General features: G+C 31.6%; 7 protein-coding genes across 11 annotated transcripts; 4 read left to right on the forward strand and 3 right to left on the reverse strand.

The window, feature by feature from the left end:
* Nucleotides 1-11,120: 11,120 nt before the first annotated feature.
* LOC107634004 (protein TPR3) lies at nt 11,121-16,719 on the reverse strand. The gene is made up of 19 exons (XM_088508180.1): nt 16,503-16,719; nt 16,242-16,403; nt 15,746-15,801; nt 15,540-15,651; nt 15,301-15,410; nt 15,130-15,205; nt 14,955-15,028; nt 14,652-14,855; nt 14,377-14,504; nt 13,928-14,162; nt 13,683-13,787; nt 13,396-13,515; nt 13,045-13,155; nt 12,688-12,855; nt 12,452-12,580; nt 12,261-12,359; nt 11,775-11,951; nt 11,527-11,684; nt 11,121-11,316 (listed from the first exon to the last, which is right to left on the reverse strand). The coding sequence occupies exons 1-19, from the start codon at nt 16,585-16,587 to the stop codon at nt 11,217-11,219; spliced, it is 2,409 nt and encodes an 802-aa protein (XP_088364306.1). The 5' UTR covers nt 16,588-16,719; the 3' UTR covers nt 11,121-11,216.
* Nucleotides 16,720-19,613: 2,894 nt separating this feature from the next.
* On the reverse strand, nt 19,614-20,219 carry LOC148572729 (uncharacterized). The gene has a single exon (XM_088507721.1). The coding sequence runs from the start codon at nt 20,217-20,219 to the stop codon at nt 19,614-19,616; it is 606 nt and encodes a 201-aa protein (XP_088363847.1).
* A 4,531-nt stretch (nt 20,220-24,750) lies between these two features.
* LOC107632033 (tyrosine sulfotransferase-like protein) lies at nt 24,751-27,273 on the forward strand. Of its 3 annotated transcripts, XR_002360048.2 has the most exons (3): nt 24,758-24,893; nt 26,395-26,913; nt 27,091-27,273. XR_002360048.2 is itself a non-coding variant. In XM_016335660.3 (2 exons), exon 2 carries the CDS (start codon nt 26,450-26,452, stop codon nt 26,852-26,854), a length of 405 nt encoding a protein of 134 aa, XP_016191146.1. In that variant the 5' UTR covers nt 24,751-24,893; nt 26,395-26,449; the 3' UTR covers nt 26,855-27,016. The 3 variants fall into 3 exon arrangements, 2 of the variants coding, with proteins under 2 accessions (XP_016191146.1, XP_088364310.1); XM_016335660.3 differs by lacking the exon at nt 27,091-27,273 and having other exon boundaries at nt 24,751-24,893; nt 26,395-27,016; XM_088508184.1 differs by lacking the exons at nt 24,758-24,893; nt 27,091-27,273 and adding an exon at nt 25,229-25,390 and having other exon boundaries at nt 26,395-27,016.
* Nucleotides 27,274-29,704: 2,431 nt separating this feature from the next.
* Nucleotides 29,705-34,587, forward strand: LOC107632032 (hydroxyproline O-galactosyltransferase GALT2). The gene is made up of 7 exons (XM_016335659.3): nt 29,705-31,165; nt 31,585-31,817; nt 31,995-32,285; nt 32,851-32,979; nt 33,061-33,234; nt 33,490-33,597; nt 33,871-34,587. Exons 1-7 carry the CDS (start codon nt 30,259-30,261, stop codon nt 34,084-34,086), a joined length of 2,058 nt encoding a protein of 685 aa, XP_016191145.1. The 5' UTR covers nt 29,705-30,258; the 3' UTR covers nt 34,087-34,587.
* Nucleotides 34,588-35,047: 460 nt separating this feature from the next.
* On the forward strand, nt 35,048-36,812 carry DLAH (alpha/beta-Hydrolases superfamily protein). The gene has a single exon (XM_016335658.3). The coding sequence runs from the start codon at nt 35,274-35,276 to the stop codon at nt 36,762-36,764; it is 1,491 nt and encodes a 496-aa protein (XP_016191144.1). The 5' UTR covers nt 35,048-35,273; the 3' UTR covers nt 36,765-36,812.
* Nucleotides 36,813-39,047: 2,235 nt separating this feature from the next.
* LOC107632030 (putative mediator of RNA polymerase II transcription subunit 19b) lies at nt 39,048-41,326 on the reverse strand. 3 transcript variants are annotated; one of them, XR_015907093.1, is made up of 6 exons: nt 41,122-41,261; nt 40,772-40,888; nt 39,886-40,172; nt 39,570-39,782; nt 39,304-39,420; nt 39,048-39,134 (listed from the first exon to the last, which is right to left on the reverse strand). XR_015907093.1 is itself a non-coding variant. In XM_016335657.3 (5 exons), exons 2-5 carry the CDS (start codon nt 40,800-40,802, stop codon nt 39,355-39,357), a joined length of 597 nt encoding a protein of 198 aa, XP_016191143.1. In that variant the 5' UTR covers nt 40,803-40,888; nt 41,122-41,326; the 3' UTR covers nt 39,048-39,354. The 3 variants fall into 3 exon arrangements, 2 of the variants coding, with proteins under 2 accessions (XP_016191143.1, XP_020975653.1); XM_016335657.3 differs by having other exon boundaries at nt 39,048-39,420; nt 41,122-41,326; XM_021119994.2 differs by having other exon boundaries at nt 39,048-39,420; nt 40,772-40,952; nt 41,122-41,324.
* Nucleotides 41,327-68,514: 27,188 nt separating this feature from the next.
* On the forward strand, nt 68,515-69,269 carry LOC107634812 (MADS-box protein SOC1-like). The gene has a single exon (XM_016338225.3). It carries the CDS (start codon nt 68,574-68,576, stop codon nt 69,138-69,140), a length of 567 nt encoding a protein of 188 aa, XP_016193711.1. The 5' UTR covers nt 68,515-68,573; the 3' UTR covers nt 69,141-69,269.
* The last annotated feature ends 2,820 nt before the right edge of the window (nt 69,270-72,089 follow it).

Genomic DNA, 72,089 nt, shown 5'->3' on the forward strand with positions numbered 1-72,089 from the left:
TGTCTGGTTGGGTGACAGTCAAGTAGACGAGACCTCCAACTAACTGTCGATAGAGAGTATGATTATCCAAAACAGTGCCATCCATAGGGGTAAATCAAACATTAGGCTCAAGGGGAGTAGACTCAGTGCGACTATCTGTAATCCCGGCGCGAGCAAGAAGATTTGAAGCATACTTAGCCTGAGAGAGATAGATGTCATCATATGTGGATATGACATCGAGACCAAGAAAATAGCTGAGATAACCAAGATCTTTCATCTCAAAGGTATGGTGAAGGGAGGCTTTGAAATCAGAGATACCATCAACATCATCTCCAGTAATGATCATGTCATCAACATACAAAAGCAGAAGAACAACTCCACGTTCACTTTTACGAATAAAAAGCGCATTCTCATGAGGGCTGCAAGTGAAGCTGAGATTGCAGATAGTGGTGCTAAACTTGTCAAACTATTCACGAGGAGTTTGCTTAAGACCATAAATTACCTTGCAAAGGAGACAGACTTTGCTAGAAGGACAAGAATAACCTGGAGGTGGTTTCATAGACCTTCTTTTTTAAATCTCCATTAAGAAATGCATTCTTCACATCCATCTGACTGAGAGACCATTTTTTGACCGCAGCAATGGCAGGAAGAGCTCGAACAGATGTGAGACGAGCAGCAGGAGCAAAAGTCTATTCATAGTCAATACCATACTCTTGCATACAACTTTGAGCAATTAAGCATGCCTTATAATGGTCAATAGAGTCATCAGAGCGAGTCTTGATCTTGTATACCCATTTACTGCCCACAACTTCCTAATTAGAAGTGTGTGCTTTTTCAAGTGCTTGTATTTCTTCCTGCATTGCTTGTTGCCAATTTGAATTTGTGGAGGCTTTTCTGAAAGACTTAGGTTCATGTTGATAAAGAATAGTAGAAAAGCAATGATAATCAAGAAGATGAGAAGGTGGATTTCTTACCCTAGAAGAACGAGTGAAAGGAGGAGACATGACGTTAGGAGCAGGATCGTCGTCCGGTCTGGAATCATCAGGAGATGGAGAAGGCGAAAGAGCAGGTGGTTGTAGAGAATGGCCCGAGATATAACATGTAGAATCATCACTAGGAAAAAGGTCAACATTGGGGTTAGTGAAGAAAGGTGACTGAGTATGAGGAATGGACTCAAAGGAGGAAAATCGGGAAAACATGTGATGCTCCCAGAAGACAACATGACGAGATATACAAATACGTTTAGAGAGAGGATCCCAACAATGATAACCCTTGTGTTCAGTGTCATAACCAAGAAAACAACACATGCGAGCTCGGGGTTCAAGTTTACTATGTTCATGAGGCTGAAGAAGAACGAAACAAACGAAGAGGAACGAAACAAACACAACTAAAAACTCGAAGAGAACTGTAATCTAGAGAGGTATGATAAAGACGCTCAAAGGGATTAACATTACCAAGAATAGAAGAAGGAAGTCTATTGATAACATGAACAACAGTAAGAACAGCTTCACCCCAAGTACGCTCAGGACACGAACAAGAAAGAAGCATTGCACGAACAGAGTCAAGAATGTGACAGTGTTTGCGTTTAGCTCGGCCATTTTGTTGAGAAGTACCAGGACAAAAAATCTCAGACAAAGTACCATGTTCTGCAAGAAAGGCTAAAAGTTTGGAATCATGGTATTCCATAGTATTATCGCGTCGAAAAACCTTAATGACCTTGGAAAATTGAGTTTTAATCATAGTAGCAAAGTTAATATAAATATGAGGTAACTCATGGCTATTAGTCATCAAATAAACCCAAGTAAAGCGTGAATAATCATCAATAAAACGACAAAGTATCGAGTTCCTCCCATAGAAGCAGTGGGAGCGGGGCCCCAAACATCAGAGTGGATAAGATCAAAAGGAGAACAAGCAAGAGAGAAATTATTGTGAAACGATAAAGCAGGTTGTTTAGCAGTTTGACAAGAAATGCAATCAAAAGACTCATTATGAACTTGACCCAAAATACCCTAAGACACAAGAGGACGCAATTTACCCAAGGAGCTGTGGGCAAGCCGTTGACGCCATAAGTGAAGGGTGGATGGGGAAGAAGCAGCACAGAGATTTGGCACAGAAGGAATATGAAGATTCTCGAGTTTAAACAACCTTCCGACCTTACGTCCAGTCCTGATGATTTATCCCTTTCAACGATCCTGTACACGGCAACCAGAAATAGAAAAAGTGATATCAAAACCGAGATCAACAAGTTGACCAACAGAAATAAGATTAAAGTTCAACTTAGGAATATAATAAGTATCAGGGAGATTAAGAGTTGATTGGGAAATAGAACCCTTGTGTGTTGCGTGCAAGAGGGAGCCATTAGCATTATTGACAGAAGGTGCATTTGTAGTGGTGGACAAAGACGAGAAAAAAATGACCCAAAGAAGACATGTGATTAAAGCAACCAGAGTCAAAATACCATTTAGAATTACCTGGAGGAGTCGAAAGAGCAGTAGAAGTATTACCAGAAAGGGAGAGAAGATGCTTAAGAAGAGACGCAATATCAAATAAAGAGACAGGAGTAGTATAGGTGCTAGATGCAGTAGTAGCAGCAACGGGAGAAGCAGACACATTCTTGGAGGAGTTAGGATGAGAATGAGACTTGAAGTGATCAGGACATGGTGGGCGAGTAGGATAGATAGCAATCAAATGTCCCGAGTGCTTGCAATAATGACAGAATAGTTATAGACAATTGTAGCTAATGTGACCTTTCTGTTTGCATGTGCGACATTCAACAGAAGGACAGTTTGAGAAGAGGTGCCCAGAACGGTTATAGTTACGATAGAATTGACTCTTTCTGTCTGTGGCAGCAAAAACATCTAAGTTTTGCATAATAGTAGATACAAAGATCAAAGAGATGAGAGAAAACTACAAATTCAGAGTAGAAAACGAGAAAACAGACGGCAAAATTGGAAAGAACTCACCAAAAAATCTTAGGGAGGGCCCCATTATTTTGACACGTTAGTTGCCACGTCAAATTCCACGTCAGCAGCCACATCAGTAGGAAGGTGACACGTGGCAGCGTCTGAGTAGAGAAGAGAAGCTACGTCAACGCTGAGTTAGCGAGGGCGGTGCGTGGGTCTCGAAGTGGTCTAGGTTGAGCAGGCGCGGGTTGTTGGAGACGCTGATTCCATGACACGTGGCGCGCTCTAGACCGTTTGATCGTTGCTGAAGATCGAACGGTGCTGGGAGCCCGAGCTGCTAGAGGCGTTGCTTCGGCGACACGTGGGACAATCCTGGGCGTTGATTATGGGCTGAAACCGGACGGTCCTGGAAGTGTCTGGAAGAAGGAAGAGAAGCAATCGGACGGCGACCTTCGGACGACGCGTGCGGTGGTTTCCGGTGACGAGGCTGGACTCATTGAACTCGCAACAACGAGACGAAGGCGGTGATAAGGGCGGTGACGAACTAAAGCGTCGGGAAATGGTCGAAAAATGAGACCAAAGAACACTGTCGGAAGAGAAAAAAACAAAGGGGCTATGAACGAGTTTTCATGGAAAAAAAAAAGAACCTAAGCTCTTGATACCATGTTAGAAACAAGAGACTAAATTGGAGAAGGGATTTGTGTATTATTCAATTGTGTTAAAAGTATAATGTACAAGGAATATATATAGCCGCTAGAAGAATCAAAGTAATAAAAGTATAGAATCATACAATTAATATACAGATATGCTATATAAATATAAATGATATTAATTGATCATTCTAATAATTTTCTAAGATTTGATATTGTATAAAAATAAATTGTTAACTTAATAAAAAATTAAATAACTAAAAACGTACAAATAATAAAAATATAATTTTATATTTTAAATATTAAAAAATTTATTTTAAAAATAGATCAGCTAAACATATTTTTATTATTTTCAACATTTAGAAATAAGGTATCTTTTAAAAAAAAAATTTAATGTGAAAAAATAAAAATAAAAATAAAATCTAAACCTGTTTGTACTTCTTAGTAACCGTTTTCTCTCTTTTTGTGAAACATCCTGAAAAGCTTATTATTGTTTAAGTAGAAAGATTTATTATGATTATTCCTTATCTATCCTAATATTCTAATGGAAGTTATTTCTGTTATGGTTGAAAATTAGATTGTGAATGATATTTCGCAGATACCACCACATATATGATCCAATTCGTAGGCACCACCACAAGGGTGGTCCATTTCGCGTGCAATAGCAGAGAAATGGCCGCTGCTCTATTTTGTAGGCGTCCCATTTCGCAGGTGTCAGTGGGGTGATTTAGGGCTGGCAATATATACTTTACCCGTGGGTACTTAACCTGGACCAACCCGTTCGGGTAGGGTTGTCTACCCGACCCGCTGCAGGTAGGGTAGGGTACAATGCGAGTTTGTTTGCGGGTAGGATATTGTAGGGTACGGGTTCAGGTATACCCTATCCTACCCTGCCCGCACCCCTAATATATTATATAATTTATATGTAAAAGTTATGTATGTAGTGAAAAAAGTGAGTGTTGAACTCACAATTTTCCTCTTATAAAAACTTGAAATAATCACTAAGCTAGTTGATGATCATATTATTTGTAATTTTATGTTGGATTTCTTTAAGATTTTATTGTTTTTAATTTTAATTTGAACTTAGTTTTTTATTTTCTATTTTATTAATATGTATGAAATTTGGAATGGTTGAATTTTATGTTTGTGAAAATTTTTTATTTTTTTACGGGTAGGGTTAGGGTTGAGAGATTCTCAACCCACGAGTAGAGTAGGGTAGAATTTTAAAAAAGTTTTTAACCCGCAGTAGGGTTAGGGTAGAGTCCAAACCCTACCCTACCCTACCCATTGCCAGCCCTAGGGTGATTTCAATCTCCAATTCGCGGGCACCATGACTGAAATGATGTGCAATTCCATTTCGTATTTAAAGAAATAATCATTTTATTTTATTTATTTATATAAAAAATCAAAAACCACACCTTAGCGTCAGGACTTTTCACTGAAGCACTGAAATTAGTGAAAACTAAGTTCATATTAAAATTTTAAAAAATATAGGAGACTCGAACCCACGACCTCTTAATTGAGTGTGGAAAAACTATGCCATTTGAGTTATAACTCATTAGCATGAAAAATTGCATTTGCGTATGCAATATATAAAAGTTGTATTTCGATAAATTTAAAGCCTAAATATTTTATTTTAGCCATTCGTCTAATATTTTAATAATATTTTTATTAATAAGAATTTGGATGACATTTATATATATCAATAATTTATTAATTCTTGAGAATATATATTTACTATCTACATTTGATTAATAATTGGGTGGATTTTACTTCTTGAGGTCTGTAAAGAGAAATTCTTGTAAAACATTGTATTATAAAGAGAACATAAGAGGTTGGCTTCTTTTAAATAATGTGAATCATCAGCCGCGTCACACATAAATTCTTCTGCCTTTGTAAATAATCGAATACAATAATCATTTGATAATATAAAATATTGTATCACATGAGGTTATCAAAGGACCATAAAACTAATATAAAAGGTGCTTAAGTGAAAAAACCAGTGGGTAATATATATGAATTTAATTCTGATAATATAAAATATTTTATCGGTTTTGTAATCATATTTATTTTTTTAAATAATTATTTACATAATTAATATAAAGTATAGTTATTTTTATTGATGTGAAATTATATAATTAGATATACGTGTAAAAATACTATCAATTAAATTCATATATATATATATTATTAATCAAATTTGTAATTAAATTTTTATATTTTTTAATTAAATTTTTACACTACTTTTAATTTTATAATTAGGTCATTTTTATATTAAAATATTATAATTAATAGAATATTTTTCGTAAAAATATGTGATAAAAAAGATTTATAATTAAGTTTTTAATTATAAATACTTTTAATTTAAAAAATATTAAATTAATTCGAATATTTTTTATATTAAAAAGAATCTTATTATAAAATTAAAAATAGTATCTAATTAAAAGAAAAATATATAAAAATCTAATATAAATTTGATAAAACTATAAGGACATAGTAATTAAATCTCTCTATATATAAAAAAGAGTTTTTAGTTTATTTAGAATATCGGTATTTCAGTTGTTTTAATTATTGATCTAAATTATAAAAAATATATATAATATATATTAATTAAAATCAACTGTTAAAACAATTGGAACATCGATGTTATAACAATATATAATGGCAAAACTTGTTTTGGTGTCCAATATTTTTTTTAATTTTGTCCTTTCTAATCATCTATCCCACTATATGTCTGTTATTCCACGTTAAAAAATTATCACTATCTCACCTCCTCTCTTATCACATATATTTACATTCTCCCTTATCTCATTCATTCACATTTATAGAACTTTTATAATTATCTCTTTCTTCCCTGGCTATCTCTCGTATCAAATTACTGTTACTGCATAATAGAAAAAAATTTTTCTTTTCTTATCCATCTTCTCTTGCATTCGTCTCATTTCACTTAAATATAACGTAAAACTAATATAATTTATATTTCTGTCATCAAATATTCATAATAAAAGCGGAACTGTGTCCAAATAACAGACCGAATAATGATATTATGCGTATAAATTCTGTATATTTATTTAATTTTAACAATATATAATGGCAAAACCTGTTTTGGTGTCCAACATTCTTTTTCAATTTTGTCCTTTCTAATAATCTATCCCACTAAAATTTGGATCTTCTAAATTTTAAATTTGTACTTTAGAGGATAAAATGTGATCTTCTACCCTTGAATAGTTTCTCTCTCATATTTATTCTTTATCCCACCTATAAAATAAATGGTGAGAGATCACACTTTACTCTCTAAAGTAAAATTCAAACTTTAGAGAATCCAAATTCATCCTACTATATGTCCGTTATTCCACGTTAAAAAACTTGCATTGCCTCACCTCCTCTCTTATCACATACATTTACATTCTCTCTTATCTCATTCATTTACATTCACAGAACTTTTATAATGATCTCTTTCTTCTCTTGCTATCTCTCATATCAAATTATTGTTACTGCATAATAGAAAAATTTTTTTCTTTTCTTATCTATCTTCTCTTGCATCCGTCTCATTTCACTTAAATATAAAGTAAAACTAATATAATTTATATTTCTGTCGTCAAATATTCATAATAAAAGCGAAACTGTGTCCAAATAAGACCGAATAATGATATTATGGGTAAGAATTTTGTATATTTATTTAATTTAATAATAGATTTTTTCTTAAATTTTGATTCAATAAATCTTTAATTATTGTCCCAAATAATATTGTTATAATTATTATATTATGTTAATGTACTTTAGATTTATAACAATATATAATGACAATATCAAAAATTTTGGTGTCTAAATTTAAATTTCAATATTATTCTTAAAGAGAGGGATTTATTATTAAAAAGAATTCTCCAAGTTACTCTAAATAAAAAAATTTCATCTATTTTAAACAGCAACTTCATTAAAAATTTTTTATGGAATATAAATCATTGTTGCAGATTTTTAAAAAATAAAAGTAAAATAGTTTAAATAGGACAATTTTTTTAAATAAATATACAAAGAATAATCTTTTTTTTAATTATCATTATTATCATGTTATTTTAATGTACTCTTAATATTTACTAATTTACACAATATATAATGATAATTGAGGTCTAAATTTAAGTTCTAATATTATTCTTTAAGAAAGGTTTATTATTAAAAAATTCTTCCATGTTAAATATATTAATTTCTACCTATTTTTTTACAGAAATTTTATTAAGATTTTTTTATTGGATATAAATTATTGTTGCAGATTTTTTTTATTTGTATATATTTTTAAAGAATAAAAGTAAAATAGTTCAATAGGGTCTATTTTTTTTTAAAATAAATTTACACAAAATAATTTTTCTCTTCAAATTGTTATCGTATTCTTTTAATATATTCTAGGTACCTACACAATAGATAATGTCAATTGGCATCTAAATTTAAGTTCCAATATTACCCTTAGTGAGAGAAGTTTATTATTAAAAATTTTTTTCCGTACATCCCTACGTTGAATAAAAAAACTTTCACATATTTTTTCTAGCAAACTTTATTAAGAGTTTTCTATTGGATGTAAATTATTCATGTGAAAATTTTTTTATTTTGGATATACTTTTAAAAGAATAAAAATAAAATAGCTTAATAAGACAATATTTTTTTTTTAAATTACGCAGAATAATTTTTATACCAATATATCGAAATTCATTTTACATATAATTTATTCTTCTAAAAATTAGATGATTGAAAAACTATTAATTATAGAAGAAGTCTATTTCTTGACTATAAAAATACATATAATTCACTCTTGAATATAATCAAAATAAATATATATTTATTTAATCTTTTAAATTTTACATTAATTATTAAAATCATGATATAATAAATGTACTCTTATAAAAAAAATAAAAATAACCTCATAACTATTTTTTTTCTTGGAAGGAAACATGACTTAATAAATATAAAGTCTAATTTAAACAACTATAGATAAGTAAAATAATTAATAAAAAACGAACATAAAATTAATTTTTTTGTTATTTGGTACAAAAATAAATATAATAAAATAAATCACTGTTCTTATTCATAATGACATAAAATTTAATATTATTCTTTTCTAGAGCTATCTATTTATTTAATTTTTATCCTTATATTATTTTTATGCTTTATTTTAATTTTATTAAACAAAAAAGTGTTAATGTCATTTAATTTTAATTTTTAACTTTTATCATAAATAAAAATATGTGATTTTGTATGCATTAGATAATAAAAAAAAAACTCATAATAGAAAAAGTTAAATTTACTTTTTCGTTACATTTATAGAAGTGTAGGTAGATGATTCACATAAGAGTTATAAGACTTTTTTTTTTTTAACTTTATTTTTAAAGTAGTATTCACTTTTGAGTGTAATAATTATGAACTAAGACATGCACGGTGGTAACTAATTGTGATTAGAGAGAAGATAGAAAGATAATACTTTTCCAAGACCGAAGAAAGAAGAGAGAACAAGCCAACATAAGAGTAGTAGTGAGGCATATGTAGATAAATAATGGTAAAAAAAAGAATAATAAAAATAAAAATTAAAAATTCTAAAAGAATAATAAAACTAAAGATCATTTAAAATATTGAATATAAAATTATAAAAAATAAAATTTTTTTAGCTATTAAAATTATGCGAGAGAAAGAGTGATTTAAATATAAATTTTTATATCTACTTTAAATTAAATATAATTGAGAAATAAATAAATTTACAAATTTTTATAAATTTTTATCTTCATTGTTACACATAGTAACAACGTAATGATTTTAGTATTATACCGAAATTAATTTAAATTTAATTATTATATATATTAAATAAATTAAATAACTTATAAATTTTATATTTAATTATTCTATACAAAATTTTTGAATGCCTTATATCTTAAATTTTTGCTTAAAATGATAAAATATGACTTTAATAAATCAAATAAAAAAATAATTCTTTTAATAAATTTTTAACAACTCAAAAGTTAATACAATAGATATGTATGGATCAAAGTGATAAACAAAAATGAGAGTTGCGATAATGATACGGTGGTAATTGGTTGTGGTTGGGGTTAATAAAAGAAGAAAACAAGAAAGGAGAATGAAACAAGGCAACATAATTATAAGAGAAAATGATAAGATGTATAATAAAATTAATATGATGAGATGATATAATCAAAATAAAAATTAATCATTTTAAAATAATAATAAAATTAAAAATAATTAAAAATATTTAATATAAGATTAAAGAAATAATTTTTTATCTATTAGAATTATATATAAAAAAAAGTATTTTGAATATAAATTTTTAAATTTACTTCAAATTAAATAGGATTGACAAAATAAATAAATTTAATATATAAATAACTAATTTATAAATAATATTAGTAAATCTTTATCTTAATTTCGTTACACGTAATAATAATTTTTTTTATTTTTTAATTTAAATTTATTTATTTTATACTTTCTATATATATTAAATAACTTAAAATATTTTATTTTTTTATAATTTATTTTTTAATGATTAATAATAAATTTATAATTTTAGAAATAAAAATATAAAAATATTTTTTAAGTCAATAGAAAAGTAGCTAAACACCCGTGCTAATATATCATAAAATGAATAAATATTATAATTTATTTATTCCAGCAAATTTGGGACAGCAAAGAAATCCCCAAAAATAGGGTAGAGAGTGAACTCGTCTTACGGTATCATAGCCGCCAAATAAGCCACAATATATACTATGAACTCGTTGTCGTTGAAAGGACACTCGAATGGAATGGATGGGGATACCGAACGGGTAATAGGTAGAGAGTGAGCGAGTCGAAACGTTCTCATGCGGCAATTTGCATGAATCATTGATTAATGGTTTTAGGTTCCGTGATGGCATAGTTAACTCAGATAATGGAGATACATGAGATCAACGCGAAACTTTGGTACTCCGTGACGAAGTATTTAGAATTGTATGTATCTGGATACATTCCTGTGTTGGAGGTGCATCCCTTCCCTAGAAGCCAAACTTGTCAGCAGGCCAGCAGCTAAACTAGCTTCTCTCTTATTTACATGCTGCCTGTAACTTTTTTTTTTCTTCTTTTTAATCTGAAAAAATGTGCCAAGAATATTTTTTTACTCATGTTTTCGCAAAATTTTATCAAATACTTACTTGATACTTTTTCTGTTTTAGAAATTTATAACTTCATCACAAAAATTTTCATAATCCTATTTGTCCTAATAAAAGAAATGAATAAAGTATAATAAATAATTATATAAAGGCATGGACAATGAATTAAAAAGTAAAAGGGAAGAAAAAAAAAAGGTGTAACAAAGTTAGGTGTTGATTGGATTTATAAGTTCAGGTGAAGTGTACTTTCTTAATGAGTCTAGGTTAGTGCACAATAAATTGTGAAAGAGCAAAGTTAATTTATTTGTATTGATAAAAGGTTTTATTTTAGTGCTACATATTTATTTCTCCAAGGTTTGATATTTGTGGATTGGGAGGAACCTGCTAAAAGTAACAAATTTGAATATCAATTAACAAATTTGAGACTACAAAGTGAATATCTCCATTTAAATGTGTGCATTGTCTAGAATACAATGAAAGAGTAAGATGTAATATTTGAATGGGAAACAAAATAGTATTTCATAGTGGCTTGCTTCTTCCGACTTTTTCTAAGGCTCAAACACCTGAACAGTACCATTTGTGAATCCCAGAGCGAATTGGTATGGCTTATTTGGATGTGCGGCAATGGAAACTGGTTTGATGGTCAAACTGGAAAAAAACAAAAGAAAGTATTCAACATATTATATGTAATAAGACTATTAATTCCAATGCATGCATGGCAGCATAATATGTAAAACTGTTTAAAAATAAAAGAAAAAAAAAACTACAATTATATTTGCATTGTGATATGCAGAGTAATAAATGTATTCAACATTATTCTAAAAATAAGATCATGTGTATATTGGTGATAAACCATACCTTGGATCTTTGGAAACAAAAGTAGCAAAATTAATTTTGCAATGAATTTCCAAATCTGAAGCATTATACATTGCAATATTTCCATTCTCTAACAGGGTATATATCATATGGCCATCACATGAGAAAACTGCCCGGGAGATTGGATCTTCTAGAACCCGCTGGTATACCAAACAAACAAAACATATATATAATTATTGTTCACCAAGACAGCTACAATTGAGAGAGAGAGAGAGAGAGGCAATAAGAACCTGTTTGACCCATCTTAATTTTTTGGCCTCATAAATTGCAAGGTGAGTATTATGTGCAACAAAGAAGTGTGTCCATTCTTTGTTAAACTGAATGCAAGTTTCAGATTCTACTCTCTGTTGAGATTCCAAGCTTATAACTTTGTACAGTGTCCAGTCAGTGGTATCCCATACACAAATCTTCAAGAGATGTGAAAATAATGAGACAATATACCACATGATAAGGATCCTCACATTTAAAAGAGGATGCATATGATAAGGTGAATGTGACTTACTACCTCTTTTTTCGAATATTTATCTAGTTTTACATATTCACATAGATTAAAGTAAACAAATGAAAAACATTAAAGGTACAAAAAAAGTTAAAAGGCATTCTTATGACGTGCACTTAATATTTTTCATATATTCTCCCTCTTGCACTGCTCTCTACTCCTTCACTTACTTCAATCTAATTACTGAACAAAGAAACAATTATTTGTGAAAAGTTACCCGAGCATCCGCATCACCAGAAACGAGAATAGTATATTCTTTAGAGAAGGCAAGGGCAGTTACTCTTTTGGTGTGGCCATCAACAAGCTTCTTTATATCCTGAGTAAGTGAAAGCAAAGCAATGATGCACCTATTCCATTTTTTTTTAATTTTATTTTTAATAATAGCAACAATACAAGAGAAGCATATACCTCTATTATAAAGCAATTGTATATACATATACTGCAGTCTTCCATGCCAAGAGCAGCTACTCCGTCTATATGAGGGTGAAAAGCAATACATGTTGACATAGGTGCATTCCTCTTGAAATTTCCCATCATCTTAAAAGAAAAAGTATACATCATATGATGACTTTATGAAACGAAAAGATCCTAGAAAATGTTAAAGCAGAAAGATTTATAACATCAAAAGATAAATTTAAGGTTACCCGAGACAGATACAGATCAAATAGGTTGATTGCAGCCCCTGACGAGGACAGGATATACTGATCATCTTTTGACACAGCAAGGCATGAAGCTTGGTCTTTTCTGTTGTGTTTTTTAAGGTCATTCCTCAAGATCGGATGAAAGCTCTTAGGGGAAACCTTTGTATTTGCCTACATATAATTACGTCATCTTTATTTAAAGAAATAATTTTTGTTTTTGTTTGGGTAGAACAATAGATGCATATCAAAACAATATTAAAGGGTTTTACACCGTTATTCAATCTTATGTTTGCATCATCCAACATAAAACTTTTAAAATACTAGTGCATTCAAATTAAATTCATTTATAATTCAACTTACCTTGCCATCCAAGTTAGTATGGCCACATGGCCACATCCAACGCACAAGACTACCGTTCAATGCCAACGCAAAAATGCAATTTCCAGCATGATTGTAAGTCAATCTATCAATCTGCGTTTCCATCAAAGGGAAACTATTCATTATTTTTCATTCGTGCAACTTAAACTAGTTGAACACAATTGCTGAAAATAATCTTGAAACAAAAACTCAAGATATGTTATCCGGTGTTTCATTCATCAGAGTCAAAATGGTTAATTAACACTAACAGAGAAAATGTATCATGTTCTAAGAAGTAATAGTAAACATATTATTAGTCATAATATTCCTAATAAAGAATATTAAATGCAGTACCATATGTTTGGTATGAACAGGCAGTTGCAAACTCTGGCACTGAGATGGTTCACAAATTTCAGAAACATTCCAATAGTTCGGCCACATTTCATTTGAATCAGACCTTTTTATGCACTCATGCTGAAAATATAAACAACATTAATAAGGCACCATGTTCATATACCTAAATTAATCAGAAAAAAGAACATTGTGTCTATGCTTCACGCTCCAGCATCAATTAAAATTGGACTTGGTGCATTAAAATGTTCAAGGCGTAATATAGCAAGTGTAAATTTGTGCATGCTTACCTTTCCCAAGTTTTCATTGGAAATTTCTAAAATTTTGATCTTGTTTTCTTTTGCACATACAGCAAGTAATGTGCTCCTTCTATTGAAACAAATGCTTGGACATTCCTGAAAGTAAAATCACAATTCACAAATTAAAGTACCTTTCTAGAGTTGAAATTCTGTTAAATTTACTTAGAAACACCCCCCTCGAACATTAATAAAGAAAGAGAAATAAGATCCCCAATCAAATATATTCCCAAGCTTACAGGTAATCCTCCATCGGCATCCGTGCTTGTCAAGAGCTCAACATTGTCCATACTCCAAAATTTAACCATATGTTCATCACCAGCAGCCAAAATTTGGTTTGGAGATGAATTGAATTTGATGGTTGAAGAGCATGGATTCTTAAGCCCTTTGTATGACCTTTTTATGCATCTTTTAACTTCATCCCATTCCACAAAATATGACTCTCTATCCTTGGTGATTCCGCACAAGAACAGCCTAAAAAGGAGTTTATCAAGATCAATTAGAAGGGTGCAAATTATCTCCTACTTTCTCAGTCCAATAATAACTTTAGAGTGAGAAAATTGGTAAATAAAAAAATTAATGTTGCTAAAGAAAAGTTCAGACTCGGACAGTTATTATTGGATGGGGCAAGTAATTATTAACCCGAAACAAATTTTTGGAACTGAATTGTGGCTAGTGAGTTCACAACCTGTTATTAGCTGCATTGTAATTCAATTTGCAATCTCCAACTCCAGGGCAATCAATATTGCCTCCTCCTCCCCTCTTGTGATATAACCATGTCTTCATCTTTCCATCAATTGAAGTTGAAAGGAGTAACTGCAAAAGAATCATGTAGCAGAAGAAGAATGAGAAATGCATGCAACCAGGACAATCCTATGTTTCTCTGTGCGATGCACCGAATTCAACCGGTGCGTCTAAGACAGTTTCCTTAAATAAAGACACTATGATAATGCAAGACCTTACATGAACCTCATTCTTCAAGTAAGGACAGATTGAACAAACTGGAGCACTGTGACCATCAAAAGTATAAAGTAAGGCTGTAGTATCAGCATTCCACACATGTATTTTCCTGTCATCTCCACATGTTATGAGCATCAGTATGACTGATGAATGCGGCTTCTGACGGGAAAATGCAAGATCATTGACACTGCCGTCATGAGCATCAATCTGAGAAGAAAATATTTCAAGATTCAGAATGAGAATTTTAATTTTATATTATATGCATGTAATAACTAGTGATTTACAGGTGAAGAACAGATATATTACTTCTTTATTCACGGAAACGATACCACCAGAGCCACGACGATATAGATGAACAAGGTGTTGAGAAAATGCTACCCCTGTATAACGTAAGGAAAAAAAAAATATTTGTTAGCAGCAAGTCAAACTATGTCGCCATTGCTGAATTTGACTTACTGCTTAAGTAGTTGAGTATCCTTACCAAAATATGAGCCACTAGGATCACACCACAAGACTTTGTTAACAGAAACTCTCAATTTTTTATCATTCTCCAGATCCTGATTCATAGTACACACAATTTCGAATCATTAACTTGATTATAAGTTTTAAGCTACTCAGCAAAGCATGGTCTAGTATGGAAGTGTGGACATACCTGAACTGTAGTGCAACACACTAATAAATCCCAAACTACAAAATGGTGGAAGTAAAGTTTCACACCAGCCTTGACATCCCAAATTAGTACAGTGCCGTCATCTGTTCCAACTGAAGAAACATATAGCAGTAGCTATAGATTAGCCTTTTTATTTATGTGCCATCAAGTTCCTCAGAATACAATCGAAATGAAACAATAATCAAACATAAAAAGAAAAAAAAGTGCTCTAGTAATCAAACCCAGAAGAACCGCATCTGAAGCAGGATGAAAGTCAATGCTAGTAGGAGACGACTCCTCTTCCAATGTTCGAACAACATTTACGGTAAAGTTTGGTGATATGGCTGATCTCACCTACAATGAATGTGAAAAACCGTCCTCTTAATTTCACAGTTAAAACAGCAAATCTTTGCGCAAAAAGAAAAAAGAAAAAATTCAGCCATTGTACCTCAGACGAAGTATCCTTAGAGGGCTCCGTCCGTTCTACATTAGGATCCATCCCTTCTGTTATTAGAGAAATGCCATTAAAAGAAAGAGTATGAATGATTGCTTAGCTCATAAGGAAGAGAGGAGGAAAAAAAATTGTTTGCAAGAATCTGAATCCGATTTTTTTTTTATTGAATCACTTTCTTTCTGATTGCAGAGTTAAAGGAATATACAAACATGATCCTCAAAGAAAGTTCAAATTTAAAGAACAAAAGAAAGGTTTGGGGGAAGTAACAAACTAACAAAATGAAAGAAACGAAGAAATGCATAGTTCATGAGTTACAATAATAATTGCATCAAATTGAAATAATATATCATTGAAAAATTACCTAAAAAGAGAAGAAAGAAAAACGAATAAATACATTATTGAAGAGAGAAATGCAACCTAGAAAGAACTCTTACACTGGAATAAAGTAAGCAGAGAGGAGAAAAATCATTGTTGAACTTGAAGTGCTAACCTGTGAATGAAAGATGATGAACAGCGCTGAATTGAAGCAAAAAGAAGAACTTTTTTGGTGATTGAAGCAACGAACAGAGTTTGAGCGCGCGCCGAGAGAGAGAGAGAGAGAGAGAGAGTAATGTGTAAAGAGAACAGTGTTGTGTTAATGACTGCTGAGACGCTGAACGGTTACGTGATAAGCGGTTAGCACACTAAAAATCTCATCATATCTTATATGATAAGCGCAACTGCTTATATATATATAATTGTTTAGACTTACCAAGTATGAGAGGGTGGGTCCCGCACCGAGTCGGTCTTACCCAGTTACCCTGCTCACTACGGTCTTCATCCCTTTCAAATTGCATGCACCATAATATTTCCCTTCTGCTAGACTATGGGTGCACCATCATCATCTTCTTTTTCCATACAAAAAAGATGAGAGAACAGATGCTTCCCACTCTTTCCGACCACACCGCTGCAGCACCGTTAGACTCTTGAAGGAATGATTTTACCTTCAAATACCCAAGCATTTCTTGCTAATCAGATTTGCCATAAGAGGTTTGATGTTACTGTTCTTTTTTTTATTTGGATTTTCCTCCATTCTCAGTTCTTCTTCCAGCTGAATCCACCACTTTCATGGTTCTAGAGCTTGAATCTGCTACGACAGATTTGAACATTTCCAAGCTTCAGTCACATCTGGGCACTCCCAGAAACAATGAAAAAACGCTTTCTTGTGACCGATTGCATTTTGGGCACCAGGATTCGATAGATTGTATTCGAGCATTCAACCTTTCTTTCACAGGGAGTCCTCTGTGCATCATTTTTCAGAGCAAATTTTTTATTTTCGGTTGACAATTTTCCATATGCTCCTCCACAAGTCCTTTCTTTTGCATTGTTCTGGCAGGTATTCAGTTGGTGGATGGTAGAAGTTAAAGGCTATTTTGTATCCTGAAGCAACAGTGAAGGCGCCCCTTTCTCAAGCATCCAAGTAACTCTATCCTCTGTCTCATGAATTGGAGTGTTGATTATTGCTGTAGCTATTTCTGGATTGAAATTGAACTGAATTAAATTCTGGTTCCATGTTCTTTTTGAATGCTGTAATTGTGAAACCCATTCTAGATTAGCAGTCATTGTCGTGGTAGTAATAGGAGTAATTAAAACATAATCCTTCACCGATGAGTCTTCTTGGATTCTGATTTTAAATCCCCTTCCTACTTCCCATAGTATACCTTTTTCTAGCACCTTTCTACCCTCAATAATACTCCTCCAACCCTATGATGAGTTATTACCAACCTCTGCTCTTAGGAAGCTTGAATATCTATAATATTTACTCTGTAACACTTTACTGATGAGAGAATTAGGTCTGGAAATTAACCTCCAACCTTGCTTTGCGAGCATGGCAAGATTAAAAGCTTTCAAATCTTTAAAGTTTAGTCCCCCTTGCATTTTTTGTCTGCAAAAAATCTTCCATTCGATCCACTACATCCTGTTTTCTGATCTTTTCTGCCCCCACCAAAATTGGAGTATGGCTCTCTAAATCTCTTCAATTAGTGTCTCCGGTAACTTGAAACAACTTAGTGTGTATATGGGTATCGCGGTTGCCACCGCCTTAATAAGCACTTCGCGTCCACTAGAAAATAATAGAGCCCTTTTCCAATGGCTAAGCTTCTGACACACCCTATTTTTAATGTAGTTAAATGTCGCTTTCTTTGATCTCTGAACCACTGCTGGTAAACTCAAATATTTGTTTTGATTGCCAACATGAGGGACAAGGAGAATCTCTGCCAAATGATTTTGGACTGGAATTGGTGTGTTCTTACTAAAGAAGACTGATGATTTGTCCAAGTTTACCTTTTGGCCACTAAGTTCTTCGTAAGTCTGTAGAACCTATAGCAATCTCTGGCACTTTACTTCTGAAGCTTTGCTAAAAAGAATTGAATCGTCTGCAAAGAAAAGATGATTGATTGTCGGATACCTCTGATTGAGTCTCAAACCAGAAACTTTCAGCCTCTGTTCTTCTCTATGGAGCAGATGGGAGAGTCCCTCTGCGCAAAAGAAAAATAGGTAGGGAGATAGAGGATCACCTTGTCGTAATCCTCTACATGGTTTAAAATAACCATGAGGTTGTCCATCCTCAGTAACAGAGTAAGATATCGTCGTCATAAGTTCCTCAATCCACTTCATCCATCGATCACAGAAACCTAGCTTCTTCATCACCTTCCAAACAAAACTCCATTCCACCCTATCATAAGCCTTGCTCATATCTAACTTTAATGCCAAATCATAATCTCCATTCCTTTTATTTTTGAGAAAATGCATGAATTCGTGTGCAATTAGGACATTATCACTAATCAACCTGCCCTTTATAAAAGCACTTTGAGAGTCACTGATTAGTCTATTCATAACTGATTGAAGTCTGTGCACCAGAATTTTAGATATGATCTTATAGAAAACAGAGTTAAGACTAATCGGTCAAACTTGTTTCATAGAATTAGTGGCCGGCACCTTAGGTATGAGCATATGTGAGTATGATTAAAAGCTTTTAAAATTTTACCTCCGTAGAAAAAGCTTATAACAGCTGCTGTCACATCTCCCTTTATTGTACTCTAAAAGAATTGAAAAAATTTTGCTGTGAATCCATCATCTCCCGGAGCCGAAAAAGGGTTGATGGAGAAGACTACTGCTTTAATTTCCTCTTCAGTCACTGGCCTACACAGCATTCTATTAGTGGCTGCATTTATTTTTTGGCGGATTCCATCCAATTATGCAGTCGGATCTCTATGACATCTTGTTGTGAATAGATTTTCAAAGTATTTCTGTGCAACTTTCGCTATTTTTGCCGGTTCCTTTGCCATATTCCCCTCCTCGTCCTCCAACTCCTTTATTCTATTTTTCCGATTCCTCGTTTGAAACTTGGAATGAAAAAATTTAGTATTTCTATCGCCCCAGTTGAGCCATTGTACCCAAGACTTCTCCCTCCAATACCGCTCTTCTTCCTCCAATACGTCCTCTAGTTCAGTTTCTAAGATTCGGATAGCATTCCCATCTGCCTGAACTCCTTTCTGTATTTCAGATTGACAGATTCTATCTGATTCTTGAGAATCTGAATTTTCTTCCTTGAATTAGATTCAGAGTGCTACTGCCATTGTACAATTGAGTGTCTACAACACTTTAGCTTTCCAGCTAGCTTAAACATTGGAAACCCCTAAATATCTATTATCCATGCCTGTTTGATTAAACTAATCACCTCTTCATTTTCACACTATCGCTCCTGAAATCTGAACCTCCTTTTTACCCTTCTTTCTTCACCACCCATGTTGAGAAGAATGACCTTATGGTCTGAACCGGAATCGGATAAGTGTGCAAGAGTGGTTGTTAAAAATTCACCTTTTCACTCATTTGTAACAAGAGCTCTGTCCAATCTCTCCTTTATATGATTCTCTCCAAATTGATGATTGCTCCAAGTGTATTTATCTCCCTCATAACCAATGTCGACTAGCCTTCCTTCATTGATGAAATCCCTAAACTGTTGTATTGAAGTGCTGGATTTTTGTCTTCCTCCCTCCTTTTTCTCTTGATTTTTAATTGCATTGAAGTCTCCTATTATTGCCAACGTTTCACTCTCTCCTTCCAATATCTGTAATGGTTTTGCAAATTGAAACCCTTTATTTGTCTCATCTGTGTGCAAGTGTACTCCTACAATTTCCCATTTTAAACTCGCTTGCTGGTCCTCTATGGAAAAATACACAAAGAACTGGTCATGTTCCACTATGTGCACCCGCACTTCATCCTTCCAAGCCATTGCTATTCCTCCGGACAGGCCCATTGGATCAACTGTAAAAACAGATTTGTAGCCTTCCTTCCTTAGCACTCTCTCCACTGTCAAGGTACTATTTTTTGTCTCACAAAGAAATAATACCTCGGGAGAATGAGATCTAGAAATCCCTTTGATGTTGTGAACTGTCAGGGGTTTCTCCAAACCCTGACAATTCCACATCATCACTTTCATCCCTCCTTGGGTGTCAATTGTTGGGTGGCACCCTCTCCCTTATTCAGCTCTTTCTCTTCCTCATGACAAAGTTTTTTAACACTTATACTCTCTCCCGATCCTCCAGATCTCCTCTTAATACCTAAGACAGCTTGAAATATGTGTTTTTTCCTTGCTATTTGCTTCAGATTTTGTTTCTTAATTTCTCCTCCCTTCCCGTTACCTCCTGCAGCACTGAAGGTGAAGCATCCATAATCTAATTTGGGCAGAGTTGGCTCTATTGATTGGGCTACTATGTTGTTGTCTTTATCTCCTTCTTCCCATGTTTCTGAACTCCCCCCTATTCCTTTCTATTATTATCATTTTTCGGCCACTGTGCACCTCTTGATTATCTTGTTTGATTTGTGAGTTCTGGTCCTCAACAGAGAGACTTACAAATTCTCTTATCAGGTTAACCGTGATTAGTTTTTTCTGTTTATGTATGTCTCCATGTGCAGCATTGGGTTGATTTAAATTGTTATTTTCTTTTTGATCCTCCACTCTCCTACCGAATTGATTTGCCCTTAGCCATGCTCCCCATTCCGCTTCTTCTTTTCCTCCTTGTGCTATATTTGCTAGGTTTTCTGAACATGCCCTGTTCTCATGCCCGATGCACCCACAATAATAACAAAAATTACCAATCCTCTCGTACTTGAGTTGAAGGTCAATAATTTTGTTGTTGCTTCCCGAGGTTCTCATCTTCCTCCTCAATGATTTTGTGATGTCTAGGAGGATTTGAATTTTTAAAATCCTCTCTTCATTTCCCTTCATAGAGAATACAGCAACATCCATTACCTTTCCCAGTGTCTCTCCTACCCTTTTTTCCAATCCTTTGGTTTTACATTGCTCCGGTAAATTTCACAGTTGTACCCATATAGGAACATGAGAGAATTTTGCATCATTGATAATTGAATCTTCCCTCCATCTTTTCAGATTTAGAATATAATTCTTGAACAACTAAGGAGCCCCTTTCTCCACCCTGAGCAATTCGATTTTATCCTTGAAGAAAAATTGGAATTCGTTACCTCTGTGATCTAAAACCCGAAAGCCTTCTGGTTGTCTCCATATTGTGTTTAGAGCGGCCTTCAATGTACCTGCACTGAATGATCCGCCAGTAATCTTTCAATCAAACTTTTGGTACATAATTTCAATCCTTTTTTGATGTCCTCATCTACAAAAGCTATGATCTGTTCCTCCTCTAATTTAGTCTGTCCTCTATCCGGGTCCTGTGAGGCAGCAGAAATTGCCATTGTATTATCGTTGACACTCTAAAAATTTTGACTAGTAAAATAAGTATTTTCTGTAAATTTTAGCAGAACTTGAAAAATTATAGCAGCAAGACAGTCATGTTAATTCTATCTTTCTGTAATGACCTTATGTGAATTTAAAAACAAAGTTTTTATAAGAGAATAATAAAAGATTTTTTTTCCAGAAAGTTCTAAATTTTATATAAATATTTATGGTGATCGTTCTTTGCAATTTTTCAAGTCGTTTTAACTTAAACAAAGTTTTGTTCATTTATGATATTAAAATTCCGCTAAATCTAACACCATTTACTTAAAATTCATCATATATAACTACATATAGGACCAGAATTTCAATTACCATATTTTATAGTATAGATTTATATAAGTCACTAATATAGAATCTGAAATGTTAGTTTATAAAGATTCAGCCTATATTTTTTCTATCAGAAAACAACTAATTTTAAAATTATTACATAAAAGTTATTTTGGTATTTTTATGTATGTAAAAAAAATATTTGATTTTATAAAATAACTCTAAAGTTTTAATATTTTAAAATTAAAAATTAAATTTTAATTTGTAATACAATTAAATAATTTTATAGGTAAAAGGACATTTTTTTAATCTTTTTATATTTTATAATATCAATATTATTTATTTATTATTAATAAATTAAATTTTTAATTTGATGCTGGCACTAAGTATTTGTATGTAAAACTTTATTTTTTATCATATGTATATGTATTTTTTTGAAAATAAAAATTTTATATTAAAAGTGTAGATTTGGCTAATATATATTTTTTATTAATTTTGGAAGAACTAAAAATAGATTGTAATTAATATATGTGTAACTTCTTTTTCTTTAATTGCTATATTAATTTAAAATTAAAGAAAGATTGAAAATTTTCCATTATAAATATATCAAAAACAATTAAAGGATTGGCTATATTTATTTAACTAATAGCATTATAGGACTAAAAATTAAAGCAATTAAATAATATCATTGTATTTTTAATATTTGTATTACTCATGATATATGTAATTACTAATATTTATCTACTAATAAGTTTAAATATATACAGATTACATAGTTTATAAATAAGAACTTTAAATTTGATATTTACTTTCCGTGATAATTTTGTTAAAAAATTTAAATCAATTATATATTTTTTTATACTAATAAAACAAAAACAAAGCAAATAAAATTAATATCATTTTTCTTTTTTTAATCAACATAAAAAATAAAAGATAATTGATTATTTTTTTACTTAGAATTGATATTTACTTATATATATATATATATATATATATATATATATAATAAATTAATTTTATTAAATACATATTTATCACAAATAAATTCACAGAATTTATTAGTTATATCTTAAAAATCTTGCTATTGTAAAATAAAAATATCTCTCTTTTTTTTTTTTTTTCATATGTGCATTATGATTATGTTTTCTACTTCTTCAAATTAAGACTATCTGTTTCAATTATGCATAAGTCATAAAATGTGAAAAACAAGAATAAATAAATACAGAATGTCTATTATACTTGATTCAAAAAAAAAGAATGTCTATTATTACAAGATCATAATTTACTACAATTTTAATATATAACTTGCACTACATATGCAATATTTACCTACTTACAAAATATTAAAATTACACAAACAAAAGTACATCACCATTATACAATTATAACTACATAAATTTCTTTTTTATTATAATGTCCAATAAAATTAACCCAAACAATTTATACTTGCTAAAAATATTACTATCTTTCTCAACATTTTTGCATTTAATCAGCTTTTTCTTTATCTCTGCAATTTTTTTTCATATTTTTCATTATGTCTGCAACTCCATTTTATACCACTTTATCAATAAAAAAAGAGATAATATATTCATCTAACCAAGTAAAATATTTACAATGTCGTACATTGTTCTGTATCAAAGATAACTAGTGTTAAACTTTAAAAATCACTAAATAACTCAGCACATCAAACAAAATCCTAAACATAAAACTTACCTTAAAATAAAAAGGTTTAATCACTCTATTGGTCCTTATAGTTTTGTGAAATTTTCAATTAGGTCCATATACTTTTTTTCTTTTTAATTGAGTCCCTACACTAAATTTTTTTTTCAATTAAGTCATTCTTAATAGTAATTGGCTTAATTTTATAGGGACCTAACTAAAAAAAAAAGAATTGGTATAGGGACCTAAATAAAAGAAAAAAAAGTGTAGGGACCCAATTAAAAAAAAATGGTGTAAGGACTCAATTAAAAGGAAAAAAAGTATAGAGACCTAATTGAAAATTTCGCAAAACTATAGAAACCAACAAAGTAATTAAACCAAATAAAAACAACCAAAGAAAAGCCTCCTTGGATTCTGAAAAGTGCCAAATTCGAATAAAATGGCGTACGTTCCACAATTGTACATTGAAAAAACAAATTTCTTCTTTCTCTTTTACGACATTTCTTCATACCCACCGCATCGTTTCTCATGATTGCATGACAAACCAGAATTTGCAATATCCATGCCAACTATTGCAGAGTCTTCTCACATTAATGCAAGATGAAAACCTACCCTTTCAATCCTTTGACTAAGGGGATTTATGGGACTGCCAAGCAACAACAACGTTTCACTTGCAGAAAGGAAATAATTTGTCCCTGAAACGATTCTAATTGACACGTGGCACTTGATATAAACAGTTCAGTCTCCAACTAATACGTCATATTGATAATCATTTACAACCGATTACAAGAATCAAACAGTCAAATTATATAAATGAGTGAAAACCTACTTGAAATTTAGTGATGATTAAAGAACGATTTGTCCCGCAAAAAAAAATAGTACGAACCAAAAAAGATATTTACCTTATAATTATAGTATAATGGGCATTTTCTAATTCCTTCATTATAATTTTACTTATTTAGAGATCATTCACACAGTATTAAAAATTAGGATAAAAAAAACTATCATAACAAAAAAAAAATGAATATCCAATTCGATTCCTGCAATTATTTAACAAAAAATACTCATTTTAACTCTTAATTTTTATTTTTATGAAATTAATTAACTACTGTGTCAATATTTAAAATTAATAAGTCCATAACAATAAAGATTAATAACTGAAAAGAGTACTTTTTTGTTTGAGTCTTTGAGAGTCTCTTAATTCCTTGGAAATAATTATCAGAAATATTTAAAGTTTTTTCCCCACAAAAATGTTATATTTTTCTTTGTCCTTAAAGAACCTATTTATACTTTTTCGCATAGACAAATCCGTGATTGTATTAGGGTTTGGAGTTGGGGACAGAGTCTCAGTGCGGGTTGCGACTTGCGAGCTCCAAGATACTTCGTTTCGTCAATCTTCTCTTGATTCCGTTCAGGAACACAACGGTACCCATTCTTTTCTGCCCATAAGCTTCGTTTTTTCTTTTAAATTTGTTGGATTTCATCACTGTTACCATTGTTACGTCATTGAATCTAATCACATCAGAACTTTGAAATCGGCAGAAATTGGTGTGTTTTGCGGTGATTCGATTTACAAAGAAAGAGGAGAAATGTGTGGAAATATACATTTTAATAAAATATTGCTCAAATATTAGCTTCACAGGTGTTTGTGTATTTGCCTATGTCCCTAATCCTAAATTCCTCTCTTCTCCCATTCTGCACTAAATCCCTTTCTTCTGAGTCTTCTCCCATTCACCGTCCATCCCCCTTCTCACTCGCAGTCATCGTCTTCTGCTGCCTGATGTCCTCGGCTACACAAAAGATTTCTCTCATTGTGGTTTACTGGTTCAATGCACTCGCCGCCTCGTTCGTTGCCACCCGGAAAGCTCGTCGGTTTCGAGCTTCTCTGTTCTCACCGGTTCCCTGCTTTTCCAGTCTCTCCGGTATTCCTCGCCTCTGTTCGTGTTCCTAGTTACGGTTGCCTCTGTTCTACATTTTTTCTTTGATACGGCGATTCTGCACTTTTACCGTTTTACTTATTCCGATCTGCTAGCCTCGCGGGTTCTGTCCAGTTTTGCACTTCTATTAGAGACTTTGGGTGCCCCGATTTGGTTGCCTGGAATTATTAATTTTTTTTTATTTTCTTGTTCTGAGTTGCTGTTGTTATGATTTTAGTTCTGAGTTACTGCTAAATTGAATTATTGTTGTTGCTGCTGAATTATTAAATTATTGTTTAATTATTGATTTTAATTTTCTCACATAATCTATCTGAAGTGATACAATGTTCTTATTTTACCTCACCAAGATCTATTTATTTACTGGTGCTGATTATATTATTTCCTTCTGATATTGACCAAAAGAACTGGGTTAGTTTGATGCTTGTTATCAGTGTCCACTTCCTTTGATAAGTTAATTATTTATGCTTTTGATTATATAATAGTTGTGATTTGATTTTAATAGAAATAAACATTTTAATTTTTTGAGAAAAGGACAAATAGGTCCTTGACCTTTTGTCTCGCGGACATTTTCGTCCCTGACCATTGAAAAATACTTTTAAGTCCCTGACCTTCACAAAATTTGGACGGATCAGTCCCTCTGTCCAAATGCCTCCGTCAGGGACTGATCCGTCCAAATGTCTTCGTCAGGGACTGATCCGTCTAAGTTTTGTGAAGGTCAGGGACTTAAAAATATTTTTCAATGGTCAGGGACGAAAATGTCCGCGAGACAAAAGATCAGGGACCTATTTGTCATTTTCTCTAATTTTTTTTTTCGGATATATCCCATATCCGATCCACAAATGTGTGGATCGGATCCGAGCATAAAAAATGCGGATATATTGTATCCGATCCGATGAGTTTAGTGCGGATCGGATAGAGATTTTGATCCATGTGCAATCCTAGCCTATGAGGTGTTTGTGTATTTGCCTGATGGACTAAATCATTTTCAGCTCTTGGAACACTGAAAGACGGTAGAAATTGAAAAGAAAGAAAGAGAAGGTTGTTATGGCGGGGCAGGCAGGGAAAGCTGCAGCTGGTAATGTGGCGAAGGCGGTAGCGGCAGCGGAGTATCAGTATCCGTGGCGTGAGAAGTTGGCTAAATACAAGGATGAACTTGCCAAGGGTGTGTGGGGGTACTGGGAGCTGGGGGCATGGAAGCCCCTCAGCATCAGCGCCAGGCGGAGGGCTAGGCTTCGCAAGGAAGTTCTTCTTGCTGGGGAAGATTGGCAGTTTGATCCGGAAAGGAAGGAGATGAGAACAAGGAGGAAAGGGCACAAGTGCGATAGGATAGCCGCGGAGAAGAGGGAGAACACGGCCAGGTTGATGGAGAAGATGCCGGAAATGTTGCTAGATTACAAGAAGAGAAGGTGGCAGAAGAAGATGAAGGAAGAAGACAAAGGCAAACTGTGATTTTGCTTGTCATTCTTTTTGCTCAAATCTGCCTATGCAAATTTATATACTTGCTTTAGGTACTCTACTAAGGTGCTTAGATTTAATGTATGGTTAAACTCTGTTATGTGTATTTCAATCCATAATGTAATAATTCCTTTCAAGATGACGCTTTTAATATTATTAAGCAGAAATGTGCTTGCTCCTTGGAATCTGCATGGTTGAGTGCATGTTGGAACTAACATTGCTTATCTTAGGTAGTAGCTGGTCTAGTCTAGTCCCTTCCGAGGCATCTCAAAGACATCCGCATGCTTCCTCGATACGTTGTTGAAACTCAAAGCTAAGTGTACTGTTGTTCAATCTTTTTCTTCCATATCATTGATAATGTTGCCTTCTATTACAGTGATTGAATTTTGATATTGACGAATAGCTCTGCAAAATACTTAAGCATAGTCTACTTCATCTTTTCAGTTAAGGTTTCAATTTTTCCCGATAGAAATAGAATTTAACTTTCAACTGGCTCCATTCTGCATCATATATAATCTATGGGAATTCTGCTGATGTGCTCCATGAGTGCTGACCATCAAACGAAAGTAAAGTGTGTAGTCAAGAAAGAGGGAAATGTGGGTATGAATTGAGGGAATGGGAAACTCAGATTAATCTGATGTATGTATGTATATAGTGATTAGTGCACCAGAAGGAGTTGCACACTAATGCAGTAGATCACTCACCTCTACTGCTGACTGATTCAGCTAATCTTACCAACAAATTCATATGGCCAACACTGAAACACTGCTTCCAGCAGCAGCAGCAGCAGCTTCTCCTTTAGATGCAAATCCTAGGGAAAGGCTCCTTCATGATTTGAATTTGGATTATTGAATTCAATGTTCAATGTCCTTACTGTTGGCAACAGATGCAGTTAGAATTGAAAGTCTCGTGCACATGATGAAGCCACTACACAATGCTTTCGCTAAGCTAGTGGAAATCTGGCTAGTTCAGCATGTGCCAGTTGCCACTGAAGACAATTACAATGATCGTCTAATGCCTTGTTTTATGGTTGTTCCAAATTATGGTAGCAACGCGCTTACACAAGTGGCTAAGGTAACATGCGTCTCACTAACATTACCACTAATAATAATAATCATTTTCTGATGACCATAGCTGGGGGAGGAGCTAATTTTTTAATTTCTCCAAAATGATGAATTAAGGGATGTTTATTCTTGATTTCATTTAAAAGTGAATATTTTCATATGTTGCAATACAATCTAGTGAAATATATACCTGCATTTAAATGTTAAGCAAATATTTTAGAAGACTATATGCAATCTTTTCTCTTAATATCTTATTTTACTTTTCATCGTTTTATTACTTGAAGCTAGTGTTTGCAATTTAATCAAGATATGTGGGCTTTCATACTGTCGTCCCTGATACAAACTAAAAGTTCTTAACACAGGTGTCCCAAGCCACGACTAAGATCGTTATTAACTAGAATCTGATGAAAAAAAAAATGTAGATTTAGTTTGTTTGGTGGCAAGTTCCTCGATAAAATAAATAGCGGGAACCATAAGCCGGCAAATTATGAGAAAACGTGGTTCCCACTTCCCATAAGTCCATAACTAGCACAAGCTTCCAATACATGAAAAGTTAACTAGTTTTGAAGCAAGGCATATATATCTATGTTGCCAAAGAGATGGAAACGAAAAGGATTTTACCAAGAAAGCATATAAATCAACGAAAGGAACAATATAAACATACTTGCCAAGGAATACAATTAGAGATATGAAGACAAGAAATCAAATTGTATTTGTTGATGTGATAAGATATGATTAAATATATATATATATATATATATATATAAAGTAATGCTAGATCAACATTTTAGTTAAAGAAAGGAATTGATTAATATTAATTCAAATATAAGACAGATATAAGATAAAAAATTAAAAATATTAATCGTCTAATCTTTTTTTAAAAATATTATTCAAATATTTAAGATATATGTTGAGTTTATTTATAAATTAAATATTATGTTTATAGTGTAACGTATTCAATGTTGATGCGATTTTAAATAATACTCTTGTTTAATCACTCAACGTACTGATTTTATTAAGACAAACATTGTTGCATGCTTTTATTGAATAGAGTAATATCCTAAATTACGTCCCCAAAAAAAAAATTTAATTGGATAATTTAATCATCAATAAAATTTAATAACTAAATAAGTTTATAATATTTATTTTATTAGACATATCAATCTTTGTATTTAAATTTTAGTAATAAGTTAGACAAAAAAAGTATTACACATATAAGTATTTTTTTTGTGAACCAAATCCAACTAAGTTAAATGATAAGATTTGAGTGAATGAGTGAGTGAGACAAATTAATCTACATTGTTATTGAATGAGGAGATAATAAGCTTTTAGAATTTTTAAAACTTTTAGGTAAATTTTTTTATATAGACAAATAATTTAATGTGAAGATTAATTTATCTAATGAAGTAAAAATTTTAAAATTAATTTAATTATTAAAATTTGTTGAAAGTTAAAGTATTCCACTAAAAAAAATTTGACTTAGTTGGGGTATTACTTGCACTATTCCTCTCCAAATGTTAAGGTTATTTTTCTGTCACGCTATTATATTTTCAGCATGTTTGTCATTGATCAAAATGACATTAATAATTGCCAATGAGTAATAACTCAAATGACATAGTCTCTCCATACTCAATTAAGAGGTTGCGAGTTTGAGTCTCATATATTTGGTAAAAAACAAAATGACATTAATAATTTAATATCATTCCCGAAGTATATTTATTTTGAAACAAGTAAGTAAATGTACAATATTTATAACGAAATTCCTGAAACGAAAACAGAGGACTAAAAAATTTATAAACGCGGGACAATTAACAGAGGAAATTTGGTAATAAAAACAAACAAACAAGGTCAAAAACCAACATCGATTTTAAAAGTTTTGGTCCCCCTCATGTTCTTCACGTTCAGGTGTGATTATCATCGTGTTCAGTTACAGGCTGACGCCCGTTCACATTTCCCTCTCTTCTTTGCACTAATCTTCACGGGTTCGGCATTTAGGGTTCAATCAACCAATCTAGAGATCGAGTTTTCTGCAGAATGCTAGCCAAAGCTTGAAGCTTTAAGTATTTCTCAGGGCTGAACTGAAACGGGTTTCTTCTAAATTTTCTGATTGATGGTTGCTTTCGTCTATTCCTAAACTCGATCTCTTCCTTTGGTTATTTATTTCTTTTTTTTTATCTTTTACGAAGATGTCCACTCCCATTGCCTAATAAGTAGCTCTAGTGGTTTCTGTTTCAAATTTTAATATTTTATTTTTTCAAAGAATGGTGTGTGGGGTTTGAGCTCATTGTTGTTGTCTCTGTCGAAGTGTGTTGCAGTTTGGGGAAGTTTTTGAAGATGAGGAGAACGAAAAGTGATCCTTCCATTTCGAGAAGGTTTAAGTTGTCTCATTTTTTGTTTGGCATTGGGGGGTTATACTTGGTATTTATAGCATGTAAGTTTCCAAAGTTTCTAAGAACTGTATCAACGCTAAGTGGGGTTGAGAGTGATGGTAGATTGGATGGGGAAGATGATGGAGGCTCTGAAGATTCAGATTTGAGCAAGTCTTTTGTGAGTTCTGTTTATAGAGATGCACTTCACCGGAGGTTAGTGGATAATAGGGACCAGGGTGCACCCTTGAGGCCAAGCATGGAGCCAATGAAGGAGGCAGAACATGGTCCTGAACCCTTGAAGAAGATTCCTCCGCGATATGGTAGGATAACTGGGGAAATCATGCATGACCAGCAGAGGATAAATGAATTGCCTGTGTTTGAGAGAATGGCAGAAGAGGCATGGATGTTAGGGTTAAAGGCGTGGAATGAAGTAGATGAGATTGTTCAGAAGGAGCGAGGAGAAAGCTCTATTTTTGATGAAAAACCTGAGTCATGCCCTTCATGGGTATCAATGAGTGGGGATGAACTGGTGAAAGGAGATAATTTGATGTTTCTTCCTTGCGGGCTTGCAGCCGGTTCTTCCGTCACTGTGGTTGGGACACCCCATTATGCTCATAAGGAGTATGTTCCCCAGCTTTCCAAGTCGAAGAAAGGTGAAGCATTGGTTTCAGTTTCACAGTTCATGGTTGAATTGCAAGGGCTAAAGACAGTGGATGGGGAGGATCCTCCAAAAATTCTTCATTTGAATCCTCGAATAAGAGGGGATTGGAGCAAACAGCCAGTTATCGAGCATAACACCTGTTATCGAATGCATTGGGGATCATCTCAAAGGTGTGATGGTCTGCCATCTGGGGATGAAGATGGAATGCTTGGTATGGTTTATCATATTTTGTATTTATCTTGTACCATATTATAAAATCGTTAATTTCAGCCTCCATTGTCCTTGTTTTAAAACATATATGCGGTTTCAATATTCTTGGAAATGATTGAATAAGAAATATAGAAAAGGTCTCGGGAAACTTCACTTGGTCATTTTATAGAAAGTTTATTAGAGATTTAGAAACCATGAATCTGGAAACCTAAGAAAATGTACTGCTTATTGCGGTTTTATCTTATATTAATATATAATATACTTAGTGAATAGGGTATTTTATCTTGGTATTTAGTTGTTTTATTTCTATTTTAGCATTTTGTCATCAATATGCTAGTCTGTTGTTTATGGTGATTACATCTCTGTCTTATCTTCCCTGTTCGCATTTCCTTATAACTCATTTATCATTATATTTGGCAGTCGATGGATACAAAAAATGTGAAAGATGGATGCGGAATGAGATTGTGGACTCAAAAGAGTCCAAGACGACATCATGGTTTAAGCGGTTTATAGGGCGTAAACAGAAGCCAGCAGTGACCTGGCCATTTCCTTTTATAGAGGGTAGAATGTTTGTCCTTACGCTGCGTGCTGGCGTTGATGGATTTCATATTAACGTTGGGGGTCGCCATGTAACTTCATTTCCATACCGCACTGTAAGTTTCTTGAGAAAACATAGAAGTTCTCATCTAATAGCTATCCTAAATATCTATAGTTACATATATGGCTTCTCATTACACTAATCTGTTGTGAGATAACTTTTGTAATGTAACGTTGCTTTCACTTACTGGTGTTACGTGTTTTCACCCTGACTTCTATTTACTTATCTTCAGGGTTTTACACTTGAAGATGCTACAGGATTGGCAGTTAAAGGGAACGTGGATGTTCATTCAATTCATGCCACCTCTCTTCCTACTTCCCATCCTAGTTTCTCACCTCAAAGAGTACTGGAAATGTCAGAGTCCTGGAAAGCCAGTCCTTTACCCAAACACCCTATTAAACTTCTCATTGGAGTGCTTTCTGCTTCAAATCACTTCGCAGAACGTATGGCGGTTAGAAAAACATGGATGCAATCACCTGCAATAAAGTATTCAGATGTAGTAGTACGGTTCTTTGTTGCACTGGTAAGATTTCTTGTTATCTACTATTGATAAAAGGATATATTCATTCAGTACTTGGGACATTAGCTCAAACAGATGCTTGTTATGAAAAATCCTGTATATAAAAGAGGAACTCAACCTTCCTAAGGCCCTTTTATGGATTTTTATCTTTTATTTTTTACTTTTTGATAAAACTTTAGATTTTGAACAATGACAGAACCTCTGGTTTAAGCTTCAAGTGGGGCTTTTGAAATTTTAAGCTCTTAATTTGTTGTGCAGGGGTGAGATTCATGAACAGAACTTTAAATATTATTAGTTATTTCCATGCAGTATCTTCTTTTAACTAGTAATTATACTAGCTTGATTCTTTAATTCAACATTAGTCAGTTGATTTGATTGAAAGTCATTGGACCGAGTGATAGAATCACATAGATGTTATGCAGAGATATTGTACATTTGTACATACACGAGGATTTCTATGCTCAGTGTACTTTTCGTATATTTGTCTTGTATTTTCTATTGTTAAGATATGGCTGTATGGTTAAATTTTCCGTGTATTCCTTGTGCATACTAAAAACATAAACTGAAGAATCCAAGGAAGGAAATAAATGCAGTGCTGAAGAAGGAGGCTGCTTACTTTGGCGATATTGTCATTTTGCCCTTTATGGATCGCTATGAGCTTGTTGTGCTTAAAACTGTGGCCATTTGTGAGTTTGGGGTGAGCTCACTTTTGAACTTTTTCATTTTCCTCTCCGGTTCTTTTGGTGACTGGCATTTAAGTCCACATTTGTTCATGCAGATTAAGAATGTGAGTGCTGCATATGTTATGAAATGTGATGATGATACGTTCATTAGGGTGGATAAAGTCTTGAAAGAAATCGAGAAGGTACCCCAGAGAAAGTCCCTTTATATGGGCAATCTCAATCTCTTGCATCGACCTCTCAGAAATGGCAAATGGGCTGTTACTTATGAGGTATGACAGCTGCCAAATACATGAGTTGTGCATCCATTACTATTATTATGTCATCATTAGTAATATATAGTATATACCAATACCTTTTTTTAAGACGTAGTGATCTTTCATGCTTATTTTTCTTTTATATAGTTGACTTATTTTTTTCTTTGATATCATCATTGTCTTAAATATAATTCCGTATATTTGACCATTTCACAAGAATGGTGTTGTGTTTTCTGTTCTGTTCTGATGTCTTACATTTTATTGTTGCAGGAGTGGCCAGAAGAAGTATATCCTCCTTATGCAAATGGGCCTGCTTATGTAATTTCCAGTGATATAGTTACTTTCATCTTATCTCAACATAAAGATAGGAAGCTAAGGGTTAGTTGCCTTAATATTCTTTTTACTTCTGAATTTTACTTTTGAGCACCATAACAATAGTAATAATAATTAGGTTTAATGTTGGCACATGAATATAAATTGATGGTGAAAACTCATGTATTTATCTTCATGTGAAGCCGATAATTGATAACCGTTAGATAATTTGACATATTTGACTAAATTGTCATCAAACGGTTCTCAATTGACTAAACTACATGTGAGTTTTCACCTAAATTGATAGGTGACTGAAATAGATATGTTTTATGGTGGCAGCTGTTCAAAATGGAGGATGTAAGTATGGGAATGTGGGTTGAGCGGTATAATACAAGCACAGGAGCAGTCCATTACGCGCACAACTGGAAGTTTTGTCAGTATGGATGCATGGATGGCTACTTCACTGCACACTACCAATCGCCAAGGCAGATGATTTGTCTTTGGGAAAAATTATCAAAAGGCCAAGGTCGACCACGTTGCTGCAATTTCAGATGACGAATCGAGAAACGCAACTATGCAAGCAGCTCTTGTCACAGTGACTTGCCATTGTATCTTTCTCCATTCCCTTAAGCCTCTGTGGTTAAGGTAGTGTTCACCATGAATGATTGTTTCTAAAACAGGAGGGGCAAAAAAAGCTCAGATGAGGAGTGTGGAACCAGATGCAACTATAACTTTGGTGCTTGTGCATTCGAGAAGAGAAATCAGGTAACAAATGCTTACATGAGAATGTCAAAAAGCATTGCACTCTCCAACACATACATTCGTTCAGAATTAAAATTTTGTGCCTTAATAACTTGGCTTATATCTGTTCTTTACTTATTCTTGATTCAATTTTGATTGTGGAGGCTTAGATGCAGAAGCCACTACTTTGAATTACGTACCACTTTAATTATTTTTTTTTCTTGGTGTATGAAATTAGCAATGACCAATGTGAACGTCTACATATTCCATTGTCTAAGTAGAAGTCAAATGTTTATGGTTACTTGTTCATGGCAATGTAGTAGTGTCTTTGTTCGGGCCACCTTAACAAATAACAATTATCTTCCCAAAACTAGATTGACCTGATCTTAACACATGCCAGCCGCGTGAAAAATATGTGGACCAACACAAGTAATGATATTCTATATCTTTAATTTGGACTTCATAATCGACTTAATAGTGCCTTTGTTCAAGTCAATTATATTATTATTCTATTTTCTTTCAACATCAAAATTCAGTTATCAGTCAGTAACTGTTGTATGTAGAAATTGTATAATTTTTTTCATTATACTACCGCAAATAAGTTTATTTATTCGTTTATTTTATAGATTTTGATTATTCTATTATAATATATTTGGTTATTATAATGGTTAATTATTTAGTTTAAAAAAATGTATGAATTAATACATAGTGCATTCCTGCAAAAGCATATCACTCGTGTGAATAGTTGAATTCAAAATATTTGAGTAACGTGTTGAAAGTTCTAATCTGACTAATCAAAATAATGAAATGGTAATAGAGATTAGAGAAGTTATAATTTGAGGCTTTGAGCCTTGTGTATATGTCAATCCACAACCCCGCGTGACATTGCTTCTACCATACCAAACCTTCACCAATATTATATATACCAGATTTATTTTCCAGTAGTTGTTAATTCTCAGCCAACATAACCTTTAACTATTCTTCCCTCCAATTTCATCACCATGGCACTCTCCAGTTCCGCCGTAATCCACAACCACATGAACATGAAACGGTTCAACATGGTTCGAGTTCATCAAGAATTGACTCTTGAAATTCCAAAATCAAAGAGGCCAATCAGGGCGACGCATTTGGCGGAATCCATTTGCAATGTCCTTCATCATCCTCCTTCACGCAGCATAGACTTGCTAAGGTACCATGAAGAGAAACTTTCAACGCCAACCATGTCTCCAAGAGAAGACATCTCACAAAAATGGCGCCAAATCCACGGTTGCTCAAACTGGGAGAACATTCTAGATCCTCTTCATCCCTGCCTACGCAGAGAAATTCTCAAGTACGGAGAATTCGCACAAGCCACCTACGACGCCTTTGATTATGACTCTCTCTCCCAGTACTGTGGCAGTTGCCGTTACAACCGTAACAAACTCTTTCAGAAATTGGGTCTTTCTAGAAACGGTTACGCCGTTACTAAGTACATATATGCCATGTCACACATCGATCTGCCACGCTGGCTTGAGAGGTCTCTCGTGGCTGACACGTGGAGCAGAGACTCCAATTGGATTGGTTACGTGGCTGTAAGCGACGACCAAGAGACACGTAGGATTGGAAGGCGGGACATCGTGGTTGCGTGGCGTGGCACGGTGGCGCCATGCGAGTGGTACGAGGATTTTCAGAGGAAATTGGATCCAATTGGGAAAAAAGGCGCCAAAGTGGAGCATGGCTTTTTAAGCATTTACACTTCCAAGAGTGACACAACAAGGTATAATAAATCAAGTGCGTCTGATCAGGTGATGAAGGAGATTACAAAATTGGTGAAATTCTATGAACAAAAAGGTGAGGAAGTTAGTGTCACAATCACTGGGCATAGCCTGGGTGGTGCATTGGCATTGCTGAATGCATATGAAGCAGCATATAAAGTCCCAAATAATGTTCCAATTAGTGTAATATCTTTTGGGGCACCAAGAGTTGGAAACATTACATTCAAACAAGAGTTGGAAGAAATGGGAGTGAAGACACTGCGTGTTGTGGTGAAGCAAGATTGGGTGCATAGAATGCCAGGGCTTGTTTTCAATGAGGCCTTCAAGGTGTTTGATGAAATAACAAGTTTGGAATGGGTTTACACACACGTTGGTGCTGAGTTGAAACTTGATGTTGGTTCATCTCCTTATCTCAAAGGTGGAGGGATGAACTTGTCAGGGTTTCATAGCTTGGAGACATACCTTCACCTTGTTGATGGCTACTTGAGCAGTGAGACACCGTTTAGGAATGAAGCTAAAAGGGATGTTGCTTTGGTTAATAAGTATTGTGACATGCTTGTTGATGAGCTTAGGATTCCACAATCTTGGTACCAATTAGCTAACAAAGGTTTGGTCTGTAATGATCATGGAAGATGGGTCAAACCCAAAAGAGACCCTGATGATATTCCTTCACATCATGATGACCTTCTTGTTCCAGATGGAACTCAAACATATATGATGACTTTGGTGTCCTCTTAGAACATAATGAAATCAGTATTTATAGGAAACATAATTACATTATTAAAACTGTTTCAGTGAAGGTGCATGGACTCAAAAACAAACTCAATTTTAAGACATAAGTAATCTGGAATTCTTAAATTATCATCGCGAATGACATCTTTGATTAAAACTTAAAAAATCTAAATGCATGTTCCGTCTTTTAAGAAATCATTTTTGAAAATATATACTTCGACTCTAGTTATTTTCCATTCTTTGTCATATGACCTTGAGATGATCAAGGTTTTATTTCAGGAAATACTCCAACTCTCTAACTGATTAATTATAATATTACCATATGATTTTTTTACCGAAGATAGGGAAACTCGAACTTACAACCTCTTAGGTGAATATGGGAAGACTATGTCATTTGAGATACAGCTCATTGGCACTATATGTTTTTTTTTATAATGTATATATCCCTGAATGTATTAATAAAATATAAACTATTTTGAAATTTAAAACAATCCATGTCTACTTTGAATTTTGTAATAGAATTTAATTTTGATGGGCTGATAAAATAGTTTTACATGTGTATAACGTCATATTAATAAAAATAACTACCTTTCATATTAATCGCGTGAATGGTCATCCAAAATAACAAATGTAATTACAGTTATACAATTGTGTAAAATATTTTATATTATTAATGCATCAAAATTAAACTTTTTTATAATATTTAGATTTCAACTTATGATTTATGAACTATATATGAATATTTGCTCCTAGATAATTTATTGTCATTGGTCTGTTCTTATTTAAAATGCCTTACTAATAGATACATGAATTTGCTCATTTTACAAACATGATTAGATACTGGATAAAGTTCTTGTTAAAAAAGAAAAGAAAAAACTGCATAAAGTTACATACTCTTAATATACAAAGACATTATTATATTCTCCTGAAGCATAATTAATGCATGATTTAGGAAGAAAATCTCTATAAGTGATTTGAAGTCAATATCTTTGGTAGATTACTTGAAATTTTGTGCCCGCACAATTAAGTGCATTTTCTAACTAAATTATATAGTCATGATTGAAAATTTAGTAAGAACTTTTAGATATTTTTTTTCCGAATTAAATAATTTAACATATTTTTATATCCTTTTACAATACTTCTTTAGTTCATTCGTTGATAAGATCAAATTAAAGATATACAGTCAGCTTCTACTAGCAAATATTAATGGAATATTTGTTCTAAGGTTTATAAAGTTACTTTGGAAATAATTATTTGAAAATAATTTACTCCCATCTTCATTGCAAGTTATATTTAGAAATATTTGTGGGTAATTAAATGTTTTTAGAAAAGTCAGTTTTACATGGTAGGAGCTAAGAATAAAATAATTCCCAACAAAAAGGAATTTAAAATACTATAATAGTCTTAAAATATAATACAATTAGGCTTAGTTTGATAAAACTTTTTAAAGAGATGTTTGTGCTTTTTAAAAGCATAAGCATTTCGTTTTGCGTTTGATAAATCAAAAAGCTCATGTATTTGTACTTATAGCTTTTAAAAGTTAAGAGTGTTTTTAAAAGCATCTAAGAAAAAAATTTTAAAGTTGACTTGTACTTATTAAAATTTAAAAATCTAATATAATCTCGTACATTAATTAATATTCAAATTTAATTCTTACATTAATATCTATTATAATATTTTTAAATTTTAAAAATAATTTTACCAAATGCACTTGTCTTATACTTATTAAAAGTTATTTTTAATTTAATTTACCAAAATGCTATAACTTTTAAAAAATTAGCTTTTAAAAACTACTTTTAAAAAGTACAAATTTTACCAAACTAAACTTTAATATATTAAACATATTTTAAGAATTATCACATAGATTCCTGATATTACAGTGTATAACCAATATAAACATTCAAAATAAACTACTAAACATTCAAAATAAACTACCAATCTCTTATAGGAATGATGACTACAATAATGATATGTTCATGTAAAAATGATATTATGAACTATATAATTTGACATATTTAACTAAATATGTTTGACTGAACTATCTAACAGTTCACAACATCATCTTTACGTGAAGATGTCATCATTGAAGTGACCACCTATAAGAATACATATTTGATGCCTTATTTTTATGTTCATGAAACATTTTTGTACACATACCACAGAACAAACTGATTTTAAATATCAAACAAACAAATTTTATAGAATACTTAGAGGAAGAAACACCTTTTTCAGGTATATTACATTTGCAGGAGTCATATTGGCAAGAATATAATTTCAGACCCTTAGAGATTAACCACTGGTAAAAATTAAAGAATGGTATTAATTTCGTTGGTCCCTTCCTCCCCTCTCGCCTCTCTTAAGATTACAAGCCTGGACCTATAAAAAGAATAAATAAATAAACAAATAAACCGACTACAAGCAATATGCACAAAACTGAGAAGTTCTAGAGAAAGGCAAGTCAGTAAATTGTGGTGTAATAAGGCCAATAGTGCTTCTATTGATGGCAGAAAAGCACAACCAAATGTCAATTGTACAAAATATTTACATCGGGTTTTGAATTACTGAAGCAAGTAACTTGAGCCTGTAATCCAGCTTCTCACTTTCTTGTATTTGGTGGTCTCTTGCAAACAGAAGGATCATTGCTTGTCTCAGCCCTCCTTTTCTAAAAATGCCAACAGTCACAAAAATAGATTTTAGTGTGACAAATTGCATTCTTACTTCAAGATGCAAAATTCACAATCGCATATGTATTAGGGTAAGAATTAAAACACATAACATTATATAACAAGGGAAGAAGGAACGGGACAAAACCTTGTCTTGTTGATTCTTTAATTGCAAGGAATGAGAATCATGGCGCCTAATTACATTGTTTTCTATACAACTTCCATCCTTTACCTCATGTACTTTATGCTTACTATGTTTTTCATCCTTCCTATCAACAGTTTTGTCCTCAATTTTCTCCATCTTGTTGCCTTTTGATTGTTTCTCTGACTTTGGCTTTGCGGTCCTTAGCCCCTTTTGCGACTGTTATAAGATACCAGAATGACACAGAGAGCAATCAAACAAGCCAATTCAAAATATTCAATTCCCTTCGACATGATGAGAAAGCAAAGAGCAAGACTCTTACAGTAGAAAGGTGCATGGGACCCATTTCCCTCATGTGGAAAGCTTCATTTAGCACATCCAACTCAAAAGGATGTAAGGAAGCTTTTCTCTCACTTGTGTTGGTGTTCTTACAGAACTGATGCAGTCCCATTCCTTCTCCCTTCCTAATTTTTTTGTCACCGACCACATTGTGAAGATAGTGTGTGTCCGAAATTGATGATGGAAGTGACCTCTTGCAGAAGAATTCATAGTATGGCCAGAGCTTATACTGGTTTATGAGATCTCGTCCACCTCCAAGTTCTTTATGTCCTGAATCCAAGAATTACCAAACAACATTTACTAAGAGAAAAACAGAGTTCTTGCAGGTTTCATGAATTAACACACATGATTGAACATGAAACCCAGATTCAGCAAGTTATCAGCGACTGAATCGCAAAAGAAACATATACAATTTACACTTTAAAATGTTAGAGCATGCCTTAACAGGATTATTATTGATGATCATCTCATGATCATATATGTCCAATAAGCTCTATTTGACTATTTGTTGTATCACTGACTTTAAACCTCGCGAAAATTCTATGATCGTGAGGCTCCAATAAACAGTGAAACTTTTTGGGGTGAAAGCATGCCAAGTTCATTACAAATTTGCAAACTTACCTTGCTCAAGAATCCAATACTAATCAACAACAATTCTATCATTAATCTATGTCTTGACATTCAATAATCAAGAATCAGAAATATTATTAATTCAAGGGTTACACAAATATACTTTCCACGTGACCCTCCTGTAAACGCCATGAATGAATCATTAGAAACCATGTTTTCCAGAAAATACACATGACATATTGACATTGTCAAATTATTCAGAAGAAAAAGAATCAATAGAGCACTTCCTGAGTTCTTACCCATCCCAAATCTCTTGCCTTCAAGATCCATTTTTCAGACAAATCCACAAGCGGCAGCCAAAATGCCGGTACCAATTATGTTTGCAAACACAACCAGCAACCACAGGTAGTTACTGCCTGAAAATTTGGACAAAGATAAAGTTCCCCAGCAATGAAGTTGCACACTTCAACAAAAGCTACCCTAGAATATCATACCAAATACATTATTTTATTTGTATCCATCCACACCAATACCAACATGCATTAGTATTTACAAACTTTAAACGATTGGGGTCAAGTAAAATATATGGTCAATAAAAATCAATCCAATTACTAATAACCAAAACCCTTAAAATGAATCAAGAAAATACCTGAGCACGAAGCAGTGCTAGGGTTTGAGATTATTCGAGGTTATTGTACACAAATTTTAAAAAGGAGGTTATTGGGTTCCAAGATCTTTTCCTTATTTCGAAAAGAAGGAAACAAAAGGACTTCTTTTTTGAAATTGGGGATGAAAGAATGCGAACTCGATGAGAACGTAACCTTCTCAGAGACACGGGCTTCCCTTTTTGGAATAGGGTGTAATTGGGTCGGTCCTCGAGGGTTAAAAAGGTAAACACCGAAACTAAAATAAGAGTCTAGCTTAAACAAATTATTTTAGGAAATGATGCAAAGTTTAGAGATTATTTTTAGGCTAAATATATTTTTTTTTTGAAATTTGTTAAAAAATTTTAAAAATATCTTTAAGTTTTATTTTGTTTTAATTTTATCTTAAAATTTTTTGTTTGTATTAAATTTATTTTTAATAATTAATTTTTTTAAAAAATTATGACCAATTTAGTAATAATTCTACAAGAACAATCTTTAACATAAGCAAATCAAACATATTTATCATGCATTATCAGAAATATATTTGATACAAATAAAAAAATTTTGGGACAAAATTGAAACAAAATAAAATTTAGGGATATTTTTGAAACTTTTAACAAATTTCAGAAACAAAAAATATACTTTATCATTATTTTTAAGAGTTAATAGTCAAATCCATCATTGAAAGATCACATATTCTTTATTTTTGTCTCTGAATGATTTTTTTAATCAAATTAGTCTCTAAATAATGTTTTTAAATCACGTTCATCCCTCTGTTAATTTTTTTACACTACCATTAACGGTTTGCTAACCTAAAACGTGAAGTGACAGCACAACATAGAAAACGACGTCGTTTTACACTTAACACAGTGTATGATTCTTCTTTACTCTCACTCTCACTTTCTGCTTCCCTAACTCATGACCTACCATCACGAAGACGAAGAAGATTAGATATCATCCGCAACCATTAAAGTAGTCGTAGAGCATTGTTAATGTGTCCGATCTGAAACTTGGAATATGCTAGATCAACAACACAACAAGCGCTCTTTAACTTCCATTAACCTTGTTCTGGTTCCTATGGAAACTCTCCCGTCTGATAAACCAAGGGTTTTCATCGATGCTTGGTCAAACACAGTAATGGATCGTGAAATTAATGATGCCAACAACAAGAATTCTATTTCACCAATTGGAAAATTGTCCCTCTCTTCTCTTGATTTATCAATAGAAAGTGGATATATGCATGAAGAAGTGGGGTTAGGCAGAACCAGAAGAGAACAACACAAGTAATGATAATAAATCTGGCTTCTCGAATTGGCTCACACCATCCCCTTGGGTAGCTTCAATTCGAACCTGTCGTCTCTGGCCAGGAGAATGGTGTCATCTCCATCTGGGGTATTTCATAAGACACTTGCCTCATCGTTCTTCCTTCTTCATATGGAGGAGCTCGAAGCATAGCTACTATGAGAGTGCGATAGCAGAAGTGAAGCGGAGATGGGGGGGCCAACTTTAGAGGTCACACCAGCGTCATCAGCAGCAGCAGCAGAATCATCGGCGGCAGAAGCAGAGTCAGCGGCGGCAGAAGTAGAGTCAGCGGAGGCAATAGATGCGTCAGCAGCAGCAACGTGAGCAGAGGCATCGGTAGTGAGAGTAGAGGCATGGGTGGAGGCAACGGAAGTAGAGTCGTCGGCGGCGACAGGACCGACCATAACCGAGGCAGTGGCAGCAAAGCCGTTGCCAGGGAGGATGGAAGATTCGCGTAGTGTTCCACATAAAGGAGCAGGAGAAGATGATTAGTGAAGGAGTTCTGGCAAGGAACAGGATCGGGTAGTGGTTAGGATTCGTTTTTCCTGGTTTGGACTGCCTTATTTCTAGGCCTTGACAAAAAAAAAATGTAACTGCCACATCATTCTCTATTAGCGCCGTTAGTAAGAAAATAACGGAAAGACTAACGTGATCAGGTCGATTATCTTTTGAGGACAAATTTGATTAATTTATTTTTTTTGGGACAAAAATAGAGATCGAGGTATCTTTAAGGGACCATTTTGACTATTAACTCTTATTTTTAATATGGATAATATTTGTGGGTTATGTAGCTATATTTTATCATGGTATGTGATAGTTATCAGTGGCTAAGAGAAGGGATGTTGAATCTTAGCTTCCTTTTCTGCTGAATATTACTTTTGCGTTTTCAAAGAAACTTAGGAGATATTTTTACTTTTGTCTCGTATCAAGTTGAGAGACATTTTCATTTTATCTCCTAAGTAACATAAACAGAAGTGAAGTAGAGAAGAGAGAGTAACACCCAAATGTATCCTAGTTCAGCTACTTAGTGTAATGTAGCGTACATCCAGTCTCCATCACAACAGTGATGGAATTTCACTATCTTTCAACAAGATTACATTCACCAATTCTTCCTAGGATCTACCCAATCCTATCTGGGACAAATCTAGATTCTAACCCCGATCTGAATTTGACTAGACCCCAATCTAGCTTTTAACAGTAAAGTGCTAACCTAACTTGCAAGAGAATTCCCACAGGATCATGACACAAAACAGAAAGATGTACAAAGCAAATCTAAGACATCTTATGGCTTTTTCTCACAGTTTATTTCACTGCCTTTTACCTCTCATTGGATTTTTCTTACAAAGCTCACCATGTTTGCCTTTTTCAATAAGACTTAGACAGACTAAACTGAGAAAACGAAAATACTAAATGAACAACATGAAGGAGAAGAACTCAATCAACTTGGGTAGCTATGAGAATTGAACTATGTGTTTTCACTTACTCTCCTTGCCTTCAACCCTTGGTCGTTCACCCTTAATATAGAATAGTGAAGCTTCCAAGGTTGAATCACATTCAACCCTAACACTGTAAACCCCGAAAAATTAGCGAATAATTAATCAATAAATTATTTTTTAATAAAAAAATTAGAAATATAAATTTTATAGTTTAATAAGATAGAACTAATTAAAATAATAATTTTAACACCAATTTTAAAGAATTTAGCCCAAGATTTGACCAAACGGGCTGAACTGATCGAATCAGACCCGAACTGGGTCCATGGGCCCAACCAAATCACTAACTTAAGTGAGCTTCAGCTCATTTCCTCTCTCCCACATGCAAGAAACGCATAAACACAGCCAAGAAAGGGGGAAAAACATTCCAAGGTTCTAAAACCTTGGCATTGATTCAAATCCACATAACTTTTCGCTCCGATCTCCGATCGCCGCACTGTTTACGGCCACGCGTCCGCAGTGACGAACTTTACAAAGTCCAGTACATTGCAAGGTGAGGAAACTACATTCTTAGCTTCTATTTTCTTTTCTCCAATTCGAAAATTTGGTAGTTTTGGGTGTTGAGATTCTTGGTTAATTTGGTATTTTAGGATCAAATTGACTTGAGGAATTGATGGGCTTTTGCTAAATTGAGACTCATACAAGGTAAGGATCCTCAACCCTAGTAAATCTCTTAGTTGTAATCTTGGTATTAATTGTGTATGTATGGGTGCAATGATATGATATAGGTGTGTATATATGTAAATTGGAGGCTTGGTTTGGATCTTGATTGCGGAATTTTGGAGTTGAAGGCTTGTAATTTTGCCTAAGTGGGTTGTCTTAGGATATATGAGAAAATCAGCCAAGGTATGATTTAGGTTTCTCATATTTAATATATAATGTCTTGTGAAAACTTAGGCTAGACGACTTAGGATAAGTTGAATTATAAGTGTTGGAATTTATTTGGTGGGTTAGTTGGCATTGCATGTTTGGTTTATTGAGAAATGATAAATTGTTGGTCTTATGGTATGAATATAGTTGATGTGGTAAGGAGGCTAATGAATGATGACTTTGATGGTGGTAAAGGTAATTGTTAATTGTGGATATGTTAATGATTATGATTGTGATGCCATTATTGAAAATGTTGGAAGAAAATGCATGTAAGGTTGAGGTATGCTTGGTTTTGATAGAATGTGGGGTTAGGATACTGAATTGAAAGGTTGTGGTGCTGTTTGTATGTTTAGAGTGTTAGTATTGAGTTGAGTTGGTGATAATAAAGGTTTATGAATTTTCGTAAAAAAATTTATTTTTGGCCGAACTTCGATGAGCCATAACTTGGCTTTCGGACTCCTAAATTGTTTCAAACTTATTTCATATAAAAATTGGGTTCGTGAAGTTTACGCCGTTCAAAGAACGAATGAAAAATGTTCTAAAACGAAAAAGTTATGCGCGTCGGAAATTTGGTATGTAAAGCTAAATTTCTGCAGACTTAGCCATTTTTGACTGATCTACGTTGTATGCGTACGCGAACCCCCTCCATACGCAAAGGATCACCTCTGTCTGGCATGTATGCGTATGCGAGAATGTGTATGCATACGCATGATGGGCCAAACGCACTCCCACACGTAAGCGTGGCTCCTACTTCAACAAACTTAGATTTTGTGTTTTAAAGCTTAATTTCAAACCTCTAAACCTCTATTTTTATTCTCTTAACCCTAGATCTTAGTAGTATGCCTAGTAATGAGATGAAACTAGAAATAGGTGGTAACTTAGAGACGAAGAAAGGTTGAGAAGTGATGATTTAGGTATGAGGAGGTAGGGTGCATATATATATAAATATATATATATATATATATATATATATATATATATATATATATATATATATATATATATATATATATACTACTTAAATTATGAAACTTGCTAAAGAAATGAATAAATGTTACATCCGAGTACTCTTTCTCGAAAGTGCGACCCCAGGAGATGGTGGAAGGTAAGGATCCCCTTCCTTGTTCCTCCTAGTGTTGTAAAATCTCCCCCAGCGAGATGGTAGGAGGTTAGGATCCCCTCCTTTGTTCCTCCTGGCATATGAGAACGTACCTCCTGGGTAGACGCAAGGGTTGTGGTTTTGCCCCCACTTGGTTGGTTAGTATAGAGGCTCTCGGGGTAGACGCAAGGGTTGTGGTTTCACCCCACTTGCTCCGAGTTATGATGAGTTATATGTAAAAATGCAACTATATGATGTACAAAATGATGTTACGGCCATAATGAATTATTATGAAATGTTTATGAATGAATGTGAAATGATTATCTGAGATACGAGTTTCCCTGGGTAAAGTACCGTGGCTTGCCACCACGTGTTCCAGGTTGATACTCGATACTCTGTTGACCCTACGACGTAAGAGGTGACCAGGCACTTATAAATTCCCGAGAAGATTAACCCCCATTGAGCAATTTTATATATATGAGAAAAAACTATGCATAGACTCTTGGGGATGCGCATCGGGGGACAGTCCAGGGTTTAGCAGCCGGACTTGTCGGGTTGACTTGATAACCGACAGATGAGACTCATCAGCCATAGGACAGGCATGCATCATATGCATATTATTTGAATTGCTTGTTTGTACATTATTTGGGAATGCCTAAGTGAACTTATCATGTTAATTGTTATATTTGCTACCTGCAGTACTTGTATTCTACCTGTGTTTGTTTTTGTCTGCTTGGTTGTGTGTGCGGTTCTCTAGTTTTGTAGGATTGGAGAAAAGGAGAAGGATTGAGGGTTAGGTTTCAGTTTTAGTTGAGGTAGAACCCTTAGAAAACCACCTTGATTTATGGTTTCTGTTTTAGTTCCTTAAGTTCTATAATCTGAGTGTTGGTGTTCTAAGATTGCCTTTGGCATTTTCAGAACCTTATATCTTATGGACGTGGCACCTTTACGATATACTGAGAACCCCGGTTCTCATCCCATACGATGTTGTTATTTTTCAGATGCAGGTCGATATGCACCTCGCTAGGCGTCTGGAGTTCTGCAGTGAAGTAGATTTTGGGGCTTTGTTTTGATGTATAGTTTATATATGATCATATATATAGAACTCTCCTAAGAACTTGTTTTATTTTGCACCTCTTAGAGGTTTATGGAGAACCAGAATTTATTATATATGTATTTCAGGTTTTGGGGTTAAGTATATATGTATGTAAATATTCTCTGGCCAGCTTTAGCTTCGCAGGCTGAGTTAGAAGCTTATTATTTTGTACTCTTGACCCTCTGTTCTTACCTTCTATATGTTTATGTTTATGAACTCTAGCTTTCTTCATACGCAAGTTACATTATTTATGAGTGTTGCGCTTTTAATTTTATGATTTTGTTTTACCTATTCTTCAAGGCTCTTAATATACTACTTTCTTTTGACTATTATACTCCTCATTGAGCTTTTCCAAATTCTGAAAGAGCAAATAATAATTCTATTCTTCTTATCATTTCCAAATACCTCCTCATCTTGCTGTTAATGTATGTGCAGGGAACATCTATAAGCAAGCGTGTATTTGAAACAAAAACTGATAAAATGTCTTGTTTTATGATTAACAAATAACAATTCTATTCTTCTTTGCATTTTAAACAAGGAAACATTTGCATAATGTTTGCAGAAGTAATGAAGTACTATGTTTGAAGATGGTGCAACAATCCTTCATGTCATGGCAATGCTTCTTAGGATCTATCACTGAGATTGATTTATAACCTAACTTAATATAACATAGTTATAAGCTTCTAGTATTTTTTATTGTTTAGATTTGTAACATGATTTGTTACTTTTTAAGAGAGATTTGTGTATTAATATTTTGAGTTTAATGAAATATCTCATTTTGTAGCAATTAATTTGTATATTTATATTATGCATAATAATAATAATAATAATAATAATAATAATAATAATAATAATAATAATAATAATTGTTGGCACAAACAATTGAAATTCTAGAAAGAAAAAAAAAAGGTAGTTCATTGTTTCTAAAAAAATGAGTATAATATAACTAAAAAAAGTCTTAAGATTTTAGCGGCAATAGTAATGGCAACTAAAAGTAAATAATATTACAATTTTAGAATTATTTTTAGTGGTCATATAAATTGCCGGTAAAATGGGTTTTGGCAGCAATAGTAATGACCACTAAAAATGAATAACATTGTAATTTTGGAATTATTTTTGGTGGCCATATAAATTGTCAAGAAAATGGTCGCTAATAATTATATACTTTTTGCGGCCATTAAAAAGGTCTTTACCGGTAAATGTTATAATTGCTGCTAAAACCTTTTAGCGACAAAGCATAAGACGGCTAATGTCTAATTACCTGTAAATGTATTAGCGGTTATTTTTATTGCCGCTAAAAGTAATTTTTCTTGTAGATAGGTCAAATCAAATAATTGATTAATTATAATCAATGTGATTTAATGAATCAAATAAAATATTAAATGATTTTATATTTATTCCAATAAAATCAAAGTAAATAATTGATTAATTATAATTAATGCGTTTAAACGAATCAAGTAAATTAAATAAAAAAATACTTCCAAAAATTAATCAAATCAGTTATTAGTTAATACAAATAATTAGTATAATTAATTTTGTTCGATAAATTAAAATAAATAAATAAATAAAAAGATTAAAAAAAATGAATGAACAAAAAGTATAGCCGTCAAAAGAAAATAAAGAAGCAATTTTTAATTTTTTATTTATTAATTATTAATTTATTATAATTGAGTTCACAATATATTATTCATCTTACAAATTAATCCAATCAATTAATTAATATATATATATCCTTTCTAAATAAATAATAAAACAAGGAACATCTTAATTATTTGTGTAAAGTAGAATAAAATAAATACGTAAATTCAGTAGATATAAGTTTAAAAACTATAAAATTTTATTAACACTTTCTTGTACAAAATTATCATGTTATAAGACAATATTAATAATTTCAATAAAGAGTAAAGTATCGTTTTTGTCCCCAACGTTTGGGGTAAATCTTATTTGTGTCCTTAACGTTTAAATCGTCTTATTTGTATCCCTAACATTTATAAAAGTGATTCAATGTTATCATGCCGTCAATTACACATCATGAACGCTTTAGTTTGAGTTTTAAAAATCTCTTCTTGAAATTAGAATACAAATATCTGGAATAGAATCGATGATTCACTCCGAAAAATAGCTCATCAAAAGTTGAAACTAATTCCTACAACATTTACATAATTCACTTTTCTAAGAACATAATTGAATCTAAACACAAATAGTGGATATAATATTAAAATCGAACACATTCAAGTGAGACCTAATTGAGAATGAATACATCCAAGTGAAAATAATTGAAAAATATAATCTGATTTGTTAGTATAATTGATAGTAGGATAACATTGAATCACTTTTATAAACGTTAGGGATACAAATAAGATAATTTAAACGTTAGGGACACAAATATGACTTACCCCAAATGTTGGGGACAAAAACGATACTTTAATCTTCAATAAATTATTGTATCGCAAAACTAAATTTTATGCCTATTTTAAGATAATGATTGATTCTTTTAATTATTACAATTTATATAAAGTAATGTCCTATAACTTATTTTATTACCTATTTTAAGTAATTATTAATCAACATAACATTTTTAATTTAGGATTAATTTATATTTAATTTAGTACTATTTTCTATTCAAAAAAAGATATAGTTTCACTCTATTTTGAATTATATACAATTAATGTTTTAAAATTATTTTGATAGAACGAATCTTTTCTATTTTATTTTTTATCACTTTCCTCATAAAAATATAATTTACATCATTATACAAATTTTATATATATCACTGAAGTTATAATATGCAGCTTTAATTGATTAAACGTTATAGTAAATTATAATTTCAAACCATAAATAAAATTAGGAGATATATGCCTAGAAAAAATAATTATAAATAGACCATATTATAATATATATAATGAATTGGTGACGATATCATAAAGCTAAAACAACAAAATGCATTGTTAGTATATAATAATATAAACAAAGAGATTCTTTTAATCTACTTACCGCAAAAATAAAAATAAAATCATAATAAATAGTTTAGAGAAGAAAAAATAAATATGAAATATGAAAAGAATTTTATCTATAAATTACAATGTTTAGGACAATGGATAAAGTAGATCTGTGATTAAAAAGTCAAAAGAAAAAAATTAATCAAAGAATATAAAGTATAAAAATAAAAAACAAAGCAAGATAAATTCTTATTAAAAGGCAATTTAAGAGAGAAAATTATAAAGAAAAAAATATTAATCAATTTCTACAAAGATATTGTCAAAAAAATATTTAAATCATTAGTAAACAAATATAAACATTGTTGAGAAATCATACATGGGATGAAAAATTAATATAAAATAAAATCAATATAATGATCTCAATTTGACAGAAATAAAAATAAAAACAAACAAACATAAAAGAGGTACATAACCTCCGCTAAGTAAGCAAGAATGCCGTAAAGAGGTGGAAATGAAATGACATAGAAAGTATAATATTTATAATCATATTCTTATCATATATATGATTTTGTTACCAAATACCAATAAATAAACTAAATTAAATAGTCTTATCTTATATACCAATTTATAGTACCAATCATTATATTAATACTAAACAGATTAAATTATATTATATTATGTAATATTTAGATATTTAATTATATTAATTATTTGATATAATTAAATATTTATAATTAATTTGATTTAATAAATTAAAAAATAAATTATAAATTTTTTTTTAAAAGCATGTCACGTCAGTTTTATCATTGGATACAAAAATCTAATTTTAATAGAATATAATAGATTATCGTATATATATATATATATATATATATATATATATATATATATATATATATATATATATATAACCAACGAATTATAGCTCAAATGGTATAATCTCTTCATGTTCATCTAAGAAGTATTATAATTATTGTTGGTAAAATGCGTGTTTAAATATATACTAATAATTATATACATATTAGTAAAAAACCGTAAAATTCCTAATTATATACATGTTTAAATATATAGCAAGAATTATAATACATTTAATAGGCATTAATATTTATTATTAATTAATTGAATATAAAGATAATTAGCAGTAATTATAATAAATTTTAATTATTACCTAAAAAGAGTGAATTAAATAACAATAATTGAATTAATTTCTAATCTTAATTAATAGAAATTAAATTTATGAGTTAAAATAAGTAATTAAGAATTGATAATAAAATAATATTCTTCTCTTATTTAAAAGAATGATATGATCCTCTTTTTTTTAAATGCCATTTTATATATATATATATTTGGCTATTATTTTGCCTAACATAATATTCACTTCATATAATTATTATTTATATGTAAATTAGTTTAGGTTGATTAGTAGTCTTTTTTTTTTAACGGGAAAGGGATTAATGATTATTTATTTATTTTTAAAAAAAAATTGTTATTCTACATATATTATTGTACTATTATACTAATAGTATAGTAAGGAGATATTGATGTACATATTACTTAATTTCAAATGCATGATTATTGATTAATAAATCAATGAAATTAAGCACATGAGGGAGATGATTTTAATATTGAAAAGATTCTACATGTGATTTGTATGAGTTTAAATAAATTAACATATAAAAGATAAAAATGATAAAATTCATAATAAAAAATAAAAAAATTTAAATAAATAAAAATAGAAAAGATAGACTACAATAACTAGAAAGAAAAAAAAAAGAAATAAAAAGTGTTGCTATAAAAGCTATCCAATAAAAAAATAATTGGTAAAAAGATAAATTTTTTTAGTATATATAATCTTTTATAATGATAAATAAAAATAAAAAGAATAAAATTTTATATTTTTAAAATAGGAGTAAAATTTGATATTTATCTTAATCAAATTAAATAATTGATAATTATAATTTATATATATTTAAATAAATAAAAGATATTAACTAAATATATTTTTAAGAATTGATTAAATCAATTAGTTAATATAAATAATTAGTATAATTGATTGGATTTATTAAAATGAATGAAATAAATTAAAAAATAGTTAATTAGTTGATGTAATTTAATCTTTGTTAATTTTATATTTGTTATTAATTTTTTATTAAAAAAAAAGTTTGGCGGACTAGTCCACCGACCCACCAACCCACCATAAAAAAGAGGCAGACAGGTCAGCTTATCCCTTTTTTTGTGCTGACATTAGCAAGAATAGCTAAATCCTTAAAATAAACACTTTAATTACTATTATTTTTTATTAATTTTTTTGATATTTTTAATAATTTAAATTCAAAAAATATTATTCATACACCAAATATTTTTTACACCTGTATAAAAAATATCGTATAAAAAATATGATTGTTACTAATTAATTTGTAGTTAAATTATTTTTTGTAAATTTCGTAAAATTAGTAAATAATTAGTTAATAAATTAATTTTTAATAAAAAAATTTGAAAGGTGAAATTTATATTAAAATAGGAGAGAGCTAATTAAAACAAAAATTTTGATACTAAATTTAAAAAATTTGACCCAAAATTAGATCGAACGGGTCGAACTGATTGAACCGGGTCCAAAATGGCCCAAGGCCCAACTAGTCAGCCCAAGTAATTAAAGAAGGGCACTCTTCTTCCCTTTACTCAGCAAACACGCTGAAACAACATCCATGGTGAAAGGGAAGAAGACATAAACTTAACACCACCTTCAAACCACCACAACTTCCTACTCTGGGCTCCGATCGCTGCACCGTTTGTGGCCACGTGACCACCCTGTCGAGCTCTACGATTCTATCGGAACAATTTCATAGATAAGTCACTCTATTACTCTCAGCTTCTCCTTCTCCCAATTTTTCGAAATTATGTAAGTGGTGTTGAATTTTTACCACTTTGATGTATTAGGATCCGATTAGCTTGAGAAAAACATTCACTCTTGCTTATACGACGCTTGGGTAAGGTCAGAATTCAAAGAATCCTATCTAATCCCTTGATTTTATATGTTAGGTATTGAATTTGGTATTTGGGTATATGAATCATGTATTAGGTGTATGTGTATATATATGATGTGGAGCTATTAGAAGATTGATTAGAAACTTGGTGGGTGTTAGAGCTGAATTGTGGTGTTAAAGCTTTGCCTTTTCGCCTAAGAGGGTTTCTTGGATAATACGTGAAAATCGACCAAAGTATAGTTTAGGTTTCGTGTATTTAATATATAATGTTTTGCGAAAATTTAGGCTAGTTGACTATAAGATATGAATGAATGTATGAGCATATAAATTGTTTAGTGCCTAATGATAAATGTTAAAGTCTTGACTTATTATGGATATTGGTGTTGAATTGTTAAGTGATGAATTAGTGATGCTTGTAAAGGCAAGGGGATGGATAAGAATTGTGGTGACATGTTGGTGAATGTTGTGATTGGAGTAATGATTTCTTTTAGGTATGAGAATATGTATGAATTGAGGTATATTTGATTGAGGTAGTATATGAAAAAATGAATGTTGAATGATATATTAATGAGGATTGACAAATTAATGGTGATGGTCTTGTGTGCAAAGTGGATCATAAGTGATTATGTTGATATATATATGAAACTAATGTACTATAATTGTTAAAATTGGGGTTGATGGGTGATGATTGAATGTGGAGTGATGTTGTTATGATATTGTATGAGTTGAAGCTGAATTTGCATGTTATAGGTTGATTTTGAAAGATCACTTGATGGAAAACAGAGGTTTTAAAGTTTTGTGAAAAATTGGTTTTTGGCCGAACTTCGACGAGCCATAACTTGGCTTTCGGATCCCCAAATGGTTTCAAACTTGTTTTATGTGAAAATTGGGTCTGTGAAGCTTACACTTTTCGAAAAACAGATGAAAAATGATTTAAAACAAAAAAATTATGCGTGTCGGAAGTTTAAGGTTGAAAACTAAAATTCTACAGCTTTTGAAACTTAGTGAAATTTTTGAAAAAATGCATGTCCATGCATACGCGTGGCCCACGCGTACGCGTGATATGGAATTTTTGCGTACGCATATACCCCCTTCGCAGACAAACACTACTGCCTGGTTTGCATGCATACGCGTAAAGAGGGATGCGTACGCGTGACATTTCAGTAGTGTACTTCCACACGTACGTGTGGCCCCTGGTTCAGCAAAAAAGAATTGTATTTTGTGTTTTCAAGCCAAATTTCAAACTTTTAAATCTCCGTTTTTATTCTTTTAGTCCTAAACTGTAGTAGTAAGTCTAGTAATGAGCTGAAGCTAGGAAAAGGTGATAACTTTAGAGTGAAGTAATAATCTTAAATGATGAATTAGGTACAAAGTGCAATGATATAAGATGTATGTATGAGATCAGGCTAAGCTATGACTATAAAGAATGAATGTAAGAAAATGATGATGATAAATGATGAGATTTGGGATGACTGTATGTGGTCGGAATGGTCAAGATGCGTATGTGACCGAAATGGTCGAGATGGTAAGGTCTAGGTGTGATCCCGCTTGCATATTAATTTGAAAATGTGTTCGGATGGCAAGTTGAGGACGGAAGTTTCCTCTCTTGTCGTGATGTGGATGTGGGGAAGGTGGAAAGACACTCTCCTTCGTATTATTTTTCCCACATTCTTCTCTAGTTGTAAGGTGGAAAGGCACACTTCTTCGATGTGGAAAGACACTCTCCTTCGTGAAACCTCCAGAAGAAGGTGGAAAGGCACTCTCTTTCGTTTATGATCCTCCTGGAGATGCGCAACCTAGAGACCAATGTCTAGGTTAGCTACCAGATGTGTCGAGTTCTGGCAAAGTAACCGACACGTGAGCTCACGGCCAGTAGGATAGACATTCATCATATGCACTTTGTTTGTTTGTTTGCTATGGCTTATTTGGGATTGCCTAACTTAATATATTATGATAATTGTGATAATTGCTACTTGCACTACTTGTCTCCTACTTGTGCTTGCAATTGCCTGTTTGTTTGTATTTGTAAACCCACTGGAGATGGAGGAACGGAGAAAAGGTGGACAGGTTGGGTGTTAAGATAAAGTTTAAGTTGAGTTTAGAGTTTTCTAGACACCTACCCCTTTTATGGTTTCTGTTTAGTCATTTTAAGTTTTATAATCTGAGTGTCGCCGTTCTAGAATTGTCTCAGGTATTTCTAGGACCTTATATATTATGTGCGTGGCACATTTACCATGCTGAGAACCTCCGGTTCTCACCCCATACTGTGTTGGTATTTTCAGATGCAACTCGAGAGGCTCCTTGCTAGGCGTCTGGACTTCTGAAGCGGAGTAGTCTCTGGGTTTTATTTTGATGTACAGTTTTGAATATATATGTACTTAGTTTCCTCTTCAAGAAACTTGTTTATTTTGTCCCTCTTAGAGGTTTGAGGAGAGATGGAGGTTTTACTCTATATTTTGGGTATTTTGGGACATGTATATATGTATGTAAATACTCTCCGGCCAACCTCAGCTCCGCAAGCTGAGCTAGGAGCTTGTTATATCGTTCTCTTGACTCTCTATTCCTGTTTCCTATTTATTTATGCTTTTAAACTTTAGCTTTCTTCTCACGCAAGTAACCCTTATTTCTGAGCGTTGCATTTTTAATTTTTGCGATTTTGCTTTACCTATTCTTCAAGGCTCCTAGAATACTGCACTCTTTCAATTATTAACGTATTATATTTTATTTTAGAGGTCGTAATACTACACCACCTCTGTTTTACGACTTAAGCGTAATGCTCTGTGTGGTAGGGTGCTACATTTTTCAGTTAACAAAATAAGAAAAATTAGTGTTTACAATCTACTCACACTCTTATATAGTATAGTCTGTAGTTAAAAAATTATTATAGAAAGATCATGAAAATTGAACCCACATCTTCCTTTTATAATTGTAAAATGGAATTCATTATGATTTTATAGCTTTTAATTTTTAATATGTACTTAATTTTGTATTTTGTATTTTATTATTATGTTTATGAAATATTGAATGATTAAATATTGTGTTTAATTAAAAAATTTGATTTGTTACGAGTAGGATCGAGAGTAAAATTTTATGGTGTGTGAAAAGGTAGGGTTGAGAGATTCTCAACAACGGATAAGATAGAGTAGAATTTTAGAAAAAATTTAAATCTATGAATAAGAGTCTAAACTATATTATTCTATTCTATCGATTATCAATCCTAACTAAATATTATTGTAAAAATAATTTAAAAAACACAGTTAAATTTTACTAATTTACTAATAAAAATTGTGATTTTTTTATATGAATTAATTAAAAAAAATAAAATTTTAAATACAATTAAATATATTAAATTATCTAATGTTTTTAACTAGTAACTCTATATAAAATTAACGATACATAAATTTTTATAAAAAAGATAAAACAACACGCAAGAAAATAAAAACAAACAATCATAGAATAAGGCTAATTAATTTCCCTTTTATTTTACCCTTATTTTCTTTTTTTTTTTCCTTTTTAAACAAAAGAACTTAATCCAATAAGATAGAATAAGAACAAATATATATACTAGAAAGAAAATGAACCTTATCTAATTGCAAGATACGATCAAGATCTTCATGCGAATGTAGCCATGCTGCATAGTTTACATTAGCCCATGCTCCTTTTTCACAAGCTAAGCCTTTATTTGTTTCTTTGCAATAACGGTCAACTTGACCATTCATATAATTTAAAGTAGTGTTTATTTGCTTAGACTGAAACTGAGACAAAAAAAAAATTGAGATTTAATATTATATTTAATATTAGAGATAAAAATTAAAATTTCAATCGTACTTCTAGAAAGTGGGAATAAAAAGAAATGATTGGGACTAAAAAATTAAAATTTTAATAATATTTAAAAAAAAATTTATTTAATTTTTTAAATTTTAAATTTATCTTTTAATTTTTAAATTTATCTTAAACTAAATATAATATTTAAACATAACTCAAATTAATTTATTTTACACTAAATATAATATAAAAATTTAATTCAATCTCAGTCTTAGTCTTTGACTTTTAATCTTCGTCTAAATGCAACTTAAATATTTTATATGTTCATGTATTTTTATAATATTATCTTTTACAAAATATCTAGTATAAGATGGAATTTAGATAATTCATGTGTGATTCAAAAAAGGAAAACACACCCCATACATATTTAGTATTAGCACGCTAGCTTCAAAATTTTCAAACTGAGAAAAAGGGGTTTTTATTAATGATTTAATACCTTTCCATAAACTGAAATTTATGTCTATAAGAATAAAAAAAATTAGAAAGAGTGTTAGTTCACATTATAAATGAGTGTGCTATCAACAACAATAATCACATAGATGCATATCTTGGTTTTCATACATATTCCCATCACTCTCTTATTCTTTAGTTATAAATAATAGAAAATTATACTCTAAAATAATATTAAATAAAAAATACTAAAAATATTAAAAAAATATAAATTTTAGTTTTTTGTTTTTTTATCAAAGCTAAAAATTTTATTGATATAATAAAATAATATATGCGGTCCTAAATAGGACAACAAAATAGAAAATGGAGTATTTCAATAGAAAATAAATTCTCTCTATTTTTTTTTTCAATTATTTGATAAAGTGTGATCTTTTATTTTATACTCTTTAAATGGAATTAAGAAAAAATATGTAAGAGAAGATATTAAATAATAAAAGATCACACTTTATCAAATAATTTAAAAAAAAATTAAGAGAATCCACTCTCACTCCAATAGCTATTACAATTAATTGAGAAGAAAAAATAGAAAAAGAAAAAAGAAAATTGAGAAGGAGAAGAAAAACCATCTTCGAAAATCAGGGGGAAAGAAACCATGGAAGTGAACCCATGCCCAAAACTCATTCACTGCATTTTGTGTTGCCCTGGCGATTTTCGAGCTTGAAATCACTTTTATAATGCATCACTATTTTCTCTTTCTCGTTGCATCCAGGACATATGCTTTATACTGATTGGATTTGTTCCTGAATTTTTTCTCCCACAGAAATTCCTTCATGCATCGCTTTCCAACAAAAAAAAAAATACCCAATTTTTGAGTCGGCATTTGAGAGACTAAATTGACCACAATAGAACTTTCTGTTAAAAGAGCTTTGGAAGAAATTCTTAGTGAATATGGTAGAAGTGGAAGGTTATATGGTATCGTGAGTTCACAGTGTAAGTATCCTTACTCTCCTTTCTCCATATCACTCTGCCATTCTGACGCAGAAAAAATGTCGGTAAAGATTTTCATAAAAATGTCACGTTGTAAGTATAGTTCTAAATCAACAAATTATTCTCGGTTAATGTTTAAATTGTTTGTCACTTAAGCAAACCCAATAAAATTAATTGAAATATTTAAACGTCGAGTCGTCTCTCAAGAAATTATAGAGAAGTGTATTTATTATTGGTTATGAGATTGTATCTTTTTATATTTTGAATTTAATAAGCAAGGAATGTAAATAACAAGAAAATAAACTAATAACTAAGAAAAGTCCTAGCAAGGGTTGAGAAACGGAATTCCTATCCTCATTATCATTGTCAATTGTGATGGTAATTGCAAATTGCTCTCACTTAGTTAACCTTTAACAATTGAAGAAAAGTCAAGTGAGCAAATCAACTTGAGTTCACAATTCCTAATCAAAGACTAGAGTTAGTGAGGCTCAAGCCAACTAGCAACTTTCAATCACCAACCAACAAGAGACTTTGACAATTCAAGAGTCTCCAAATTACTCAATCCAAGTCAAGAACGTAAAAAGCTAAATTAAGATTCTCCCAAGCATTTCATCAAACACTTGGTAGGCACAAAATAAAAGCATGATAAAATTAATAAGGAATATTAAATCTAAACAACCAATTGCAAGCATCGAAATCAAATGTAACAAGAGCTCAATAACATAAAAATGGCAAAAAAGGAAAATTAACAAGAGAAGAAGATGAATTAAAGTGCTTAAACAAATAAAAGTAAGAGAAAACTAAATTAATGGAAGATTGAACCTGAACCTAAAGAGAAATTGAAAGAAGAAACTCTAAACCTAGAGAGAGGAGAGAGTTTCTCTCTCTAGAAAACTACATCTAAAACCTAAAATTCAGTGAATAAAAAGTGAATGATTGATTTTTCCTTCTAGCTCCACTCTGCAGCCTCTAATCTGTATTTTCGGGCCTGAAACTGGGTCAAAAGCAGCCCAAAAATTGCCCCCAACGTTTTCTGTTAATTACAACACGTGACGCTCTGTCATGCGTACGCGTCAGCCACGCGTACACGTCGCTGGACTTTTCACTGGCCACGTGTAGGCGTCAGCCACGCGTGCGCGTCATCTGTCAAATGCACCAATCACGCTTATGCGTCGTCCAGGCGTGCGCGTCGCTACCAGATTCTGAAATACTTCATTTCTTGTGTTCCTTCCACTTTTGCATGCTTTCTTTCCATCCTCTAAGCCATTCCTGCCCTATAAATCCTGAAAACACTTAACAAACATATCATGGCATCGGATAATAATAAGAGAAGATTAAAATTAGTAAATTTAAGGCCAAAGAAGCATGTTTTCAATTATAGCACAAAATTAGGAAGAAAAATGTAAAATATGCAAATTATATGCATAAATGTGAGAATAATGTATAAAAGCCACTCAATTTAATAGAAAATAAACCGCAAAATAGTGGTTTATCACATTACTTTATTGAATGAGAGTCTGAATAATAAGTTGTTTAATAAGCGCGTAAAACAGTTTCTAATTAGAGGTTTATTCAATCATCGTTCTGGCAATAGGAGTTGGCTAACCCATGTTAGGTTATGATCAGAAGTAAGATGTTTTTTAGATATTTGGATTTTATTAAGACTCCAGTTGTAAACTCTAAGTAATTAGTTAATAATTAATCAATAAATTAATTATTATTTAAAAAATTAAAAACTTAAATTTTATAGTTTAAAGAAATAGAAATAATTAAAATATGAATGTTAACACTAATTTTAAAGAATTTGGCCCAAAATTAAGTCAAACAGGCCGAACTGAACGAACCGGGCCGTATTGGGCCCAAGGCCCAACCCAACACACTTAAGCACTTGAGCTTCAGCTCACCTTCCTTCTTCCTCATGCATCTTACGCTGAAACACATAAGGGAAGGGAAGAAGAAACTCAAAACCCTCACTTCCATAATCAAATCCACACAACTTTTCACTCCAAGCTCCGATTGCCGCACCGTTTACGGCCACGCGATCGTAACGTCGAGTTCCACAAAATCCGGTACATAACAAGTGAGGAAACCACATTCCTAGCTTCTGTCCCTTCTTCTCCTATTCGAAAATTTAGTGTTTGGAATTTCGAGATTTTGATATTTTGATGTATTGAGTTGTCATCCTATGATATTTGGAGAAGGTAAAAACTCTAATCCTCTTGTGGATTTTTGAAATTTTGATTTTAAGGGTTAATTATAGTGATATATATAGATTAGATTGAATATTGTTGGTGTAATATCAAATTAGAAGTCAAACTTGTAATTGGAACTCATTTGAAGAGAATGGAAGCTTGAGATCAATTTTGGAAGCTAGGTCCGTTGGTGAGGGGCTGAGGATGATAGCTTGTGGTGCGGAAAATGCTTGAGGTGTTCCGGGTTTATCGGAGAATCGGCCAAGGTATAGTTTTGATTTCTCGTAACTAAAATATAACGTGTCGTGAAAACTTAGGCTAGTGACCGTAAGATAGGATTGAAATGTATGTTGTTAATGATGTAGAATTGGATGGTATTTATGAGGCTTGGTAATTTGATGTTGTTGGTGAAATAATGTAATCTTGTAGAGCTTGATTGTGCGCGTGTGCGTGTGCGTGCGTGTGCGTGCGTGTGCGTGTGCGTGCGCGTGTGTGCGCGTGCACTTGCGCGTGTAAGTTAATAATGTTGTTTGATGTTGTCTTTGTATGAAATTATTGAACAAACTTATTATAATTATGGATTGATGTGTTAAGAGGTGTTATGATATTGTTGAGGCTGGTTTGGAGCTTTTGTGGTAAGGTTTGGGTTGGTTTTTGAAAGGTTTGGAATTAGCATGTTTTGAAAGTTGAGGTGTGCAAATTTTATGGAAACTCTTATTTTTTACCAACTTTGGCGGAGCATAACTTGGCCTTCGGACCTCCAAATTTTATCAAACTTCTCTTGAAAGAAAATTTGGTCTGAGAGGTTTATATCGTTTAAAGAACGAAGAAAAATGTTTTAAAACGAAAAAGTTATACGCGATCAAAATTTGGTGTGTAAAACAGAAATTTTGAACTTAGCAGCTTTTTGAGATTTCTGCTAACCATGCGTACGCGAGGGACACACACGACGCGAGTAGTCCATTCGGGTTGGAACACTCACGTAGGTGAGCAGGGGATCACATATGCAACCACCCATTTTTAACTCTGTGCGTATGCACGACACACACAGTCCCTGTTTTTCTGAAATATGAGTTTTTTTTTGTGTTTTTAAACCATTCCTCTAGCTTTTAAAACCTTGTTAATACTTATTTAAAGCTTGATAGGTAGATTTTTGGGTAGTGAAGTATGATTAGGGGTGTTTACCGTCATGAATTTAGAGCCAATGGAGTAGAGGGTAGAGGTTTGGGAGAGTTATAACAACAAATGATTTTGTTGGAAAATAATGAATATGGCATGACGAAGATGGTATTGATGTTAAGATTTGTGATGAATGAGATATGATTGGAAATGGAGGTGTGAATGATTTATAATGAATTTGAAAATAAAATTGACTTTTCTTGAGTTTTGACCTGGCAAGGTTCGTGGTGGTTTACTGCTTGCCCAGTGTCGAGACGTATGTGGGGTTCGTGGTGGTTTACTACCCACATATTTTTAAATGAGAATGCTTTGTGGGATTCGTAGTGGTGTACCACCCACGTGTGTGTGTTGTTTTCCAATTGAAGATCTTGCGAGGTTCGTGGTGGTGTACTGCTCGCAATGGTGGGGTTCATGGTAGTGTACCGCCCGCCAGGTGGGGTTCGTGGTGGTGTACCGCCCACTGGTTTTCAAGAGGATGATATTCGGGTTAGCTATCGCATGTGTCGGGTTCTGGCAAAATAACTGACACGTGAGCTCACGGCCAGTAGGAAAGACATGCATCATATGCATTTGAGTGACTTGTTTGGTTTTACATTCTTGGGTTTGCGTAATTAATATTCATGCTTAACTGCTATATGTTCTGTTTGCTGTAACTGTAAACTACTTGTGTTTTCTTTGTATGCATTGTCTGTCTGTGCACCGGTATTTCAGAGGATTGGAGAAAAGGTGATGAACTTAGGGGTTAAGTTGGAAATTGAAATAGAATATAGAATCCTTAGATACCTCACCCTATTTATGATTTTCAATGTTAGTTTTAAGTTTAAATCTAATGTCAGAAGTTCTAGGATTTTCTCTGACTTTTTCGGGACATTATATGTTAGTTATGTGGGCACCATTACCATGCTGAGAACCTCTGATTCTCATTCCATACATATTTTGTGGTTTTCAGATGCAGGACGTGAGACACTTCGCTGAGACACACTGGGAGCTTCTGAAAGCGAAGATCCTTGTGTTTGGGATTTTATTTTGGTTCTGATGTATATATAAATACTCTTAAATCTCCATTGTATATGTATAATATGCTTTATCCCTCTTAGAGGTTGATTTGGAGAAATAGGTTCTGTAAACTGTCTTTTAGGCCTTTTGGGTTTTATCTTGTATATATGTATATATGCTCTGGCCGGTTTTAACTTCGCGAGCTGAGTCAGAAGTCTTGTTATTTGTACCTTTGAAATTCTTTTCCTATGTATATATGTATATATGTCGCTTTACTCTTATCCTGTCTAGTATACGTTTATCGTTTTCGAGAGTGATGCGCTTTTCTGTTTAACACGTTTGTTTAATACCTTTCTTCAAAGGCTCCTAGATAAAATAATTTTTCGTCTATATTATATATATGATTTCATTTTTAGAGGTCGTAATACCACACCACCTCTGTTTTACATTCCTAGTGTAAAACTTTGTGTGGTAGGATGTTACACCAGTAATCTTTAAAGATATGAATCTGTGTACCATTGCTCACCTGCCATTTTATATCCTTTTTAATCACTTTCCTACGTTCCAGTAGGCTTCTCCAAGCCCAGGAAGGATTACTTCCTAATTGAGCTTTTATAAAGGAAGAAAAGGAAAAAATATTTGCTCTTTAGAACCTTGTGAGCTAGGACTCAGATCTGTTTAGGATTCTCCAACACTATTTTTCTAACATTGCGAAATTAAAGGCTTTTAAGTCTTTAAAATTCAAACCTCCATTATCTTTAGTTCTACAAACTGTGTCCCATTTGATCTATTGTATTTTTCTTTCGTTGTCTCTTCTCTGGCCCCACCAAAATCTCATCATATTCTTCTGTATACTGTCAATAAGTGTCTCCAGAAGCTTAAAGCTGCTTATGGTGTAAATAGGCATTGCTGATCCTACTGCTTTAATAAGTACTTCTCGTTTACTAATTGAAAGGAGAGATCACTTTCATACATTCAGGTTCTTGCTCACTTTATCTTTAATATATCTGAACGTTTCTTTCTTTGATTTGTAGATAATTGTAGGGAGACCCTGGTATTTATCCTGAGATCCTACATGTGACACCTGAAGGATGCTCTACTCTAGAGGGGTATTTTGACAGAAGAATACTGAAGACTTGTTGAGGTTAATTATCTTTCCGATTATCTCACTATACTACAGTAGAATGTTTAGTAAATTATGGCAAGTTTGGGTAGTTGCTTTACCAAAGAGAATAGAGTCGTCAGCAAAAAATAAATGGCTAAGAGTAGAGCACCTTCGATTTAACTTTAGACCTGTGAAATCTTAATTATATTCTCCTCTTTGGAGCATATGAGACAAGCCCCTTGCACAAATTAAAAAAAGACAGGGTAAAAGAGGATCTCCTTATCTAAGACCTCTTGTTGGCTTAACGAAGTCCTTTGAATTTTCTTTTACTGTAGTAGAATAAAAAATTATAATGACACATTCCTTCATCCAATCTATCCATTTCTAACAAAATTTCAGTCTTTTAAGCATCTCTTATACACAACTTCACTCTACTCGGTTGTATACTTTGCTCATGTCGAGTTTGAGAGGCATATTATAATTTTTCTGTCTCTTATTCTTCAAATAGTGCATGAATTCATGGACAATAATAATATTCTCACTGATAGGCCGCCCTTTAATAAAGACACTTTGGTTCATACGAATAATTCTGTCTATAGTTGATTTCATTTTATTTTTTTGTTTGGTTTTGTAAAATTTTGTCATTGTAATTTTGTGTATTATTTATTATTATAATTTTTTATAATATAAATTATTATTTATATTAAAAAGAACAAATTAAATAAAAATTAATTGTAAGTAATAATAGAATCATAATTAATAAAAAATTATAGTCTAAAATAATACTAAAAATAAAAATAGTGATCGTACTAAAAAGAGGTACCATATAAAAAGAGTATTAATAAAAAAAATATAAAAACTAACATTCTTACATATATATCTAAAATAAAATAATAAAATAATATAAAAAAGTTATTTCAATTTATATTCTTTGTAATAATTTTTTATTTAAAAATAATTTTAAATATTATAATCTAAACAATATTTATTTATTGTCTGAGTCAAACGACCAATCTTGTCTCATAAACTATTAATAATAAGATGCCAATCTAGTGAATAACATTTTGAGAATCCACTTAATCTATGATCGCCAACTAAAATAGAAAATAATCAATTTTTTTAAATCATCTTCTTAATTATATTGTAAATAATTTTTTGGTAATTCACATAAATAAACCAACATTAATTCAATATTACGTATATCACCCAAAATAAAAAACGTAACGTGAATCACCGCAATCATATCTCTATAAAAATTGAAATAGATAGACTAGATTTAGCTCTTTATATAAATCGAAGCAGTCTGGTTCGATTTATACATATTTGCATGTTGTCATAGTAAATCTAATTAGGCTGTTTCGATTTATACATGCATGCATGCTATCCTAGTAAATCTACTCTGTCTATTTAGATTTACTAGGATAGTATGCATGCATGCATAAATCAAAACAGTCTGATTAGATTTACGTTTCGATTTTCAATTTGTAATTTGAGAAAAATAATTAACATATTATATCATTAAGTATAAAAAATATTTCTTTAAAATATTGATATACTATATATACACATATGTTAGGATTTTTTAAATAAATATTTTATTTATGAATATAGGTAATTTGTAGCATATTTATCAGTTTTTTTTTTTTTACATATTCCATTTACCGTGTAAACAAATTAAGATTGCTTATATCTCGTTTACACGATAAACAAGATAATAGAATTTTAAGAAAATACACATAACAAGATAAATTCATAATTATCTTGTGTATACTGTAAACGAGATATATGAAGTTATAAATATAAAAATATAATTTTTGAACATAATAAAATAATATTAATAATTTAATTTAGACTAATTTAAAAAATAAAAATTGATATATTTTGTTACTATTTAGATCAATTTTAATTAAATTATATCTCATCTATATTTTAAATTTTAAATGAATGATGACTTTTTCATATTTATTTGTACTGAACTATTTAAAATAGATGGTTTCAAATAACAATAGAGATAAACTGTATCAATATTTTAAGGAAATAATTTTTATACTTAATTTCATAAATTATGATAATTTTGTTGATATAATATGTTAATTATTTTTCTCAAATTACAAATTGGAAATCAAAACGTAAATTTAATCAGACTGTTTTGATTTATGCATGCATGCATACTATCTTAGTAAATCTAAACAGACGGATTAGATTTACTAGGATAGTATGCATGCATGTATAAATTGAAACAACCTGATTAAATTTACTATCACAACATGCAAATATGTATAAATCGAACCAGACTGTTTCAATTTATATAGAGAATTAAATCTAGTCTATCTGTTTCAATTTACATAGAAATGTGATTGGAGTGATTTACGTTATATTTTTTATTTTGGGTGATATGCGTAATATTAAATGAATGTTGATTTATTCATGTGAATTACTCTCATTCCTTAAAAGTAAATTTTTGTATTTTTTTTTATTTAAGTTGGTAAAATTTATTAAGAAATAAAAAATTAGTCGACAGTATAAGTTAATAAAATTTACATTTAGTATAACCAGATCCTTCTTTATATTTGAATTTATAATGTTTTAAAGTTGGGGATTATTAGAAATTATTATTAAGAGGGAGACTCTATCACAACTAATGAAAATAATATTTGAATTTGTAAGATGTCTTAAAATTCAGCGAATTTTAGATAATTTGAAGTAAAAAATAGTAAAGGTCTCAACACCCAAATACGTGTAGTAGAGGTCTTAAAATATTAAAATAAAAAATTTTTATTGACAAAGTAAATTATTTAATTTTATGTATTTAATATTATTGAAATATCTAAAATATTTACCTATTTTGGTTCTCAAAGAATTTTGGATTAGACACTTTAGTCTCCAACTAAAATTAATTACTCAATTGATTCCTAACAATTAATTCCGTCAGTCACTTAGGTCATTTGTTCCGTTAACTCTAACGAAGGACAAAATAGTCCCTAGCAACTCTAACAGGGGACAAAATGGTTCCTGACCTCTTCTGTTCGAAAATGACACTGTTCTCCCCCAATTTCTATCATATCTCGCATAACACTAACAATTTAACACTATAACTTCAAGCTACACAATGCACACTCTGTAACTTCAATATTCACAAGAAGAAAAATAATCAACTTGTTCTCAATCAATTAATACTCAATAAACTAATGACTATGTCTCTCAAGTATATACTTGTTGTCTTCGATGGATCTCATGAATTTAGACAGCAATTCTGATTTGTTAAGACACCCGTTGTTGTCGTTGCCATCTCTCTCCTCCTCTATCCTATCATCTTCATGACTACATTGTCCACCACTCCAATTGGTTCCTTCAGCTTCTTCTCCGAACCAATGTTCAGTAATCGCTTCAGTTTCTATATAAGCGGCAACAACGATATTACTTGTTGTACTGATAGCTTGAATGTGAGGTCGAAGTTGTCTGCCAACTTGGACTCCGAAAAAGAAGGAATGAAGCACTCGGAGTCCATTCCAAATGAGAATTTGCATATGATGCCGAAGGAGAATCTTCTCATGATGTCCTAATGTCCAACAATCTATATTGCTTGTTGGAGAGTGAAGAAAGGCGTGCCCTTGGGGTAATTATAAAATTTGGTCTTGAGAATGTGGTGGACGTTGTCAGGGTTGGAGGTGATGCTGTTATTAGGACGTGGAGGTGGATGTTTCTGGTGGGTGCGTGAAGTGCGGAGGAGGTGGGTGTACCAGTTACAGAGATTTAGGAAGTGTGTGGTCCATGATATATTGAGGCAGGTGCGACACGCGTGACAGTTACACCATGGCTTGATCTTGGAGTTGAAGAGGAAGAAGGAAAAGATGGAAAAGAAGAAGACTGTGAAAGTGAAGAAGGAGAGTATGAATATTAGGATTATGCGAGATATGATGGAAGTTGGGGAAGAACAGTATCGTTTTCGAACAAAAGGGTCAAGGATCATTTTGTCCACTGTTAAAGTTGTCAGGAATTATTTCGTCTCCTGTTAGAGTTGTCAGGGGCCATTTTGTCTTCCGTTAGAGTTGACAGAGGTAAGAACCTAAGTAACTGACAGAATTAGTTGTTAGGGATCAATCGAGTAATTAATTTTAGTTGAAAATTAAAATATCTGATCCAAAATTCTTTGAGAACCAAAATGGATAAATACTCTTTATTATCTTTTCTATTAAAAACTTCTGCTCTTTCATTGTAAATAAGATAATGTATATCAGTGGAAAAATTAACAGTAAGTAATAATAGAATCATAATTAATAAAAAATTATATTCTAAAATAATATTAAAAATAAAAATATTAAAAAGTTTACTAATATAAAAAATATTCAAATATATATTTTTTAATAATTTTTTATTTAAAAATAATTTTAAATAATATAATTCAAATAATATTTATTTTATTATATTCTAATATTGTTTTGGTATTTTCAAAATATTTATTATAAGATAAAATGATTATACTACGTGTACACTAAAATTAACTATCAAAGTCAGTCACTAATATAAATATATATTGAAAATAAATTAAATTATACATGTTAACATGTATTTATATATAAATAAATTAGTATATTTATATATAAATACATTAGTGGTTGATTTTAGTGATTGATTTTAATGTAAGAATAACATTTTTTAAGATAGAATTTAGATTTTTTCGTGTGTGTGATTCCAAAAAAGGAAAACATGCCCCATCCATATTTAGTATTACTGTGCTAGCTTCACAATTTTCAAATCGAAAAAAGGTTTCTATTAATGATTTAATACCTTTCCATAAACTGAAATTTATGTCCATAAGCAAAAACAAAGAGAAATTCCAACCAAATGAATAAAAAAATAATTAGAAAAAGTGTTAGTTTACATTATAAATGAGTGTTCACAAACAATAATAATCACATACATGCCTATCCTCGTTTTCCATACACATTCTCATCACTTTCTTCTTTCTTTAGTAATCACTGTCACCATCATCAGGCATGGGTCGCCGTAAGATCGAGATTAAGATGGTGAAAGACACCAACACAAGGCAGGTCACATTCTCCAAACGAAGAACCGGTCTTTTCAAGAAAGCCAACGAACTTTCTATTCTCTGCGGATCCGAGGTTGCTATTGTGGTCTTCTCTCCGGGAAACAAGCCTTACTCCTTCGCCCACCCCACCGTCGACGCTGTCGTCGCCAAGTTCCTCATCCAAAACCCTGAGCGGCGTGGTGGAGGCGATGATGACGAGGACAGCAGCGATGATAATGATGGTGGTGCTGATCCAGACACCTTGGACCATTTGTTCAAGGAGACTGTGGAACAGGTGCGCGTGGAGGAAAAAGTGGGCGCGGCGCGTGAAAAGGCTATCAAAGAGGTTGTTGAGGGAGGGAAGAAATGGTGTGAGATTGGTGAATTGAGTGAACTGAAAAGGAGGGTGAGGGAGCGTCTTACTATGTTGGAGACAGTTGAGTCCATGATGCTTCTTTCACATGAACCTGTGGTGATGGGAACCACTGTGGATAACCATCTTTCTAAAATCAAGAGGAGAAGATCAATGATGTAATGGTAATGATTAATTCTTAATTAGTAATTAGCATCAACTATAGTTATATTTTGCCCCAAATTTCCGCCACTAGTTCCATGGGTGGAATACTGTAATTTCATCAATAAGCTCTTTATTATATTTTGCTTGTCTTGAATTTCTAGTTTAATTTGTAAATGAATTAAAAGATGAGAATCTTTTTCAATTATTAGCATACATGCATGGATTATGTTTTATGTGGAATTTAATTTCTAAGTATAATGCTTTTACCAAAATTTGATTATATTTTTGTGTTGTATTTTGATCGATTCTTGGTGAAATATGATGACGCGTGTCTTGTAATGGAATCAACAAATTGAGAATTGCACTTTTCCAAATGATTAACCTTCTGTTTTGTTGAACCATGAAAAACACATTCTCGTCTATTTTCACTTCTCACTATTGAGCTATTAAGTATTAACCAAGGAAATTTATATATTTTTTATAATTCTACTCTTTATTTTTCCTTGAAAAAACACAAATAATAATATACCGTAAAAATTATTAATCCCACTAAAAAGAGTAAATCAAATAAAAAAAACTAACCATAAAATAATAATAAAGTTATAAATAATAAAAAATTATAATCTAAAATAGTACTAAATAAAAGAGTACTAAAAATAATAGAAAAATATAAATTCTATTTTTATTTGGCTTTGTAAATTTTGTCGTTATAATTCTTGTGTATTGTAATTTTTTTATAATATGAATTACTGATTTTATTAAAAAAGACAAATTAAACAAAAAAAATTAACTATAAATAATAATAAAATTATAATTAGTAAAAATTATATCCTAAAATAGTACTAAAAATAAAAGTATTGAAAATATTAAAAGAGAAATACGATGTAAAAAAATATTAAAAAATATAAAATTAACATTCTTATGTATATATCTGAAATAAAATTATAAAATAATATAAAAAATTATTTAAATTTATATCTTTTAAAATAATTTTTTATTTAAAAATAAATTTAAACCATAAAATTTAAATAAAATTTATTTTACTATAATTTATTTTAATATAAAAATTGTGAGACTTAAGTTATATCACTCAAATGCGGATTTGACCAACCCCATCTCACAAATCATTGATAAGATACCAATCTAGTAAATAATATTTTGAGAATCCACTTAATGTATCATCGCTAAACTAAAATGGAAAATGATCAATATTTTTAAATATCTTCTTAATTATATTATAAATAATTTCTTAAAGGTAGAGTTTTAGATTTTTTAATTAAATTGGTAAATTCATTAAGAAATAAAAAAATTAGTCGATACTATAAATTTATAAAATTTATATTTAATATAAACAGATTCTTCCTTATATTTGAATTTATAATATTTTAAAGTTATGGATTATTAAAAATTATTTTTAAAAAAAGGACTCGATTACAACAAATGAAAATAGTCTTTGAATTTGTAAGATGTCTTAGAATTCAACGAATTTTAAATGACTTTTTAAAAGAATAAAAATAGTACAAGTATTAACATAAATAAATATAATAGAAGTCTTAAAAATACTAAAATAGAAAATTTTTATTGAGAAAATAAACTATTTTATGTATTTATTATTATTGAAATTTTTAAAACCTTATCTTTTGTATTAAAAATTTCTGCTCTTCTGTTATTAATAAGACTATATATATTGGTTAGCAAAAGAGAGAGGCTTGAAAAACAACATATTTCAGTCATGTGAATTAAATGTAAAAGTATAATATGAATTTTTTTAGATGTTAAAAAATTATAATTTTTAATTTATTTATAAATTATACATATAATTGATTATAATCACATTAATTATTTTATATTATATAATTTATATATAAATTATAAATATTAAATAAAATAAATTATTATTATTTTTTATTTAAATTTAAATAAAAATAAAATAAAATATTTTATTTTAATTAGGCCTTTAGAATTTGATAATAACCAATAGTCAAATATACATAAAATTTCACAGTTTTGGTCTCTGTATACAAACAAAAAATAAAAAAATCACCTTGCAATCTTTTATCTTATTAGCGATTAGAGAATTACTATTACCGATAGATTTTAGTTGAAAAAAATAAATAAATTCTTTCAATTATAATATGCTTTTAAATTTTTGATATATTTTTTTAATGATTTAATATGGTTTTAAAATTAAAAAATCCAAAAATTTTTAACATTAGAGATATCAAATAACAAAATATTGCTTAAATAATTTTTTGTCTCCATAAAATATTTATTTTTTATATTTTAGTCTTTGTTATTTGTTTATTCCATTGAATATTAAATACTGGTGTAACAAATTAAAAGTTGATGTAGCAAGCTAAAACACTTGTAGCGTTGCAACCAATGTCGGTCGCAGGTGGTGGTGGTCAAAGAAGCCAGAGTGGTGATAATCACGACTTCTGAGGTTGACGGAGGTGGAGGTTGTTTAAGCACTCTGCTCTCTATTCCTCTTTCTTTAATGAATATTTTGGTGCAAAATAAACAAGTGTAATATTTTTATTTGAGCTGGATTGGAAAAATTACCAAAGTCTAAATATAGCAACCAATTTGTGGAAAATGTAAACATCAGAGGAGTCTATACGGTGGCCAAATTAGAAACATCAACATGATTCGGGACCTCCATGAATGGAGCTATTGATAGAAACTTCATGGATAATTTGCCATGAATCAAATAAGAATAAGAAATAAGATAAAGACAAAACGACCTAAATTTTTTATTTATTAAAATGAGACTTTAATAATAAAAAATAGATACAAATTAACAAATTATTTTTTATATTTAATAAAACAAAAAGAGTACATAAAAAGTACGCAAAGATAATAAAATTATAAAAGAATAAAAAAAGAAAAAAAAATAAAAATATTTTATTGATTGTTGATTGACTGAAATTGTAAACTATGAAAGTAAAACTAAATATATATAGAGCA

Source organism: Arachis ipaensis, chromosome B3 (genome assembly GCF_059453495.1).
Source record: "Arachis ipaensis isolate K30076 ecotype BB chromosome B3, ASM5945349v1, whole genome shotgun sequence".
NCBI classification, from domain to species: domain Eukaryota; kingdom Viridiplantae; phylum Streptophyta; class Magnoliopsida; order Fabales; family Fabaceae; genus Arachis; species Arachis ipaensis.

Coding starts and splice junctions, on each gene's coding strand:
- LOC107634004 (XM_088508180.1), bottom strand. CDS start 16,587: ATGCAATTTGAAAGGGATGAAGACCGTAGTGAGCAGGGTAACTGGGTA. Junction 15,206..15,300: donor TGTGTTGCACTACAGTTCAG/GTATGTCCACAC, acceptor ACTATGAATCAG/GATCTGGAGAATGATAAAAA. Junction 14,505..14,651: donor ACTTGAAGAATGAGGTTCAT/GTAAGGTCTTGC, acceptor ATTCTTTTGCAG/TTACTCCTTTCAACTTCAAT.
- LOC148572729 (XM_088507721.1), bottom strand. CDS start 20,219: ATGTGGAATTGTCAGGGTTTGGAGAAACCCCTGACAGTTCACAACATC.
- LOC107632033 (XM_016335660.3), top strand. CDS start 26,450: ATGGCGGGGCAGGCAGGGAAAGCTGCAGCTGGTAATGTGGCGAAGGCG.
- LOC107632032 (XM_016335659.3), top strand. CDS start 30,259: ATGAGGAGAACGAAAAGTGATCCTTCCATTTCGAGAAGGTTTAAGTTG. Junction 31,166..31,584: donor GGATGAAGATGGAATGCTTG/GTATGGTTTATC, acceptor TATATTTGGCAG/TCGATGGATACAAAAAATGT. Junction 33,235..33,489: donor AATGGGCTGTTACTTATGAG/GTATGACAGCTG, acceptor TTATTGTTGCAG/GAGTGGCCAGAAGAAGTATA.
- DLAH (XM_016335658.3), top strand. CDS start 35,274: ATGGCACTCTCCAGTTCCGCCGTAATCCACAACCACATGAACATGAAA.
- LOC107632030 (XM_016335657.3), bottom strand. CDS start 40,802: ATGGATCTTGAAGGCAAGAGATTTGGGATGG. Junction 39,783..39,885: donor GTCCCATGCACCTTTCTACT/GTAAGAGTCTTG, acceptor ATCTTATAACAG/TCGCAAAAGGGGCTAAGGAC. Junction 39,421..39,569: donor TAAAGAATCAACAAGACAAG/GTTTTGTCCCGT, acceptor TGGCATTTTTAG/AAAAGGAGGGCTGAGACAAG.
- LOC107634812 (XM_016338225.3), top strand. CDS start 68,574: ATGGGTCGCCGTAAGATCGAGATTAAGATGGTGAAAGACACCAACACA.